Raw genomic sequence first — 60,533 nt, 5'->3', positions numbered from 1 at the left:
CTTACCCTCTACAAACGAAACGCCCGCGCCACGCCCTGTGCGCACACGCACCAGCGCGCACTATATTACAAGCCTAAGCAAGACTTCTGCAGGCAACACAAATAATTAATTGAATTGATATTCAGAGGTTTGTTAAACAGGCAACTCCACTTACCTGATTATTTTCCTTTTTAACACTGAAAACCCTTCCCGATATAAGCTGGTAACGTTTTGTCGGCCTCCCAGGTAAACACACCAATTTGACAGTTATTAAAAAAAAAACTCGATCCACCAGTTTTTCCACAGATGATGTGGACACAAAAGAAAAGAAGAATGTTTGCTATGCACCAAGACACACATCTCTGGATCTTAATACATACCGCAGCATCCATTGTATGTTAATCCCTGTGTGATGGGATCTGCTAAACGAAACCCACAATGGGGATCATTTACAAATGTTACAAAGTGGCGCATAGCCAATAATCAAAACAAATATGTTAGGAGCAATTAAAATAATGATGGGATTTTACTTTGCTTGTGAAGATAGGAGTTTGGGTGCTTTTTGATTGTGCTGCTAGGTTGTTAGAGATGTCAACCTCTAAGTACCCAAAACCAGTGAGATTTGGGGGTTCTGGGCCAAAACATGGAATTTATTGGAAAAGTGCACAATTTAATTGGTAAATCAAGAGCAAAGTCTATTGTATTGTATGTCTTTATTTATATAGCGCCAAAAGTGTACTCAGCGCTTCACAAAGAATACAGTACAAGACATTAAAATGATACATTAAGTGCAGCAAAATCAGAGAATAGGAAAGGAAATCCCTGCCCCGAAGAGCTTACAATCTAAGAGGTATGATGGGAGACTTCCAGATACAGCAGATGAGGGAAGAAGTGCTGTATATGGCAGTGCTTGGCCACAATGGGTGGTAGGATTGGCTGAGTGTGGGACAGTAGCCATGAGTGCAGGCTATTGGGATGCTTGATTTGTGGGGCGAGTTTTTAAGGTTAGTCTGTATTAAAGAAGATGGTTAACACCATTTACAGGGGACGAGATGTCAGGGAGGCGTGGGTGAAATCAGGTGTGTATGTCTGGCTTAGGGGAGATCCCCAGCAGCACTATAAGGGGTTAGTCTCATGGCTGCGAAAACCAGGACAAAAATACTGCACCAATTTCATCAGCGACATAAGTCCCATTGGTTTCAATTGGAAAACTGTTCCTTGGTGAGTTTAGTGCAATTTTTTTGCTCTAGTTTTGCAGCTAAGAAAGTTTGATAAATGACCCTCAATGAGACTGCAAGTTCTAAAAATCAATGAAACAGTCTCCAAATCAGTGGGGTCTGTCTCCCAGCAGATTGCCGGGGGAGAGTGTGGAGACCCTGCAAAGGTCTCTTATCTCCTCCTGCAGTGTCGCCCTCCTCCTGCATTAGTCAAATAACGCCCGCGACAGGTTACCATGACAACGAGACGTCACACGGTGTCCCCTTTGTCATGGAAACGCGTCCCCCACATGACATCGGGACGCAGTGTCTATGCCTAGCTCCCTTGTCTATTTCAGCGCTGGTTCCTGTCCCTGCCCCTGTTTGGATTCCCTTGGTTTGAACTTGTGTACTGCTTTGGATTTGACTACTCTACCTTCTCCTGCCCTTGAACCTTGGCTTACGGACATCACTACGCTGCTTTCTCCAACCCTTGAACCCTGGCTTACGGACATCACTACGCTGCTCTCTCCAACCCTTGAACTCTGGCACACGGACATTACTCTCCGATCTCTGGCACCCCGGACTCAGCAAGTATACGTTAACCCTTTCTGACCTGGCCCGGCAACGCATTACCACACTCCGGGCACGCCCTCACTGGTGTGGGTGCGTGTTATACGCTTACCCACCTCAGTACTGGGGACTGGCCAGGTCTGAGGGTATACAGGCGTTACAGTAATTAATTGGGAACCAGGAGGTTCCGGTTGTTTGAAAGGACTACTTGTGTCAGAGCCAAAATACGATGTCACTATTTTTGACCCAACAGCGGGCCTTTCCGATAATATACTCTTAAAATGACTCAACACTCCATGTTTAGTTGTGTGGGGGAAATCCCGAGATAAAACTGTATCCCTTCAATGTTATCAAAGCTTGTAAAGCAGAAAGGCTACCTGTATTGTATGTAACACACCAGGGGTGCGCAAACTTTTCCCTGTGCGCAGCCCTGCTTGCTCTCCTCGGCGCCTCACGGTCCCCCCCCCCCGCTCGACCCCAGCTTCAAATGACACGCAGGGTCATGTGACGTCGCTATGGTAACGTGACCCCACGGCATCATTTGACGCCAGGTTACCAGGATGACGCGTTGCGGGATATAACATATAACGGGATATATATAACGTCATTGTGTTATAGAGGCCTCGCTCGGACCCCTGGCATTTCATTTAAATGCCTGGGGCGAGAGCGCGGGACCTCTATAACTGTTGCGCCCCGCCCAGAAAATCTAGCGCCCCCCAGTTTGGGCACCCCTGCCTTAGGATGTAGCATATGTATTTTGTGAATGGGACTGTTACATTAGTTTTAATGCAGCTGTCCCCTTTTGGCCGCCGTCCCCCCCTCCCCCAGAAAATGGCGCGCCCCCCAGTTTGCGCACCGCTGTAATATGCAGCAATGAGGAGCAGTACACAAACCCGAAATAAATGGACGGGAGATTATGGCCAAATAAATAATGTGGGTGATTATTTCAGTGTAAACATTGCTGTAATTTGAGGTCACTTTCCCAGTAGTACTCCAGATGGCATAATTAACTATATAAATATATAATACTGTGGGGCTGAGTTGTGAGCTCGCTAAGCTTGTGTATGTCTAATTGATTATATCAATGTCTCATTGTCTGCAGAGGGCAGCACAATTAATTACAGAAAGCACAATACAACTGTTTTATGTGGCTACTTCTAGTACTTTCATTGCACAATTTTGCAGCAGGTAGACCTGCTAAATACCGGTTTCCCTCTGATTGATGGGGTGTAAACAAATGGGGAATTATTATTAATGTTGGCATATGTTCAGAGCAACATGCTTTCATTTATACAACAGGGTAATAGGTGAAGCAACCTCTTTGTAAAGCACTTTCTGTTGTCCTTATATTTTAATTTTATTAAACACGCTTTATAACAAACACTTCAACTTCGCAAGCGAAAGCATTTTGAGAAAAGACGTGGGATCCTCAGCGGGGTGAGGGGGATTCATTTAGGAGCCGGTAGTGACGCGAGACATCGGGATCCGACTTCCCGCAGTCAAGTCTCCAACAAAAACAATAACAAACTGCGACAAGCCAAATCGGGACGCGAGAAAAAGACGGCGACGCGCATATTCAGGCCGCGATTATACCAGAAATCGTGCACGATAGCGCGCAGCTTAAAAACAATAAAATTCAATGAAAGTGCACATACCAATCGCAACGGTAGCGCTGCGACGTGCTGCCAAGCTTCTGTCTCTTGAAGAGATTTGAGATTTGTTTTTCACATGCAATGGCCAATCACAGTGCATCTTAAACAAACCAATCACACACACATGTATATACTGTATATATACCGCAGCAAGGGATTCTGGGAAATTACATGCAAATGGACACACCATGTGTCACCTTTTGCCTGCAATCCATTTTTACATGAACCCTTATAAGCAAATGCTCTGTTCACACAGCTTTTAAGCACAGCATGGGATTAGATGCAAAGCCAGTTAAACCACTCATAGACAGCTATTTCAACCTTTATGGGTCTCAGTATGCGTTTGCTGCAGTGGAAGCACTGGATGCTGGGTGATAATGGTGAAAGGCTGGGGTGCAGACCTGTCTAAGACATGTGAATGTGCTCACAAGTGATATTCTTTATTGGCTATCTGCTAACGGTGGAGGTTTTTTGTCGCCTTTATCACCCACCATAACTTAAAATGTGTATGGTGTACACACACAGACACACACCCTCACTATCTGGCCATGTCTCCCTGCAGTAGCGCTACAAAATCGCTTCTGCGTGTGCACATGTAGCGCGCTACGATGACATCACCGAATCGCTCTGCAGCTTCTGGTATAATTGAGGCCTAAGCAGGAGGAGGCGGGAAGAAGCGGCCATTGGGAGTTGGGCAGTAGGCGTGCTACGGAAGAGGAGCGTCCTCCTGTCCTGCGTCAGCGCCATTAGTTTGTCAGCGTCCTGTCAGTACGGTCTGTGATGGTTGAGTCCATATAGAAGTAACTCACCTAGGATTCAATCAGCAACGACGCTACAATCACACGAGGCAGCCGCTTGTTTTGTAGTGATATTTAGTCAGCTGCTCTGGGGATATATCGAGGAGAAGACATACTTCAGCGTAATAAAAGATCATTGACCAAAGCTAAAATGGCTTTGGACAGATTTCCCTCAAATCTCAGCAATAGCACAAGACTGAAAATAATAAAGTGTTTCTTATTTTGTGTGTCAATGTGGATAGAAGTTCTCTCGCACCCTTCCTGCCTTTGTATTTCCACTCTTGGAAAGTCTTCCCAATTCAATGTGGATGTGTTTATGGAATAAAACAGCTGCTTTCAGTCTCCCTGTTTCCTTGTGTGTTAAAAATTGTGTCTAAAACAAAATGTCTGTCATTCTGATTTTCTGGGGTTACCCGCTGCCCTCTGCCTTAGTTTGAATAATGAATCCATATGTAACTAATGAGATGAACTACTGTGGACCACCTAGCCTTTTGTATCTTGATATTCCCCAGAAGCAATACATTTTAAAGAATGCACCTGGTTATAGATTGTTATACAGTGTTACAAAGCAAAAGTTAAACAAAAGTACATCTGGGAAATAACTTTATTTTTAGACTAACAGCAACAGCTCAAGATCAATATGAATTAAAAGCATCTAAAAAATGTAGAAGAGATGATGTGTTTGCTAAAGGGGTTCATACCATTGTGGATAGCAAAGTAGTAAACAGCGGTGACACTGAATAAAACAATATTTCATTTTTTTTGTGTGCAATATAAGAGAGAAAATTCATATACACAAACAATACAGAAGAAGTACGGTGCCCGAAAAGAAAACATGATAAAAATGTAAGAGGCACCATTTCTTTGCACCGTTTTACAATTGGACAATTTAGAAGTAGACGCAGTAAGCACTGATACAAATGTGCTTCTACCAGTTCAATCAGGTCAATGCCCCATTACTGATTTAGTTTAATGGCCTCTGTCAGAGGGGATCAGTCTGCTTTTATAGGATACGATTGCTAACATTCCTGGGCCCCAAGTAAAACGTAGCAGGTCCTTTGGTGAAGGGATGTGCTGTGTTTGTGGTGAAGCATGATATACTTTGGGAACTACAAACCCTTATCAGAAATCAGAAATGGCCAATGCTGGGCCAGTAAAAGTTCAGAATTTGCAACAAACTAATGTGCACTTCTTGCCCCTTTATACCCCATTGTACAGTACAGTATTGCCCCTGTATACCCCATTGTACAGTATGTCCATCTTTTCCGTGTTTACTTGTATTTTTATTCTTGACGAATGCATCCTTTTCCGCATACTTCAGCATTAGCCCAGACCTTCTCTGAGTGATTGTCGTAGACTAAGCACTAATCCCGTCTTGGTGAATTGAAAAAAATGTCTCTACTTGTCTCTGAATCTAATTAAACTTGACATCAACTTTAACTTGTTATTTTAGCTTGTTCCTCACTAACATCTTGAGATCATAAATGAGCTGCTGTTCCACTCGGGCACACAATTTTTGTTTTAATATAAATGTTCTAAATTCAGAAACAAAATTTTAAAATGATAGGGGGTGTATCATGGATATATATATATATATATATATATATATATATATATATATATATATATATATATATATATATATGTGTGTGTGCAGCATGCATTGGCTTAAGGGTTGCTTGTGTAATATGAGCTTGAGACAAAAGGTGTGTGCTCATTTGCATGTCATTTCCCAGAATCCCTTGCTGCAGTGGAAGTCCTGTATGCTGGGGGATAATGGTGAAAGACAGGGGTGCAGACCTGTCTAAGACATGCAAATGAACATACAGTAATATTTACAGCTGCTATATATATATATATATATATTATTATTATTATTTTTTTAAATGAACACACTGTTTTTTTGTTGTTGTATTCCTCCAGATTATGGGTATTGGAGCACCCAGGCACCAACCTCTGCATAATGGGGAGTACCCTCATTGCATTCTATGTCATACTGTACTTATAGCAACACTTTTCTTCTTTCGTGTATGGAAAACCACGTTACTGCTATTTTTATGAAAAAGCCCTATTTTATGTTTGTGTCTAGCCTTTGGGCGGACGCCCTGTGAAGAAATGCTCACTTCCTTCCTTATACAACCGCGCTGAAATGTTGGTTTCGTACAAATGGGACTTCCTCACAGTGACAGCACAACACAGTTTAAAAATAGGATGAAGCAATATACAAAAAAAAGTTTGCCAGATCTTTCTTTTCATAGATGAGTCACTGAACAGTCGAGAGACAGGGACAAGGGAGATATTTATATACTTTAATCACAAGAGGGATGTTTGTGATGCATAGTTACGTAGCAAGTTTGAATGAAACTATGCAGAACTATGTATCAGGTACAGTGTCGCAACAATATGTAGCGAAGAATTTCCTAATCATTTGTTTTTATTACTGGATTTCTGGAAAGGTGATAGATTTTAGCCAAGTGCTTTGATTCATGTTCACAGCAACAACGCCAACATATGTTGAATCAAATAGTTCTCCAAAACTTAGTCCCACTATTGGTTCATGTTCTTTATTTACTTTTGGAGGGGATAAAAATATGGGTCTAGCCTCATTCTGGGGAGCCAATAAAATGCTGCAACATCATAAGTACCATAATAGCAGGGTCCCTGGAGCTCAAAATATAGTTCAGGAACCCCCTGCACCTTTCCCCCCACCCTCATTTCTGAATATGGGGGGGGAGGGGTTTTGTTGTTTTATTATGTAATACATTTTTTATAGAGTTCATCATCTAATACCAGCTTAGATATATAAATAACTCTGTGTGTGTTTTCTTTTTTTTAATTATTAATTGTTGTAGATTTTTCTTGTTGCAACCAAGGAGCGGCCACAACACAATGCAAGTCAATGCAATGGCCGTACTATAGTTTATATTACTAGAAAATGTATATTTTGGACAAAAAGGTTGGATCAAGGGGGTTACCGGCTGAGAGAGCCTAAGACTACATATTGGCTACCTATGCGTGTAATCCCGGGCAGCCGCACCTTCTGAAAATGATCATATATGTTGTTCAGGAAAGTAGTACGTTTTTCCATCGCACATATAACCCAACCTTGTTTTTAATAAGCGGGATTGATGGTATTTTATCCTGTTTCCATAAACGTGCTAAGGCGCACCGTGCTGCAGTAATGATAGAGTTATTAGCTTATTTTCCACTCGTGTAGTCTAGGAGTGGTTTGTTCAATAGAAACAACCACGGGTCTAGGGGACTATCCGAGCCTAGAATCTGTTGGATCCAGGATCTCACCCGCCTCTAGAGAACCTGCACCCGAGGACAAGACCACCACATATGTAGGAAAGAAGTCACCCCACCGCAACCTTTGGGACAAATGGGGGAGTAGACTGGAACAAACGTAGCAATATTTTCAGGAGTGTTGTACCAACGAGCCATAACTTTATAAGCATTCTCTCGAATAGTTGAGCAGATTGAGCTTCTGGCTACGGCCTCAAAAATATCCTCCCAATCATCGTCCTCCAGTTCCTCACCCAGATCATTTCCCCATTCATTTAAAATTAGTCTGGGGATCTTCAGCTGGCAGGGAAAATTGGCCGTACAATTTTGAAATCAACCTCTGGTGGGAGTCTGCCCCATAGGCATAGTCTCTCGAACAATGAAATAGGGCTGGTGGGCATAACTTTAGCATAGAAGGGCCTTAACTGGAGATAATGAAAAATCTCTCCCGACGGACCTCGGGAGTCACCTTAAGGTCGTGGCTAATGTCAAAAAGCCTGCTTATGTTTACTTGCCGCCAGATCGCGAAAGTCTGTTTGGTACAATGTTATTTTTAAGTGAAAGTTTTAAAGACCCCTCCGGGCATTGCATAGGGGCTGCAGTGCTATATACTCCTTACGGGGATCCACAAAGCTCTGCTGAAAGGTTTGGTTTTGTCATTAACAGAACAAATCCGTTCTGTCGCAGTTAGGCCTCCCAATCCTCTTACAGCCAGGCAGATGGCAGCCACGAGGACAGAGGATCAGAGAGAACAAGCTTTGGGGCTTCACTTATCCCCGGATCTGCTGAGAATGACGGACATAGAGCGCAGATCCAATCAGTGCTGTGTACAGGTTATAGATTAATCAGGGTGTGCTCCTGTACACAGCACCAGGTAGACAAACTGCGTCCCAGGTTATATGCTTGCTGTTCTTTAATGTAATGGGCTTGTAGTGCTTCTTTTGGGTTCCAATACAGAAGATATTAGAAGTTTGGAATTTGGACATGGTGTCCCCTCCAGCTGGCAAGGCACAGGCGGATTATTGAGGCCTGTTTCTTGCCATTGTTTCCGGTCATGAGTTGAGTGCGCCTACTGGTCAAGCATGAACAATCGTAGGACAGCGGATGAGTAGTTTACTGAACCTGAACCTTTATTCTTCTGCAATGTACGTTCTCTGCTCGCTGCTGGTTCTGTCCTTCCAGCACCTGCTGAGGGAGCAGAGAAAGGAGAGGTTGGAGGGACCAGTTGACGATAAGAGGATGAAGAGAAGGAAGAAAAACGCATCTTCTGTCACCACAAGCCCGGCAGGGCTGAGGCACCATGGTGTGATGGTGCCCCCTGTGCCGCAGGTGAGACAATATCTTTCTATCATTCCGACAGGAACAAAGGTACTAATCAAAATAAAATGGTAATGCGATATTTCAGCAATGGGTTTTTAAAGTTTAAAAGATTTTGAAAATGCCAATTTTCGGTAGTATTTAATTGTGACAAAAAAATATGCCCGTCGATTGCTTTCATATTAGCCTCTGTAAACCCCGCGCCCCCTGCAGTCAGTCTCGCGCCCCCCAGTTTGCGCACCGCTGCAGTATACAGTACGTGTTCTTATATATAATTAAAATTTGCTTCCTAAATCCCCATACATTTCTATTGGGCTCATTGAAGCATTGCATGCATTTCTAGGTAGTTGATCATTTACTTCCATACCATTTAGCAGGCGTATCTACTCGCCCACCTTCCTAACACTGGCAGAGAACATGGCATTGCTACTTTAAAGCAGCAAAACATGAAATATATGTATTTAAAATATATATCAGCTCTGTAGTATTAGATAATAGTGACTGTTTTTTCAAAGCACCCTTTAATTTCTATAGCAGGTTTAGCACCACCTCCCCAGCAGTGCAAGATCTTTGCAACACTTTCCTGTTTGTGATCATTTCTTGCCAATATTCCCAGCAGTTTGAACTGTAACAATAGATAATGTTACCTTAGTACAATCAGGATACATTGTAGCTGCTGAGTTACACTGGAAGCTGGATTGAAACTGAAAGATGGCTATTATGTTAGGCACACAATCAGGATTTTTACAGATTTATAACCAAACGATTGCCAGTTTAGGTAAGAATGTAGAATGATACATTGTCACATACTTTACATATTAAAGAAAACAAACGTGAGAACGTAGTATTGCTGCTTTAGCGTCTGGGTGGAAAAAACCCAAAGCACTGCCCTGACAGAACCTGGCATCACTCTCCAAAACATTTCTCAGCTTAATCATAGCTTTTTTTGCCCCAGGTTCCTTTGCTGCCCGCACACACCCTCCCACCCACACAGACTCCTGATTCTGTATTTTGTGTCTTCAAAGCATGGGATGTTTAGCATACTAATCTCACATTACTGTGCTAATAGCTTATTAGCAGACTTGTATAAATCACTGTCATTATGTAAAACCCAAACCGATTCTATTAGTGTCAGGAGAGCTGCCAATGTTACGTTTCCCTGCGGGGAGATGTAAGAAGTGTCAGGGGAGCAGGAACGAAGGGCTGTGGAGGCAGAGGGGATATATGGCCACACTTGCAAATGAAAAGAAACTGTAGTTTCAGAAACATTTTACCCAAAAACCCAACAATTTAATTAAATCCCAGAGATGCCAGCAACACGGAATAATTAAACCCCCAAATTATTATGGAATGGTCTTTACCAGGGCACCAGTTTGTGTCTTTATACCACTAGTGCACCTGGTATACACCTGCCCAACTCTTGCGTTCTGCTCACGGCTGTCTTCTGTCTACCCCCCCCCCCCCCCCCCATTTTTTTAAAATCTAAAGCCCCCTCCCAGTCACTGGCCCACACCTCTGAAATGCTTTCCCCCTCAATATTACACTAGCACCCTTGCTCTCTCCTCCATAAGGTCCATCTTAATAGTTAATACACACCTCTTTAATTAAGCATATGGGTGGCTCCTTTGGCTGACACTATACATCTCATATACATTTACCATGACCCCTTGCAGACACGCTATGCACCATCCAGACTCTTGTGTTCTGCTCAAGGATGTATTCTTTCTACCCCCTTTGTATATAAAGCCCTCTCCCGCCTTAAACCTTTTTCACTAACTGCTCCACACCTCTGGAATGCCCTTCCCCTCAGTACCCGACTAGCACCCTCTCTATCCACCTTTAAGACCCAACTTAAGACACACTTGCTTAAAGAAGCATACGAATAGCACTGTGGATATTCTGAACACATGATACATAAAGCTTGGCCCCCTGCAGACGCACTTACCAGAACTCCCTCCTACTGTCTCTGTACGTTCTCCCTACCTACCAATTAGACTGTAAGCTCCTCGGGGCAGGGACTCCTCTTCCTTAATGTTACTTTTATGTCTGAAGCACTTATTCCCATGATCTGTTATTTATATTATCTGTTATTTATTTGATTACCACATGTATTACTACTGTGAAGCGCTATGTACATTAAGGGCGCTATATAAATAAAGACATACAATACAATACACTTACCAGAACACCCTCCTGTCCAAGTTCTCCTACTTACCACTTAGATTGTAAGCTCCTCGGGGCAGGGACTCCTTTTCCTAGTGTTACTTTTATACCTGAAGCGCTTATCCCCATTATGTGTTATATTATTATGTCACGTGTATTACTGCGCTGAAGCGCTGGGTACCTGGATGGCGCTACACAAATAAAGATATACATACAGGACGAGGGATTCCCGTTTTTGTTTTACTTGGTGTTTTGGAGGTTTCTGAATTTATAAAAGAAAATCAGTGTTTAGAAGCGTTTTTAAAAAGAGAAAAAAAGGGACACCTTTGAAATCAGCGCAGTGCTTTTTCCGCCTGTTTCCATACTTCCCAAGTACGGCCTTTGTTTCCTATATGTGTCTGTGCTGCTACTGTACAAGAGGAGGAACGCAATAGGCGAGTATGCTTCCCTTACGTTTTTTATTGGTTACACCCGGAAGTGCTCGGTCGGTAATGTTTTTCTGTTAAAACCTAAATCTCGATTTATAAACATAGAAACGGACGCAGATAAGGATCACTTGGGCAACCCTCTCTGCTGTGCGTCTGCAAGCGTAACGCACAGAAAGTTAGGCTGCGGTCCTAGTAACTGTCTGTGCGCACGGCGCAGCGTGCGCTGTGCGTATAAGCACCGCCCCTCAATGGGGAAGGCCCAGTAGTCACCTTCCCGCTGAAGGTGCAGCCTCAATGAAATTGAGTTGAAACCTTGTGACGGAGGCGTGGCCACGCCCCCACCGGCAGTTCACCCAATGAGGGCGAACCAGCCGCGTGACGTGATGGCCACGCCCCTGAAAATCCCCGACCACGCCCCCTCCCGTCGCAAGCTCCCTCTCTCCCCTCAGACCGCAGATCGCGGTTAGCGCTGTGCACGTGACACCCCCCCACCCCCGCCGGGCGCGCGTGTCACACTCATGACTGGGACCACAGCCTTATGCTTGACGTACTGCGATTATATTTTGCAGTTGCTGCTGCTGCAGCTTCACCAAATGTAAAAAAATAAATAAAGTTTGCTAATAATTCAGGCTGAACGGTAAAATAAAAACCCCAGGCAGGTGCAGACTTTAATAACACACGTACATGCTCACTTAACTCTCTGACACTCCCTAAATCACAAGATCACAGAAGGCACAATGGGTGTAAGGTGTTTTGATACATTGATGCGGCACTGATTAAAAGCCCCGCCAACTGCTAATTTACCCAGAACATTGACTTGATATTAGCATCATCTGAATGTCTGGGACTTTGTTAAATTACCTCAAAAAGCATCGTGGCCTTATGTACCAACATATATTTTTTACATTTATGTTGCGTCAAAAAAGTTAGCTTTAAAAAGTAATACAACCCTTCCTACAATATGTGCCGCATGTATGAAGCTTGTATGGGACTTCATACGACGCATTTGTCGTTTGAAATGTTTTTTTTTTTAAATATATCCCTCATGTTGATACAATTTAAATAACAGAATGAGATGTATTTAAATATAATGAGTGTAATATTTATAATGGCCATACTGTGAAAATACATTGTATTAACCTACATGATAAACCATCTCAGCTGTGTCAAATACATGTTTTTGTTGATAACACCGAAATGAGTTTGCTGTGTAACACTATTAACGGGGTTTCCAGCATCTATACCAGTGGTCCCCAACGCCAGTCCTAAAACACCCCCCACGGGTCAGATTTTAAGGATGTCACTGCCCCAGCACAGGTGGTGCAGTTAAATAACCTCACCTGTTGGGGGTTACTCAGGACTGGGGTTGGGAGCCAATGATCTATGTCAAGTTAAACCTGGCAGATGATTTTGACACAGTTTAGAGAACTTTACGTTAGATGACACTAACTGGAGTTGAAAGTAAGAAGAGAGTTTATTTTCCACCCCAATAAGGAATAAAGAAAGTATATGTATTATACAGTCTATATACAAGGGTGATCAGACCTGCCTGAGCATGCAGTAGTGCCCAAAGCAGACTGTTGATACATCAGGTGGGGGGTTACCTTCAGGGCGGGATACCTACAGCTGGCAGGATGTGTCCTTAGCCAGACTTGTGTGCTTTCTGCAAACACAGAGCGTGTGTCTGCCTCTGTAACAGGATCCCCTCTTAGGCCCAGGGTTATAAAGGCTGCAGCCTAATTACCTGAGCTGTCAGGTAGCTGTGCTCTGACTTCTCAGCAGCTCAGGTGTGGGGAAAAAGCAGGACTGGTTCACCGCTACAGGTATGTTGTGAAGTTCTGACTGGCGCTCAGAAATATCTTTTTTTTTTTAGTACATACCATTCACATCTGTCAAGTGCAGTCCACCTGTGTGCCAAAACAAATGGGAAAATAATCCTTTTTGGTGCAGTTGGAGAAAGGAGTTTAGTACACAATTGCAATTGAAATTGAGTTTGACGTTCCACTTGTAAGCTAAAAAAACCTGTTTGCATTGCTTAGTACATAAGCCCCATCTACTGTAGCACTGACTGTACATTATAAGCCTCTTTTTGCATCAAGTTAATTATAAAACAACTGAATACATCATCTTATTATCATTGGGTATTTATTATTTGACATGATGCTGTATGTTCAGAATAAACAAGATTCTATAGCACTTAAAGCTCCGGCTCCCTAATATAACCTTATGGCTTCTGAAAGACCCCATACCTCTTACCCATCTCTTCCCTGCTTCCTCCTGTCTGCTGCAAGACTAGGTTATTAGGAGTACACATTAATATACTTATTCTAATTCCCTCAGTAAATGTGTTCTCGTGCACTCCTGACACTCCTTTATTTTGCCTGAAGTGAATTTGTTCAAAAGTGGCACCTTCGCCTGAAGCACAAGGTTCCTGCTACCGAGTCCCACGGTGCTTGTTTTGAACCCTCTCAGGTTCACAGTCCATTATCTTCATTAGAATGCCAATCCATGGGTTGGGCCACGCGGCTATAACCGAGACGCAGAGTAATCGGCAGATAGCCCTGTGTCACGAACTAAGAGGTCTTTATGACTTGGTGGTCCAAACCTTTGCATTGGGCTAGCGTGAGATGGCTTTGTGAAGATACACACGTCCGGTATCTTTTCTATAGTTTTTTTTCTTTCTAGTTCAAGATGGCATAATGGGCCATGTTTACTAAGCCGTCTTCTGCCATTAAAGACGATCCAGCACTGGAATACACCGTGCAGGCCATTGACTTGAATAAGCTGTAATGTGTCTTCCGTGATGGAAGGGGTCTTATAGCATAAGAAACAAAAAATCTGTTTATGAGCTCTAAAGGACACAATAACAGCAAACAGCAAACAATGCCTAATCCATGATAATGTGAATTATAAACGGAGCATATACAGAGTTATACCATGCCTAGTAAGGAGGTAAGTGTAGGGGTGGAATCGGGTGCAGACCCGAACTGTCTGACAGTCAAACCAGTGGAGAGACAACCATCCACAGCAAATCTGCTGCAGCTGCAATGGATGCCCTGTTCCTAAAGCTATCCGGTATGGAGTATGCCATATACTCACCATTAGTACCGTACCCCTTGCCGCCTGGCTTCGCGGTGCACCTGACTTGGTGTTCAGGGTCCCTCCGTGGCGTCTCTCCGATCGGTGAAGCACAACAAAAATAGAATGATCAGAAGACCGTCCGCCCCTGACACAAACTAAAACTCACCAGCAAAATGTGATAACAAAAACCTTTATTGGACTACATAAACCGAATACTGATCCACAGACAAAAAAAAAAAGAAACCTCTTCCCACGCGTTTCAGAAAGAGCAGCTGTTGCTTGAAACGCGTGGGAGGAGGTTTCTTTTTCGTCTGTGGATCAGTATCAGTTTTATGTAGTCCAATAAAGATTTTTTTAATCACTTTTTGCTGGTGAGTTTTAGTTTGTGTCAGGGGCGGACAGTCTTCTGATCATTCTATTTTTGTTGTGCTTCACCGATCGGAGAGACGCCATGGAGGGACGCTGAACACCAAGTCAGGTGCACCGCTGGTCTTCTGATCATTCTATTTTTGTTGTGCTTCACCGATCGGAGAGACGCCATGGAGGGACGCTGAACACCAAGTCAGGTGCACCGCTGGTCTTCTGATCGTTCTATTTTTTTTTGTCTTATGGCAGAAGACTGCTCAATAAATAGACCCCAATGTTTATTGATGAGGTAATGGTCTTTCCATCTTTTGGTGGGAGATAGCTGTGCATTTAGTAGCGCAGTCCAGCGCCGTCTACCTTGCAAGAAGAACTGTGCATTTGATGGTTTGAGATATGGAGCGGATATGTGTTGTGACGCAGCTAAAATAATACTCCAAATGCAAATGGCTTTGTCTTTACTCTGATTTACTTTGCGTCAACGGATGTTAATAATGAAACTATGGTAGTGCCGATCAGGGCATTAGTGCACAGAAACTCCCATTAAAGCCCATGTGAGTTTATTCTCAGCATTATCACAGTTTGAATGAGAACCTCCCTATCAAGGAGTGTTGCTGCAAGGTAAGGAGGGGGACGCGAGCAGGCAGGGGGGCGCAGGCTGAAACTTTGCGCACCCCTGGACTATAACTGACAGTAGTGCTAATGCTTTGCAAAGAGATGTTCTCTCTATCAACTCCTATTCACAGTTCACCGTTAAAGTGAACATGGATTTAACAAGACGTTACTTAGGCCATACCTAAAGATGGCGTTCGCTCCATCCAGGCCCTGACATATGGGGGGTTAGGAGAGCTGTGGATTGGCTTTAACCTCAGGGAAGATAACATCTGCTACTGATTTTGATAACATGATGTTATGAGCCCTGAGTTAAGGGACCTGGGTCTTAGTTTTGTAGCTAGAGGTACTTTAACTCAGTCGCCAAATTAACTAAGCTTCGTTCGGGGTATGGAGCGTGATCTAGCGTTAACTGCCATTGACATGTATTGCAGTTAACAGACCGAGCTCTGACACCCCCTATCAGAACTTAGTGAATCCCCCCTCCCCCCAGTGAGAGTTAGCTGAGTTTCACCACACAGAAGATACATAGTAACTGGTGGGATAGCACAGCATGGAGGAGCTGGTGATTATTACACCTGATCCCATTATTAGGGTGTAGTCCCACTGCCTTCAATTGCAGCCCTGGGAAGTTTCCCATATTTCCCATGTGAGCCTGTCTGTCCTCTAATTAAGGCTGTGACTGCAGTTGCGTTTTGCTGGGTCTGGCTCCTTCCCTGGCTGTGTGACTCAGTGCCCATGTAATGTGTGTGTGAGTGTGTAGCCCCGCCTGGGACACCTTGCAGCTGTAGCATCCAGGAACTCTTTAATTCAGGTATGTGCTATCCAACGTAAAGAGTATCAGCCTGGGCTGCCCTGAGCTGTGAGTCACAAGGAGAAGACACACTGAGAGAAGGCAGCACAGCACAGCCTGGCACACTGCTCTGTGATACGGGGTAGGTGCCCTTTAAATATACACATGGGGGCACAGGCTTTCTTAGGGGGAGGTATGTGTTCCTGTATATGTCTTGGTTTCTCACAGGGAAGCCTGGTGTTTAACTTTTAAGGGGGAAGGTATGTGTCCCTGTTCCTTTCTTTTAGAGTGATCTGTGTCACTCATTTCTTGGGGGATGAAACCCTGGTTTAATCAGGGAGAGATATATCCCATTAATTGGGATAAGACATGTCTCTGGTGTGTCTTGGGGGGTCGTTCGTGCCTGTATGATTCAAGTGAAGGTACAGCATGTGTCCCTCATTTCTCATGTCTTCCTAGTTTGTTTTTGTTTTTTTAAACTGGGCTGTTTCTTTACAGCAGGCATTTGTTGCTGTTTTCCAGGGGAAGTTTCTCTGGTTTTGGCTGTGGGAGATATGGGTGCCCTTTTATTTGGAGGTGTGTGTGCCAGTGGGTTTTAAACCATTTCAGATCTGCTGAACCCTTTATGAATGTATTGCCACTCCGTTGAACCCCTTAAACATTGATCATGCCTTCACCGAACCCCAGGCCACGTATCTGTATGTAAAATAGCTATTGCTGTGGTAGGGGGTAGATGTATTTATTTTAAATAAAAGACATGTGTATATGTGTGTGTGTATATATATATATATATATATATATCTTTTTATTAAACAATTGGGTTAAAAAAAATAGTTTTTGTTGAGTAAAATGATGCTATTACCAAATGTTGTCAGGGAGCCTCCGCAGGGTTGGATGGAGACCGCTGCTCCTGGAGGAAAGTAATGTATTTGTCTCTAGTTGCTGAGGGAACAGAGAACTTACTGTATGTTTGAGGTTTCGCAGTGGTTGGTATATCTGGTATATGTGTTTCTCAGGGGGAAGTATGTGTAGCTCCTTTTTTAGGAGATGGGTGTTAATGGAATGAAGTAGCAAAGGAGGTGGGAGTAGGTTGTATAATACATTTTACTGGACCAACAGATAGTTGATACTGTATGTTACAAGCTTCCGAACCACACACACACTCACACTCACTATATAGTAGAGATGGTATCTCCTTACAATGGATAGAAGATGATGTGATCTATTGTGACATGGGGGAATGTTGGCAGTCTAGTGTGAAAATCCACTAAACAGCCATAAGAGACTATTCTATTATTGTGTAATGGAGATGAGACACAGGAATGCAACCAAACCGTGTATGTGTATTTACTGTACACACGCACATGGTGTGTGTGTGTGTGTGTGTGTGTGTCTGTGTGTGTCTGTGTATATGTGTGACATAGTAATGCAAACACAAGTGAATATATAAAAAAATGTATTAATATAACAAATCAAACTGTTACAATACAGTATATACAGCAATAAGATAAATTACATTACAATGTTATAATTTACTTTAGTTATTGTATTGTATGTCTTTATTTATATAGCGCCATTAATGTACATAGCGCTTCACAGTAGTAATTAAGTAGCATTAAGTTATAAAAGTATGTTGCATATTACAAATTGCATACAGATATCTCTATCTCTATCAACCCTCATCCTGCTGCTTAAATCTTGTGTTGCTGAGATGTCTTCTTCACATGATTCAGGCTCTCCCTTTTTGAGCCTTGTTACTGGAACCTGTTGGAGAAAGCGAACCTAACTTGTGTCCCAGCTCTCTGGGATTTCAATTCCAGTTTGGGGGTCTTGCTCTCTGAACCATTGATTTAAGATCTTAATCAGTTTCTTGGAAACAGTTTCTTCCATGCAGTACTGTAACTGAGGGAGAGGTCTCATTGAATTGTTAATCAAATCTTTGAAACATTGTTTGTTTCTTGCATAGTTAACAAAGGGAGAGGTCTCATTGAGGTGTTAATTGAATCTTTGTCTGAGTTTCACCTGGTATCCTAACATCTGTTCAGACAAAGGCATGTAAGATACAGACATATATATAAATATATATTCAATCAGATACTGTAAATACATAGAAACTGTCAGACTGTTGCAATATATAATCACCGTTTATGGCAAACATCTCCCCTAAGCCTGAACCCAGCCATACACACCTGATCTTACCCACGCCTCCCTGCCATCTCTTCCCCTGTAAATGGTGTTAACCATTTCATTTAACACTGACTAACCTTAAAACGTGCCCCACAAATCAAGCATCCCAAAAGCCTGCATTCATGGCTACTGTCCCACAGTCACTTATACCACCCATTGTGACCAAGCACTGCCATCTACAGCACTTATTCCCTCACCTGCTCTCTCTGTAAATTTCCACACAAACCTCTTAGATTGTAAACTCTTCGGGGCAGGGATTTCCTTTTGTCTGATTTTTGCTGCACTTATTGTATTATAATTCCCTGTACTGTATTCTTTGTGAAGCGCTGAGTACACTTTTGGCGCTATATAAATAAAGACTGCGCAGAAGGATGCATGCATTGCGCAGAAGAACGCATGCATTGCGCAGAAGGACGCATGCGCATCGATTCACTACCAAACACAAACAGGAAGACAAACCAAAAAGACAGAATCAGAAAGCGCGCTGAGAATCACTTTACAAATATGAGTTTATATAGTGGTCAGAGGACCTTTTTTTTTAACGGACAAAAAAAAGGTAATGGAGGAGTGGACCGTGAGATCCAAGTGCACAGCCGACGGGTGTGGGACCATGAACTCCATCAGCTGGAAGAAATCTTTATTCCTCCTGAGAAGAATAAAGGTTTGGTACAGCTGGTGGCGTTCGTGGTCCGAATCCACTGACATCTCTGCCCGTCGGCTGTGCACTCCCGATCTGCTCCTAAATGACCTTTTACACACACTGTAAGTTTCGGCAATTGTTCTAATTGTATTTTTATATTTTGTTGTCCTTTTTAGAGGACCTTTTTAACCACTATAAACCTATCTCTATATCTGATCACTCTGCCCCTGAAGGAACATCTGATGAATCCTTGTTAGAGAGGGTCTCTTGGGTGTAGTCAACCATCACTATTTAGGAAGAACTAGGAGCGCCTAACCGCTGGCTGCTGTGCCCCCAACCCCAGGATGCTGTGCCCCCAACCCCAGGATGCTGTGCCCCCACAAGCGATAGTCCTGGCTGCTGAGCCATAGATTTAACCCTGCGTGCAAGGCCAGTGTCTGCCTGACCTAAAGGGACAGGTCCCCGCCGATGTGGCTGCAGCACGGTACCCTAGTTCAACCGCACCAAAGGTCAGTCCTGCTATCCCTGGGGAGCCCATCCCAACATAAGTGTGCCCTTGTCAGTGGGAGAATCTGGGAGCCGGTTGTCAGGTGAAGTTATTACTGATATCACTTTATTACAACAAAAAGCCCCTGGCACGTGTATTAATCAGGCTTCCTCACACCAGTACAGGCCACACTGAATCCAAGGAAGTAGCTTGGGGTTTCAACAGCCACAACACCCACATTTAGGTGTGTATGTATGCATGTGTATACACACACACACACACACACACACACACACACACTATAGTACAGTATATCTGGATATGGAGAGGATGTGAGATAATGACAGGGGGAATACTGGCAGCCTAGTGTGAAAATTAACAACAGAGGACATTCTATTATTATGTAATAAAGTGTGTGTGTGTGTGTGTGTGTGTGTGTGTGTGTGTGTGTGTGTGTGTGTGTGTGTGTGTGTAATAAATATAATATCTATCTAGAATTCTGCCATGCATGAAGAGCCCAGTGTTGTAACTTGTCAACTATCTGTCTCATAAAAGGTATCATACTATCTACTCCCTCCTTTACTGCATGGAAGAAAGGCCCCATTCGGCTGCTCGCCCTTCTTGTAGACGTATAGTAGTTGGTGTTACAGGGGTACAGATCTAGCCAACGTTATCCTGTGGGTGCCAGTTTCAATGCATTTTCGTACGATTTGCAATTCAATACCATGGAGCTGCTGTGAGTTGGAAAAATTGCCTTACCGCGTGATCATGGGGATTCATGGGTGCAATAACATGGTCCACATTTATATGTCATATATCATGTGTCACTGGTTTATCAGAGCAGGGGGGGGTATATGTCCGTGGATTCGATGTTCCCCGATCACATGACTTTGAATGAAATATTAAAAAGCTGATGCTCGGGTTTCAGGTTTGCTGCAGACATTAGGAATGAGGCAGCAGAAGATGCTGTCTCCTGTGTGACAGCACAGCTGGGGAATGAGAGACAGAGACAGGTACAGCTTCTGTGTGTGGACCGTCATTTTATCTGCATGTAACATAACATTATGGGCTTTCTGTTCATAATCCCAGACAGATGAGCCCTGAGTTTGTGTATAGGAACCTAATGCATTTGCTGGTGGGATCTGGGCAAGGTAAATAAGGACAATTCTAAAGTTAGTCATTTAATTGCTGTTGGAACAATTGCCCCTTCATATTAATCCAACTAAGTATCACAGGGGAAATCGATTTTTAAGGCAGTTTTGGAGAAAAAGAGAGAATGTAACTTTTTTTTTTGGTTGCCTGTTTGCGTCAATGGAAATCTCCAACGTACGCACTAATATCTGCACCAGTTTGCTATTTGATATAGGAGAAGGTAACCGGTGCAGGTATTACAGCGGGATGTATCAAATCCGGGACCTATCCTGCTCCATTTTCTTCCTGTTTTATCTGCAGCAACTGAAATACGGCTGGTTTGAACCGGGAACTTCTGTAGGAAGTTTGCCAGAAAAGATCCTTCCAAAAATCGCAGCATTTGCACCAAAGCACACTTTTCTTTTGAGTTTATATATCTCTGCCTATATCTTAATCTTTTCCTCCCAAGGAAAGCCTGCAGGGCATCGATGTAATCGTACCTGCTGGGGATATCTGCAGAGCATCACTCCAGGTTGCATTTCTTGCTTTTTTTTGTTATAGAATTGGTGCTAGGGTTGCCAGGTGTCCAGTATTGAACCGGAATGTCCTGTATTTGGACACTCTGTCCAGTAAAAAATGAGAGGTAATACTGGACATGTATGTGTCCGGTATTTATTCTCTGAACATACTGAGTTGACCGGCTTGGGGGGGGGGGGGGGGGGGACGCGAGATTTCCCCAAGCATGGAGAGCAGGGCTGCTGCGAGGTGGCTCGGCAGCTTCCTCCATCCTGATTGGCTACATTACCCAGCAGGAGCCAATTAGGAGTAGGTGCCAGGGGGTGAGGCCAAAGTGAGAAGGAAACAGCATGGAGCAGTGAGAGGTGTGTGTGTCTCAAGCACGTCCCACCTTTCACCATTGTGTCCAGTATTTTTGGAGATGTCACCTGGCAACCCTAATTGAAGCAGAGGGTCTCCAGAGTGATTTCAGCTCCGGGGACCCCCTGCTACCCAAGATGGTTGCCTGTATCTTCTTCATGTAGCAAACGCCGAAGGGTCTATGTTGTTAACATAATGGTGACTTTAATAGTCCTGCATCTTGCTGGGCCAATAGGAAGCTGTGACGTCACCCCTCGCGGCTTCCTATTGGCCCGTGTGACGATAGACATGTATACATGAAGGAAATACCGGCGCCCCCTATGGAGGTAGGTATCTCGGGAAGCAGGGTGTCCCGGGGCTGCAATGAATGCTGTCCAGCTCTGGAGACCCCCTGCTTCAATCTTACAACTAAAAAATAAAAGCAAGAACTGCAACATGTGCGGAGTATCACTGAGCACAGTGCCTGCTGTACAGACCTGCTCACCGCTGTCCTACTGGACAGACCTTCGTGCACCACTTATTATTTTCATTATGGAAGAATTGCAGAGCATGTCTTGATGTGTCTGGAAAAGGAGTGGCCTTGTAGTTTAAAAGCACTGGCCTCTGAAGTGGTGACATCCGTCTACCAGCTGTGTGTAAATCCATTTTATGTCCCTAAATGCTAGCGTGTCAACGTTTCAAGTATCTGGTTTATTGTGTCTTTGATCTACTTTGGACAGCATGAAGTAGATTACTAGTACTATATAAAAATGAATTCATAAAACCTTGAGTCGTCATCAAAACGTAACATTTTAAAGAAATGCAAAGTGTCCTCAACCCATAGTCCTTGCTTTTTTGTCATTACTTAAACAAATAATATCGTCTGATTTTTACATCGGAGCATAAATGGTCGAAATATGCATTACCCTAACTTTTACCATGTATAAGGTAAACAGATCATGGTCCAAATAGCTCATAAGAAATGGACAATGTTTTAAAATGATTTATTTAATGGCGATTTATTTCTCTCTCTCTTTCTCTCTCTCTTTCTCTCTCTCTCTCTCTCTCTTCTCTCTCTTTCTTCTCTCTCTTTCTCTCTCTTTCTCTCTCTTTCTCTCTCTCTTTCTCTCTCTTTCTCTCTCTTTCTCTCTCTTTCTCTCTCTTTCTCTCTCTTTCTCTCTCTTTCTCTCTCTTTCTCTCTCTTTCTCTCTCTTTCTCTCTCTTTCTCTCTCTTCTCTCTCTTCTCTTCTCTCTCTTCTCTCTCTTTCTCTCTCTTTCTCTCTCTCTTTCTCTCTCTTCTCTCTCTTTCTCTCTATCTATTCTTAGTAATTCCGGTGTTATTCTTTGCCCCTGTTTTGGTGCTTGGAGGCTTTGATTAAATAATACCCTTTCATGCGTTAAAATATCAATACAATAAGTAAGCAAAATTGCAGATCAGATGTGTTAGAGAAAATGTAAAAAAAAAAAAAACACGTGTTATATGAAATAAGAAATGTCATCAGAACCTGCCCCACAATTCTGGACTTTTGTATATATTGGTCTTGGGATTTTTTTTGGAGACAAATTGCCCAATATTTTTTCATTTGCATTCATAAAATCTATAAAAAACAATTAACCTGACAGGAGGTAACAGCTGTCTGAGTGCGGCCATTTATTCTGCATCTTCCTTTTTAAAATAGAGCAGGCAAAAGATGGGCAGCTAAAAGTGACGCCCACCGGGTGCTCATTTGCATGTCAAGCCCCAGAATCCTTGTCTGTAGCTTAACCGCTGAGATAATGGGGTAAAAAGATTTGTGTACCTGACTTAGGCCTCTGCCAGGCTCCCTGCTGGCCTTGCGGTTGCTTACCGCACGCGCTGTCAGGGGGCGGGCCGGGGGCAGGCACGTCACTGGCCGGGGGTGGGCCAGTGACGTCACGGAGCTGGTTCGCCCTCATTGGGCGAACCGCTCACGTGACCGGCCTGTCGCGCCGGCAAGCGGGGGAATTTTAAATTCCCCTAAGGCCTCGGCCATGTTTAGCGCTTGCTGGCGGAAGCGTGCTGACGCGCGCTCCCGCTCAGCACTGAGCCCCTACAGTCGCAATTAGAGCGGCTTTAGTAGGGGCTCACCTGCGCTTCCGCGCGCTTGCGGAAGCGCAGGTCTTAGGGGAATTTAAAATTCCCCCGCTTGCCGGCACGACAGGCCGGTCACGTGAGCGGTTCGCCCAATGAGGGAGAACCAGCTCCGTGATGTCACTGGCCCGCCCCCGGCCAGTGACGCGCCTGCCCCCGGCCCGCCCCCTGACGGCGCGTGCGGTAAGCAACCGCAAGGCCAGGGAAAGCACCTCAGCGCGCCTCAGCGAGCAAGCAGGGAGCATGGACTCAGCCTTAAGGGTGTACATTTATGGCTTGAGAGCCGCATAAATATACATTGGCGCTGACCCATAACATTACTTTTATGTAATTGTTGTCAATGAATTATTGTCCGGTCCTTGATTTGAAGTCTGTTTTGTGTTCCCATAAAGACTATGGGGCCTATGCAGAGAGCAGCGCTAGAATAAATTGGAGAGTTTAAGAAAAAGTAGCTTTAATGGAGAGTTTTTTTCTCCATATGCAGAAATTGGCGAAATTCACAATTTATGGCATGAATGCGTGTGGCGAGTTTAAAAGGGAGAGATGCGCGCTGCAGAAAAGTGAGAGAAAAAAATCGCGCATTTTTTTTTTTTTTTCCCCCTATGGCCGGCGAGCTCCAGCTTCTTGCCAACTTTTTTTGGCGGAGGTAATTGTAGAAAATCGCGCCATTTTCTTGGCGCGAACAGCCGCTAGATGGCGATCGCGCCTTTCTGAATTCGGATATTTTTAACACTGGCGAGATGTAGGTTCTCGCCAGCCGCGCGGCGAGATTCAGAAATAGAAAGAAAAAATGGCGCGTTTTTCGTACCTCGCCATTTTCTGCTGTTTTCTGCGCGAATTTCTCAAAAAAATGGCGAGGTTTTACTTTAGCACTGCTCTCTGCATGAGGCCCTAAATACTTAAGAGCAGTCACCACCGACCCCCGAACATCCAGCGATCAGACATAGCACCTCCATCCTATAATCCTTGTGATCATACTCTGCCTTCATATCATTGGGACAAAAAAAGTAGAAATACTTTTAGGAAAAAAATTGTTAGAATGAAAAAAGGAATAGACACTGAGGTTTCTAAATAATAACTTAAAAAGTAGAGAATTGCTATCACCTTGTACCAACCCAGTTAGCCAGCGTACTGTGCCCCTACAAACAGAATGAGCTAGACCTTTACAGAACTTCTGTGCTCCCTATGCTGCCATGCACACACAACTGGGCCATTGTACCTACATTCAATGTTATGTGCTGTAAGCATAGTACCGTGACCACCAACTCCTCAGTATCCGGGACAGGCTTGGCTATTGCAATGTATTTTAACTAGCGAAACCGAGCCATTAAAATAATTATGGAAAACAAATGCACAAATCCTGTGCTCCTCCCAGATTGGGTTGCAATTTATTCGTGAAATCCTACTGTTTGATCCCAAGTCTACTAACAAAGTCATTTAGTTGCATCTTTTGATCAAAAAAATGATTCATGCCTGCTCACTCCGTCCCGGTAAACTCCATGTCAGCAGGTACCTGCACGAAATGCATATTATTATTTCTTCTTGTGCTGTGGACTAAACGTAGCGAAATATGTGAAAGTGCCTAAAAGCTACAGTTCAAGCTGTCGTTTTTTCCCCCATTCGATACAATCTACACACTGACAAGTGATTAGCTAAGTTGCTGATCGATACGTTCTCCTGTAATCGGTCGCTGAAGTTTCGGCTCGGGGTTCACTAAATGCATCTTGGGTCCTCTTCTGCTGCACTGACAGCCAATGTGAGGAAGATCATGTGACCGGGCAGGCACTAGATTCAATTGGTTCAAAATTTAGCTAAAAAAGGTGATGCTGTTTTCAGAAGGGAAAGAGGATGTGACTTATGTTGGGTAAAATCATTTTTCAATTGTCTGTGTCTACAAATCACCCCCTGCTGTGTCTTAGTAAATTCAACTTATAACACTTGGCAACACTTGTAACACACCCTGTTTAGAAGAACCATTTGTTTCAATGTGCCTAAAAGGTGCTAATTAAGTTGGCTGGGCTGAACTTAATTCAGTCCGGTGACTTATTAGGCCTTTATAACTGCAGACATAGCAGCAGCCCTTGTTGTCCGGCAGCCCATGTTTGAAGTAGCCCAGTTTAAAATAGTATGCAGTGTGGGGGTGTAAAAGGGAGTTCAAAAGGAGTGGACAACACAACACCTACTGGCCCTGAATCCTGGATTTGAGCTATGCTAGAAAGGAGGATATTATCTATTCCAGATTGCCACCTTTACTCTTTATATTGGCTGTGCCCTCACTTCTTCTCAAAGTACTCACTTCTTTCTACCAGCCTCATGTATCTAACTATATTCATATATCTCCATCTCTACTTTCTTCACCATTTCTCAGTTTACATTAACTCATTGCTTACCTGCGCCCTCTGACACTACACCGCTATACCCCCTGCACTAAATCACACCCCTTCAAATCATCCTCACACATTCTCTTTCTCTCCATGCTTCTCCTTGCCTCTGGGAACATCTCTCCCAATCCTGGTCCCTGTTTTATTTCTACTTGCTCTCATCCTCGCCTTCCACATGCAACTTCCAGTCCCTCTGGTGTGAATCTCTCTAACCTCATACCCATCCCCTCTCACCCTCCCTCCTCTCTCCCTTTCTCCTGTGCCCTTTGGAATGCTCGGTCCCTTTCTAACAAGTTCCTCTCTGTGCATGACTTCTTTTTCTCTCACTCTCTGTTTCTCTTTGCTATAACTGAGACTTGGCTCACTCAGTCTGACTCTGCTCTGGAAGCTGCCCTCTTTTATGGTGGCCTCTCTCTTTCTTCCACACTCCTCACCCTGATGGCAGGGGTGGAGGCGTGGGGCTCCTGCTCTCCTCTATCTGCCACTATCGAACCCTCTCTTGCTTTTCCCTCCTTTTGAGGTGCACACTGTCCAGATTTTCTCTCCTGTACACGTGGCGGTCATCTATCACCCACCTACCTCCACTCATCCCCCTTCTGTCTTTCTCTCTCACTTTGAATCCTGACTCTCCTTCTTTCTCTCCTCTGACTCCCCTGTTCTTCTCCTTGGGGACTTCAACTGTCCTATTGATTACCCCTCTCTCCCTTGGGCCTCCTGCTTTCTCTCTCTAACCTCTTCTTTTGGCCTTCAACAGTGGACTGCAGTTAGCACCCAAAAGGATGGCCACTACCTAGACCTGGTTTTCACTCGAAACGTTTCTCTCTGATTTCTCCTTTCCCCCCCTCCCCTTCCTCTCTCTGACCATCATCTCATCTCATTTTCTGTCTCGCTTCTCTCCTTCTCCACCTGCTTCTGCAGAGACCTGTGCTCTATTAACTTACAAGCTTTTGTTTCCACTTTACGCTCCTCCCTCTCCTCTCTCAGCCCTGCTCCAGAACCCTGGCAACCAGGTCAGGAACTACAACTCTGCCCTATTCTCCTCTCTTGATCTACATGCCCTGCTTTCTCTCTGCCGTTCTCACCCCAGACCATGGCTAAATTCCCACACGCGTGTGCTGCGTTCCTGCACTCGTTCCTCCTGAACTCCTCTGGAGGAACTTCAGACTTCCTTCACTACAAATTTATGCTATCCTGTTTCAACTCTGCTCTCTCTCAGGCTAAACAAACCTACTCTTCTCAACTAAACACGCACAAGTCTAACCCACGCCGACTCTTCTCTGTCTTTGCCTTCCTACGCAGACCACCCTCAGCTGCTTCTTCTTCCTCCAACTCACCTCAGGACTTTGATGACTATTTTGATATAGTTTGATATTTGAACCCAAGAGATGTGATTAGGTCACCTAGAGAGAGTGTGTACAGAGAAAAGAGGTGAGGTCCCAGGACAGAGCCCTGGGGTACCCCCACAGAGAGATCGATAGAGGAGGAGGAGGTGTTAGCAGAAGAGACACAAAGTACGATGGGAGAGGTAAGAGGAGACCCAGGATAGAGCTTTGTTACGAATACCTAGAGTATGGAGAATGTGAAGAAGAGGGTGGTCCACAGTATCAAATGCTGCAGAGAGGTCACGTAATATGAGCAGAGTGTAATGACTTTGGCAGCATGGAGGTCATTAGTTATTTTAGTGAGAGCTGTTTCAGTGGAGTGAGCAGTGCGGAAGCCAGATTGAAGAGTGTCTAGGAGAGAACAGGTGTTGAGAAAATGGAGCGAGCAAGAGAATACAAGACGTTCAAGGAGTTTAGAGGCAAAAGGCAGGAGGGAGACAGGTCGATAGTTAGAAAGACAGGTAGGGTCAAGCTTTCTGTTTTTGAGTAATGGTTTGACTGTTGCATGTTTGGAGGACTGAAAGGTACCAGAGTAGAGGAAGGAGTTAAAAATGTGTGCGCGCATAGGGAATATAGTAGGAGCAAGAGGTTTTAGGAGATGGGAGGCAATGGGGTCAAGAGGGCAAGTGGTAGGTGGAGAAGAGAACAGCAGAACCACATCCTCCTCTGTGACAGCGGAAAGAGTTAAGGAAGTCAGGAGGAGAGTTAGGAAGAGGTGAAGGATGGGATGTCCTGATGTATGGATTCCACCTTTTCCTTGAACAAGTATTTTCTCATAGTACAGAACTGATTTATTTAAACACACATGCAGGATATTGCTTGACCTGCTGCTTTAAGAGGCAAATGAAGGAAGCATAATGTGTGCAGTCTTTGACACCGTGCAATTAAAAACTGGCAAAAGCCTGAAACAAGGGTCTTTTTGGCATTTTGAAAAAACTGTGAGTGCGCAAGTTCCTTGGTGAAAAAGTAATATATTATATATACAGTACACACGCATTTTTCTTATGTCAGTCATACATTCCCTACCTCTTCAGTAGAGGGCGCACTTCAGACTGCCACTAAGCAGGGTGGGCAACTCCAGTCCTCAAGGGCCTGTCTCCTACTGCACCACTGATTGTGCCACCTGTGCTCAAGCAGGGATATCCTGAAAACCTGACCTGTTGGTGGCCCTTTAGGGCTGGAGTTGCCCACCCCTGCACTAAAGTATATTATACCTATTTGCTAATTTGAAGAATAGCAGCTAGTTATACTGTTTCTTATATAAACTAAACCTACATTCAAGTTTAAAAAAAAATTGGAACTAGTGTTGACATTATTTTAATGCAATAAGAAAATGTAAAAATCATAAAAAAATCTCAATGTATCAAAATATAAAAAAATGAAGGCGCAGGGTTCATACGCAGAACCTTTAATTTTTTTAGTAAAATTATCTTTTAATTGTGCTTCACTATGTGCGTTGTGCGCCCTGTCTTTTTTTGTTTTTTCTATAGTCCTATATTTACCTGGCAGATCACTGCCGAGCTTAACCCCTGCACCTCACCCCTGTTTCTTACACCACTGGTGTCAATTCTACTTGTGAACCATTCTCATGGAACACACTGTGTTTAGGAGGTTCCTATATCTGCCTTTGGGCCTGGCATCACCCCAAGATCCTCGATTTTTATCAACGGCTTGCTTCATCTGAGCATTTTAAGCATCGGAGTTCCAGGGTATTTAATTCTGGGCGTTCTACAACTCCATACACCTGCATTACTGAGGGTGGGCAGACGAGCTCCTGCAGAGCCATGTGGACTATGTAGTAACGAGTAACACTTCCTAATCTTTACAAAGCTACAAGCGCCAACAAGCATTCCGGAATGAATTGGTTAATAGTGGATACCCTGGAATGTGCCATTTCCCCTCCCATTTTGTCCCAGCAAGAGAAGGCAGCTTCTGTACTGGAACAAAGGACAAAGACCATTGGCATCAGAACAGTGCAGCCCATTGCTACCCTGCCAGAGTTCTCCGTTACACTCGTAATAGAGGCCTGGAGAACTTTATACATCCAGCAACGCTCTGTAGGTTCTTGTGGCACAGAAGAGTGATGATCTGCAGATCTCTTCAGCAAAGAAGAAATTGGGTAACTCCCGGCAAGTGTAAGGGGGGTGAAATGTGTCAAAATGGTGCAGTTTGCTCCAAAACGCAAATATTTGCATCTGCGTCAGTCCTGCTGTTTCCATTTGGTGTAGATCTTTTAGCAGCAGAGGCTGGAAGATTTATTTGCTGCCGAGAGAGGAAAACCTCCAGTTAGTGGCGTGACATTTGATACAACTCATTGAAATATTGCTCTAACGCCTCAATAAATACTGCCTAAAACAGGGCATGCGGGGCAATTTGGGGCAAAAAATGGAGCAAAGCACCTTTTATACACTGACAGTCAGGGACTCGGGACAGTATTCAAATGTCACAATTTTACCAGTTTTTGGTGCATTGCTCTAGTTTGCTATTGTTCTATATGTTATCCTCTTATCCCCTGATACTCTGCAGGGAGGGTGTAAGGATACACTTCTGGAGGTCTCTAGCAGGAGGGGATTCAAACCGGTCCCAGGCAAGGAAGAGATGACAAAGTGACGCTCTACAAATCTCTCCAGCAAGCAGAAGGTGTAAAATGCTCTTCATGCACAGGGCATCTGTTAAACAAATTCCTGCAGCAACACACCTTTCTGGATGTAATCCTGAGTTCTACCTGTTCCCCTCTGTCAGATAAACTTGTGGCCTCGCCGTGTGATTTTACAGAAGAGAGATGAGGACATTTTGCAGCTCTGAATCTCTGCATATCAAGCTTTATTATATGCAACTGCATACATGTGAATTTAAATCAATGTGTCTAGTATCTCATTTACAGGCATTATTGTTAGGGTAACCCCCAATAAGGATTGATAACGTTTTAAAGTAAGCCGGGAAATGGGCAACATTGGTAGACAGAAGAATTGGGAATGGCATAATACTCACAGCAGCAGAAAGCTATATGTTTCTATGTTTATCTTGTGCTTCCTTTCTCTTTTAAATGTATTTTTATTGTATGTGGTTTACAAGAAAGATGCCTGGAACAGGGGGTGCTCTCAAAGACGGCTGTTTTTGTCCTTCAGTTTCAGCTTGGTCACTGATTTTGTTAGGTATTCTGAGAAGGACACGAGTATTGTCAATACCTAATCTATCAATAAGGTTCAGTATATGAAAGCTTGTAGTCGTCCCCGTCGATATATAGTGATAATACTGTGTTTGGAATGGCTCTCCAGAGGTAGATGGACCGGTGGACATTGGGTGCCTCTCTTGGGTAACCTCTTCTAAGACACTGCCAATCTGTCCTGTGCTTCCTGTGCCTATGGAGGTCCCTTTGGCGCAGCATACCAACAACCCCTACCGTCAATTCCCCCATGCCAACACTGGCCACTAGCAGCTGGATGCTACCCCACTAGTATTTTATAGTGTGTGTGTGTGTGTGTGTGTGTGTGTGTGTGTGTGTGTTCAGTATATTTCATTTTTATGAAGAATATTAAACGATACTATAAATACACGCCTTTTAGTCCTTTCATTAGCACAGATTACCCATCTCTGACTTTAAGGTGCCATTCTACGTGCTCTGTCCCAAAAACCTTTATTATTGGTAAAAAGTGTTTCTACGTTCCCCCGTCCTCTCTGATCACACATTGCTTTGTGACATTCTCAATTTAAAAAGTTGGAGGAATATTGATGTAAAAACAGAGTTTCTAAAAATGCTTTGTTAAATAATCTTTGATCACTGCAAGTTTGTAATCCCTGTTTAACACCCCTCCCCCCCACCCCCCCAAAAACCGTTTGGTGTTCATCTTGTGTGAAAATCTCACACGTATCTTTTGTGAGGAATGTCTCCACTACATCAGCCAAGGTAGAGCATTTATTAGATTGGTTAGATAATGATGTTGAGATGTCCGTACTGATTGAAATGTCTTCTGGCACAAGAGGTGTTTGTAAAAGATGTATGCAAATGGAGACTGTTTTAGGGTGAAATTATATTTTGGCTTTATTGAGCCTGTTCCTTTATCCAGGCAAAACATACAAAAACCGACAAAATAACAAACCCCTATCCCTGTGTAAGAGCTACATTACTGCCCCAGACCCTATCTGCAGGACTGGAGGGATATTCCCATTACCAGCCTATCACCCCAAAGTCTCAGGGGGTACCTTAAGCAGGTGGCCCTCCATGTCAGTCTCTGGGAGGTTCCTGGGTCCTCTGTGTCCAGGAAATATAGGTTTCTGGATGTCGTGATCTCAGAACAGCCAGTGTCTGTCTGCTCTCCTTCTGTCAGCCCAAATGTGAGCTAAGGAATCTCTCTCCTGTTTCTCACATCAGCCTTTTCTCAGAGTCCTAATCAGCCAGGAGTCTGCTTGATTGTTTGTGTGCAATTAACCAGCACGCTGCTGGAAATTAGAGGCAGGTTCTCTCAAACAGTGATAAGTCCCTGTTACAGGTGTATGTCATCTATGATCCCTAAAATGTCAAGAAGGGTATGGGAAGTCCTATTCAACGTGTGTGTGTGTGTGTGTGTGTGTGTATACATACATGCATACTAGGTATGAAACTGGCAAAAAGAGACAGCACACTACATAATCCAAAAGTATATATATTAAAACGTATCGCGCACCGCAACAAACTGACGTTTCGATCCTCCTGAGCGGGACCTTCTTCCAGGTAATGCACTGCATTCGAACCCCAGCCCCCTTTTAACTCTCCTGGGATGTGTGTATGTGCTATCCATGTACAGTATAGGCATAACCCGCATTAACATACGCAATGGGACCGGAGCGTGTATGTAAAGCGAAAATGTACTTAAAGTGAAGCACTCCTTTTTTCCACTTATCGATGCATGTACTGTACGGCAATCGTCACATACGTGCATAACTGATGTAAATAACACATGTGTAACAGGCTCTATAGTCTCCCCGCTTGCGCACAGCTTCGGTACAGGTAGGGAGCCTGTATTGCTGTTCAGGACGTGCTGACAGGCGCATGCGTGAGCTGCCGCTTGCCTATTGGGCGATATGTCCTTACTCGCAAGTGTACTTAATGCGAGTGTCCTTAAACCGGGGTATGCCTGTACATGGCTCTTTGCAGCAGTAATACACAAGACATTAATAGGAATAAGTGCTTCAACATAAAAGTAGACATGAAAAGGAGTCCCTGCCCCTAAGAGCTTAACATCTAAGTGTTGCAGTGATCTCGGATAACAAGCCGCTTAACAAAAAAAAACAATAAGTGAAGAGGACGCCAAACTTTTTTTTTTTTTGTACAGTAATTTGAGGACATAACTGAGTTTTCCCAACGTCGTACAGTATGTGATTGGGATGTAACGGCAAAGTGAAGGTCATTTGTAGGAAACCCATTCATTTTTGGACTAGGACTTGAAGGCGCCTCTCGTGCCTGAGACGTACTGAACGTTTCTGTTTGTTTCTCCCTCCAGGCTGTAAGGTGCCGCTGTCTCTCGCCGTCACTCTCCTCCCAGTGGCGGCTTCTCGGGACGACCCCCTGCATGCGAGGCTGCCCGAGGCAGAGCGGTGAGTGTTGTGTGTCACTCACAGTCCGGCTCTCCCCTCCCTCCTGCCTACGCCTGGGGGAGGGACGTGCAGGTGAAGGGAGCAGGTCTGCCCACATTCCAGCCATTGTTCTGTGGGGTTTCAGTCCATAATCCAGCACAGAGGCGGCTGAGAGCTGAGGAAATGCACAGGAGACCAGCACAGCAGATACCCAGGTACCAGCTGTGCCCCAGGGCACAGTATTCAACATGTGTACGGCCCTGTTAGGTAGAGACGTGTGCCATGTGCACCCACGGCTGCGAACCAGGTGACGTGCCCTTTTTGTTTGCTTGGCAACGCTCGCAAGGCTACGTGCAATTCCACTTATGGTGCCAACTGGCAAAATCGCTACATTTGCCAAATGCCGAGACTATAGATGGGGCACCCACCATTTCCCGCGCAGTCTGGAATTTTTTCCTAAACGTTGGCAAAAATGGCAACAACTTGCGACTCGTTTTGCAATATTATTAGCCCTCGGAGACACGGCGTGACGTTTTGCAAGGAAGGGAGATTGGGGGTGGAAGGGTACCCGATTAAAATCTTGCCACTGCACCTTGGATAGTTTGGCTTTTTGATGGTTTACCATTACAGGGGAAGTGATAAAGGAATGCATGGGGGGCGAGGGAACTTTTATAAGGGAGAAAGTTGAAAAATTATCACTTTTTTTCACAGAGTTGCTCTGATACAAATAGGGATTATTGGCAGCTGAGTAACGTGACCCTTGTTTTCCAGACAGTCGGCCAATAATAAATTGTGGTCAGTGGCTAAAGGAGACTAAAAACCAAGTATTTTTATTGGTGCGGCAATATTTTAATGCTTAAGTAGTACAAACCTTCATAAATTGTCACATCGTTCCTTGTTTGAAATGACGTCTGACGCATTATGTGGAATACCTGCCTGATACACATCATTCCGTTGTAATTTAAATTTGTATTTTATTTTTATGTTGAATTAGTATGCTTAAATATAAATGATTCATGTAATATTATTTATATTAGCCATACTGTTACATAATGAAACATACTTGTCAAATATATTTTTGGTTAACACATAGCAACTTTAATTCTGAGCTCGCAGTAACAGACAAGTTAAAGTTGACGATTTTGACCCAACTTTATTTTTTTTTTTTTGGGACACATTAATACCATATTTTGTTTTTCTTGACTCCCTACCATTAACGTCCATGCGATAAGCGGACTCCATTTCTCTGCGCCAACATATTTGCCTTAAACAATTTTTGACGCTTGCGGTGCACATTGAGAAAAATAAATGTAATACATTTAATGCGCAAGCGCAATCAAGGCTGAGATTTCTGTGCGTCAAATGATCCGCCGAAAATGTAATTTTGGGCCCCAAAGTGTTTTCAATCACCGGGACTGTCACTACTTTTAAAGCAGGTCCCTGTGCTGTTTGCTTTGTGCTGCGACAGGCCCGGGGTTCCTGAGCTATTTGCATTTTTTCCACCAGGGCGTGGAGAACAAATCGCCATCGCTCTGGCACCCAACAGAAAACCGTAATGTCGTGAGAACGGCGCCGTTATCTGTTGGGAAACGCCGTGCCGTAATGTAGGTTTGCGTGTGTCGGAGATTAACAGCTCTGGATCCGCTCCCACTTCAGGTTGTATTGCTGCTTCAAAATAGGGTAATTCGGCCAGTGCTGTGAAAAGACTGCGCTTGATTGTAACAGGACTGGTTCACAAATGCAGTGCAAGTCCATGGCAGTTAAGGTGTAGGGTTACCAGGTGTCCGTTATTGAACTGGACTGTCCTGTATTTGGATACTCTGTCCAGTAAAAAATAAGAGGTACTGTAATACTGGACATGTATGTGTCCGGTATTTTCCTCCCTGGACATAGTGACCTGCCGCACCTTTCACCATTGAGCCCAGTATTTGTGGAGAAGCCACCTGGCAACCCTATTAAGGCGTGATCAATCAAACGCTGATACCTTTATTGGCGCTTTGTGAATCCTGGACCTTAGAGCGATCACATATTGATGCACCATTGGTGTGTCCCCCCCCCCTAGGTTGAAAGCAGGGGGTTTCCCGAGCTGAACCCCTTTGGTTTCCGCTCCGGTGACACCCCTGCTTCTCAGGATACTTGCCGGAGTAGGTGCTGCCAGTAGTTCTCTTACGTTTTAAAGCTCCAGCGTCACCCGGGCCAATAAAAATCTGCAAGGGACGTATGTCCAGGCTTCCTATTTGCCTGCGGGAAGTTTAAACAACCATATTGTGAACACGGCCAAGGCTGCTATTGGCAACCCCAACAGATGGGTGTATCTTGGGGAGCAGGGGGTCCCTAGGACTGAAATCAAAGTGGTTCAGCTCCATAGACCCCCGTTTAAAATGTGTTTTTTTTTTTGTGGCGTTCCTTTTTATTCTATTTTTTTCTTTCTTTTAAATAAGGAAAGATTCCACAGGGGAGATAAACGGAGCACAGCAGTGAATGACGGGGGCTAGACACCAGTAAGCAGAGGGTTAAAAATCCTTTAATCCATGGTAGACATCATGGTATGGGATAGGTAAAATCTCCAACGCGTTTCGGGCCATCGCCCTTTGTCAAACCCTCTGCTTAGCGGGGCCTAGCCCCCTGTCATTCACTGCTGTGCTCCGTTTTTCTCCCCTGTGGAATCTCTCCTGTCTTATACTACACGTGACGCACGCCGACGGATCCACCATCTCTCAACTGTGAGCACCCCACTCCTAACATTACGGATTGGGTCTTCGTTATTAATCGTGTCTTTCTCCAGGGGGACGTTCATTACTGTGACATTAGGGGGTCAGGCATTTATAGCTGACCCACACCTCTTTACACAGGTCCCCCACATCTTGGGAGCGAATCATTGACACATTGGATTAGCATTACTCGAGAGTGGATTTCAAAAGGTTCATCTCTATATTGTCTGATTTATTCAAGACATTATTACATCCATATTGACTCCCCACAGTTGAGCATTGATTTTGGGAACGCTTTGTGTCCCATTACCTGCTTTGTTTTAAAAAAAGGCTTCAGCTCTGATTCTTCTTACGTACAGTGGGATTTGCAAAGGCTTGTGTCATGGCCAGATACAGTAGTTAAAGTGGCATTTAAAAAAACATAACCTTTTTTTACTGTATCTGGTCATCACACAAGTCTCTGCAAATCTCACCTTATCAGAATCCGAGCTGAAGCCTGGTTAAAAAATAAAAATAGCCGTTTCCACCTCGCCTCATTTTTAAGTCTTCCACAGCTATGCAAATCCCCCCGAGCGCACACTTCCTGCTCTTATCTCGGTGACCTCCCCTACGATTCAGCAAATACTTTATTATTTCCGATGCTTGGAGTATTCGGGGTCCTAAAATGAATATCCGTAAACTGCTGAAAAAGTGGAACAGTAGTGTGACGTTACGGAGGGGCTTCCTGAAGGGGAGGCAGAGGCGGCGCATGTTCCCGGAGATTGTCTGCGCCAAATACAGATGTGACGGGCTTCATTCCTCCCGCTGATAACACAACATATTGCGCTTGTAACGCAGATCGGGGTTTTCTCGGGTAACTGGCAGCGATAACAAAGGATATTGGAGGATATCCCACATAACGTGCTCGAACAGCCGGAATATTCTGTGCCACATCTGTACCTGCAGTAATAAGTGCGCGCTTGCTGCTATAACTTGCTGCCCGTGGTCCCAGGCAGGTCTGCTTGCTAGTAAAAGCTGGTCTATTAGGATATACAGGTGTAGCCAGATTGCATGTTTCCAGGGAGACTCGCGGAATCCTGACCCAGGAGCGGGAACTCTCTCCCGTGGGGGGGGGGGGGTGGGGTTTTTCGGAAGAATACACCCCAAGCTGCAGGCAGCCGTGGCTTTTACTGTCCTGGAGCCGCAGCAATTTGCTTTACATACCGTGGCTCCGTGGTTTCCTTTTTGAATGTGTAGCATTGTATTGTGTCCACTAGCGCAGGAGTGCGCAAAGTGAAGGGGGGTGCAAGATTTATCCTGGGGGGGGGGGCGTGGACGTCTCCTACCTTATCTTTGGTAATGCGTCACCATGGCAACGCGGCATCAAATGACGCTGCGGGGTCATGTGATCTGTGCATCGCCATAGCAACGCACGCCAAATGACGCTGTGGCGTCACGTGACATCATCTGACCCGTGCATCATTTGGCGCTGGATATTGGGTAAGGGGCGGCTCGAGCATGGGCTGGCAGGCAGGGGGGGGCGCACGCAGAAAGTTTGTGCACCCCTGCACTAGAATAATCTATTCGGCAGCTTTTGAGGTGCTGCTGGCAAACTGTGAATTGTAAGCGCACAGACGCAGCCTCACTGAATCTCTAGGATGGGATGTCGCTAGATGCTTTTCTCCCACAAATTTTTGCAGTGAACTCTCGCAATAAACTGCGCCAGCAGCGTCACAAAGGATACCAGGCGGCTTCTCTAAAAATACGGCACACAATAGTGAAAGGTGACACGCGTGACACAAACACACACACCCCTCCCTCTCACACTTCTCTGTTCCATGTTGTTTCTTCCTCTTAGGCCCCACCTCCAGGCTCCTGATACCTTCTGATTGGCTCCATTACCCAGCAGCAGCCAATCAGGATGGAGGAAGCTCCCCATCCCCCTAGCAACAGCCTTGCTCTCTCCCTGCTCGTGGAAATCCCGCACCTCCTCCCAAGCCGGTCAGGTCGCTGTGTCCACATAGATAATACTGGACACATACATGTCTTGTATTACCTCTAAAAAAATAATTACTGGACAGTGTCCAAATACTGGACAGTCCAGTTCAATACTGGGGACTCCTGGCAACCCCCAAGTCCGTCACAAATGATTGTTGTTTCTTTGCGCACGGTCATGGACTGCGCTGGGCGTACAGATGTCAAAAAATTATGTTTCTGTGAGAAAGTGGGTCTTAACTCTGTTAAGTTCAACATGGCGTAAACCCTCTAGAGCTGTAGTTCTTAACCTGTGTTCCCGGGTCCAGGGTGTCCGCGGAACCGACCCCCCCCCTCCCCCCCCAATACATTTTTTAGAACTGCCTAAAACGGAACCGGGAAAATTAAACAAATTAAAATTACAACGATATTTAAGTTCTACAAACCACTATTGGCGACCGCAAATACCTATTTCTGTCGCTCGCTGTTTCCTATCCTGAATTCATATTTTTTTTCGCTAATTTTTAACCCATTTTTATGAAATTATATTATTTCATTGTGGGAGGATCTGTAGGAAAAGACAAAAAGGTTTTAAGAACCCCTGCAATAGAGAATTAATTAAACTAGGTATCGATACCAAAAATGTATTTCATTCAGCACAGGTGTCATTATATTGGTTAACAAAATGTATTCTTTTCACAGTCTGGCTAGTATAAATAATATTACACCAATAATGTATGGCTAGTATAAATAATATTACACCAATAATGTATGGCTAGTATAAATAATATTACACCAATAATGTATGGCTAGTATAAATAATATTACACCAATAATGTATGGCTAGTATAAATAATATTACACCAATAATGTATGGCTAGTATAAATAATATTACACCAATAATGTATGGCTAGTATAAATAATATTACACCAATAATGTATGGCTAGTATAAATAATATTACACCAATAATTTATGGCTAGTATAAATAATATTACACCAATAATTTATGGCTAGTATAAATAATATTACACCAATAATTTATGGCTTGCATAAATAATATTACACCAATAATTTATGGCTAGTATAAATAATATTACACCAATAATTTATGGCTAGTATAAATTATTGGTGTAATATTATTTATAAGTACTAATACCAGTTATAAAAAAATAAATGCACAATTCTCTCTTCGGTTAAAGTGTATTATATCAGGTATTCGATAGGAAATTAATGTCAAATTATAAATCGTACATACGACGATGCACAAGGTTTGTATATTATTGTTTTTACCACTAGTCAAACAGCTGTTTGAGCAGGGTTACTGGCTATGTACTACTTTAACTACATAGTCATACACGAAGCAGGCATAGGCTTATAGGGGTCCATGTTAAAATGGATTTGAAGAAAAAGGTGACACTGTCCTCATTTGCATGTATTTTCCCAGAATCCCTTGCTGCAGTGGAAGCACTGTATGCTAGGAGATAACAGTGAAAAGCAGGGTTCCCGGCCTGTCTGAGACGTGTGAATGTGCTCACAAGTGGTATTTGTTGAGCACTGAAATTTTGACGGGCAAAAATGAAACCCAAATCTTTATACATAGGCCCCCAGTGCCTTCATTGTAGGCAATTCTCGCTCCCGTTATAGGGATACATTGGGCTGCCACTAGCTGTGGTAGTGTCTCCCTGCACTGCAAACCTTTTCCTCTCCCACTTTGTTAATCTCACTCCCATTTCCTTTCTCCTCTCCTTTACTCCCTCCCCTTGCTCACGCTCTGCCTCCCCTTGCTCACGCCCTGCCTCCCCTTTCTCCCCCCCCCCTCGCTTTATCTTGCTCTCGCTTGTGCTTGTCCTTCACCCTGTGAAGTTTGGAATGGAGTCCAGTCCTGTGTGCGCCTGTTCAGAGGAGGTATGGACACAGTCTGTGTTAACCCCGTCAGACACTTTTACACCAGACTGACGGGATACATTGGGCCACTTTGTTGCGAGCTGCAGAACACAGGGATGTTTTGGACACTTTTGGCAACAAAAAAATATGAAGGGAGTGTCCGTAGCACAGGAAACGGGCGTCGGATAACAAGACACGGACTGTCCAAAAATAGCTCTGTATTATGCCGAACACAAAAATAACTGGGCTGTCTTGGCATCCACACACTACATTACTATGCAGGCACTGAAGGAGTTACATGATACATTCAGGCCCATGCTTACACGCCGGGAGGTGCAGAAGACTTCTTACTAAATAGAGCCCTTGGTGGCATTGGGAGCTTTAGCACTGAAAGGGTTAACTCCATTCCCCACATTACCGCTGCATACAGTCTCTCTGACAGCTGCTTCTGTCCCCTATGCTCCCCCACACCGTGACTGTCCATGTTTGTGCCCCATCTAGCCCTGTCTTGCAACAGGCAGGAGATCATGTAGGACATTGGTGGGCGCCTGGGCCCTCAGCGGCTTCACCTGCGCCCCCGACTTCTGGCCAACCCAGCTGCCCACTCTCCCTTTGTCTGCAATACAGAGGTGTCGCAGATGTTGCAGGCGTGGACCGTAGCTTCTCCCTCAGCTGCTTAATAGCCGTGCCCTGGTACATACTGTACTGCCCGCTGCTCTCCTGTGCCAATCACTGGTTCCCTTTGTAAGGAGAGGAGCGGGACAACACTTGAAGCACATCATGTTGCCTACCACTGATCTAGGTTAGAAGTCTTCTGGGGTCCGGCAGAAGTATTAGGCTGAAGTTACTCTCCGGATAGAATATGCTTGAACCTTTTTGCTTCCAGAGGAGCTTGGCATTGCTGGCTCTCTGGCCATGGTGGGGTTAACCCTCCGATGCCATTTTCCCTGGGACCCTGCAGGTATCACTGGCATTAAAGGGTGCAGTAGCCATTGGTCTCACATAAGACCTGTCCAGTTCACTGGTTTCCAATGTGCCCGACTTGTGTAATGTCTCCCACACTCCTTTTAGCATCACTTCTCCAAGACAATCTCTCTCATTGAACCATTGATCACCGCAACGTATCATTAAACTCAATAAGAACTCGTTAAATTTCTTTTTCTCCTTGAACTCCCCAAATCTCATCAATGTGAGTCTTTTGGTTCAAACTTAAAATATGACATTTGTGCTTTAAAGTTGATGACATTTGTCAAGACAGACCATCAGATGGCTAGAACAGGGGTGGTCAACTCCACTCCTCAAGGGCCACCAACAGGTCAGGTTTTCAGGATACCCCTGCTTCAGAATGAATGAGCCACTGATTTAGCCACTTGTGCTGAAGCAGGGATATCCTTAACCTGACCTGTTGGTGGACCTTCAGGACTGGAGTTGGCCATCTCTGGGCTAGATTGTGTCTTTTCACGTGCCAAGTGCTTCTGTTACGTAGGGTGTTTCTGTGAGCTGCACTACCCTGTATAATGCTCCACTCTTTAATTTGTCAGGTTATTGGTGGTTTGCCGTGGGAAAGCATTGTAGTGCCACTGTCCCACAGACAATGGTGGGGACCATGAGCCAGCTGCAGCAACACCTGCAGGAGGCCCAAGACGGAGAGGAAGTGCAAGAGGAGATGCCAGATCTGCAGGAGATGCCAGATCTGCAGGAGATCAGAAAGCCACTGGGGACTAGACAGTTGCAGGAGATTAATGCGCCCCAAGAAAAGAGTCTCGGGCTGCACAAGAGACAGCCACAAGCCAAGCATGAGCAGCAGGAGACGAGAGAGCTGCACCTGGTACCAGAGTTGCAGGTAAATCTGCAACGGATTAGACCGCCAAAGGAGAATGGGGAACCGCAGGAGAAGCGACTGGAGTATCTGCACGAAGCAAGAGAGCTCCAGGAGAAGAGGCAGCTGCAGGAGAAATGTAAAGAGACGAGAGTTCTGCAGGAGAAGAGGGAGTTGCAGATAAAGCTGCAGGAGCTCCAGGAGAAGCTGGATCAGAAGGAGCGAGAGTACAGGGAGGTGTGCAGGAAGCTGCAGCAGCAGGTGAGGCGGAGGAGGGAGAGGAGAAGAGGTGAGATGGGTGTAAGTATGTCCTGCGGTCTGTAATGTGATGGTGTGTTTTGGCAGGCGCAGCATCAGGCTGAGGAGATGAGCAGACTCCAGTCACAGCTGGTGAGTCCCAAGTCAACAGCGCCAAATCTTACCTGCTCGGTGTAAGGGTTGTGGTGTTGGTCCTAAACGGATGATATTGGCCCGATTCCCATGTTAACCACTTACATTCTGTTCATATTGGATTACGGTCCTGATTTTCCAATTTGTTCCCTACCTGCCCACCGGTTTCCCGCAGCCCAGATTTTAAAGGTTGCGGTAGAAGCTCAGACTGACTAAATCGTGGGCAGTGTCCAAATACAGGACAGTTCGGTTCAATACTGGACACCTGGCAGCCCTCGGATAGGCGCAGGGAGGACGTTTTGCTCCACAATGGTTTTGATCAGGACTGCGGGAACCAGGTTTTTTGGGTGGGGGCGCTGTACCCACGAAATCAGTAACTTGGTTACATTGCCATAACGTATCAGCGCTGCTGTAAATGTTTCAACACCGCCCACCTCACTCCTAGCTCCAGCCCTTATGGCCTCGATGCGTTTTACTAGCGGTGTTGGTTTTGAATGTACAAGAATGCGGCAATCTCAGCCACAACACTCTGGCCTAAATTTGGTAAGTCGTCTTAAGTCTCCTGCCAGCGCTGGCAGAGACCCTGCAGCCTATTGACCTGTATGTGCTGTAAGCTGGCACTCGGAACTGTAAGGTGCCTTAAGGCAGGGGGGCTCAACTCCAGTCCTCAAGCCCCCTCACCAACAGGTCAGGTTTTCAGCATATCCCAGTTTCAGCACAGGTGTCTCAATCAGAGGCTGTTGAAGCTGTGCTGAAGCAGCCCCTGTGCTGAAGCAGCCCCTGTGCTGAAGCAGCCCCTGTGCTGAAGCAGCCCCTGTGCTGAAGCAGCCCCTGTGCTGAAGCAGCCCCTGTGCTGAAGCAGGGAGATCCTGAAAACCTGCCTTGTTTGGGGGTGGGTGGGGGGAGGTGCTTGAGGACTGGAGTTGAGCACCCCTGCTTTTAAGGGAAAAGATTGCTTAGTAAATATGGCTGTTCATGCATCAAGTTAAAATATCGACTTTGAGGCCATTTTTAAGCATCCCGGCAAAAATGTAATATGCACTATTATATTGCTAAAAAAAAAGGAAATTACTGGAGTATTTCACAATAATACTTTGTGGGAAGGGTGAATGGTGGAAAAGTCAATTTGTACAAAAGAACGGTTTTGGGAGCAGTGTTTGTGGGGTTAATGCACAGTGTCCGTCTGACTCTCACTTTTAGGGAGGGACAGATTTGGAGAAGCACAGGGACCTGCTGGTGTCCGAGAATGGCCGCCTAAAGCAGGAAATGCAGATTCTGAGGAGCCGCGCGGAGTGCGAGAACAGCCAGGTACAGAGACCCCCACAGTGTCCGAGACCCCCCCAAGAACCGTGTCATGCCTCATAGCCTCCCACCTGTGAGCGTCGGTGCCGATCAGCACACAGTCCCTCTAGCGAGACTCTTACAGGGCAGTGGTTCCCAGCTGCAGTCCGCAAGATCTCCCAACAGGACAGGTTTTAAGCAGATCATTGCCCCAGCACGGGTGGTTCGGTCAACATGAGTGAGACACTGACTGAGCCACCTGTGCTGTAGCCGGAATATCCTTAACCTGTCCTGTTGGGGGTTCTTGAGGACTGGCGTTTGGAACCACTGCTTCAGCGCATCGGTACTAAGGACTCGCGCACACAGCCCCACTACTGCTAGAGATCTGTAGAGTATCAATGAAAGGGGCAATCCTTCCGAGGACTAAAGAGAACGAATGACAGAGATATTTGTAACGGGTAAATATGGGGTGATTTGCTTTTTTTAATGATAAATCTGTCTCCTGTATATTTCTAAATCATTACTTTCTATAGTTGCTTTGATTTCCTCTGGCTGCTCCCTTTTGTCTTATGATACAGTACTACGTGGTCAACAAGAGTTTGCACAAACAGAGCCCTCCTTCCCCCCCTCCCCTCCCCTCTCTCTCCCCCCTTCCACTCCCCTCTCTCTACCCCACCCCCTCCTCCTTTTCTTTATTGGCTCTGATCAGGACAGGGTGGGCCAAGCCTAAAGGAAACACTTGACTGACAAACGTTCCTAGTCTGAGGCGCCTAAGAAATTCAATTTGTAATTAATTTCCTACAATGTAAAGTTAACAAACCTTTGTTATTAGCAGGATCTCTGTCTGATTAGAGAAGCCAATGAGACTATTCGTTTATTTACAGAAGGTTGTTTTCTGACCGGTCAAGTCAAATTGTACCTTGGACCTCTGTCCTAGCAATGACCCACAGAACATCATGTAAACTGTACTGCGGGGGAGCATCGCATGACCTTTCTACTGCTAACGATCTGCAGCAGGAGAGGCCAACTGCAGTCCTCAAGGGCCACCAACTGGTCAGGTTTTCAGGATATCCCTGCTTCAGCACAGGTGACTGTCGATGAATGAGCCACCTGTGCTGAAGCGGGGATGTCCTGAAACCCTGACCTGTTGGTGGCCCTTTTGAGGACTGGAGTTGCCCGCCCCTGATCTACACTGTCCCACGCACTTTGTGCTGCAAGGGGCCTGCGTCCCATAGCTCCTCTCTTCCTGCGCTTAACCCCTCTCCGGTGCTAGGAGCATGCCGGTGTTGTAACCCCTTCACTGCCAGGCAGAGACCTGCAAAGCATTGCTGTTAGAATGATCCCTTTCCATTTAACCCCTTTCCTGCCAGGTTTCTGCAGCGCGGCTCTTGCCTCCTTCTCGGCTTGGGTCCTTATCAAATGACTCCTGCAGTCTCGCAGTTTATATATAGCACAAGGGCCTTCGAGCGGGTCACTTAACCCTTTCCCTGCTGGATATCTGCAGACCATTTTCTCAACTCTTTCCTTGCTACAAAATACCTGCAGATCATCACTTAATAGTTTCCCTGCCAAAGACGCGCGCAGAGCATCCGCGGCTGAATAACTAGCGTTGCCCAACTCCCACCCTGCTTGGGACCAGTGGCTGGACTATCAGAGCTGATTAACCCCGTTGTGTTACAGGAGCTTGCGGCTGTGAAGGAGCGCCTGTCCCACATGGAGCGGGAGGAGGGCGAGAGGAAGGTGCTGATATCCGCCCTGCAGAGGGAGCTGCAGCAGAAAGCCGAGCGCCTGGCAGAGGCCGAGCAGCGCGTCCGGGACTCTGCGCAGGAGAGGGTGGAGGAAGAGGAGAGGCTGAACCGTAGGCTACGGGAGTACCAGCTCTCCCAGCAACCCCAGATAAAGGTTAGAGGTTAAGCCACCCTGGGCAATAGAGAACAGGCGTACAATCTCTATACCGACAAATTGGCCCTATATATGTTTATATTTATTTCTGTAGCTCTACCAATGTGCGCTCTGCCTACGGGCGTTATAACACTCCGTTATATACAGTGTGTTGACAGTGTATATATTCATGGCAATGGCTTCGCTAGGGCTACCGTAGATGGTGCTATGCTGTTGCCCCTGTGTAAATACCATTTACTTTTGGTTACAGTGTATATAACAAAAGTCAAAGGTGCTTTTGGTTGTTACAGTTTGAACGGCTGAGCACAGCTGGTTACAGTTTGAACGGCTGAGCACAGCTGGTTACAGTTCTTGGGTCCGGGTTGTTTCTGGTGAATATAACATTGGCGCTGATCACACCGATCATCTGATTGCAGTACATGATTAAGACGGTGGAGGTTGAGTCCGGGAAGATGAAGGCGGCTCTCAGTCAGGCGCAGAGTCGCAGCATGCACCTGCAGGACCAGGTAGAGATGCAACGCCAGGTGCTGCAGGAGATGCAGAAACAGCTGCAACTGGAGCAGCAGGAAGCAGCGCAGCTCCGAACACAGGTAAGAAAGCCAGGGGGGGGGGGGAACTTGACCCTTTCACTGCCATAGATGCCAACGACACACTGCAAAGCAAGCTAAAGAGGCTTAGGGGGCTCCCTCATTAAGCTGCAATAGTGCTCATCAGGGCACTATCCTGCAAAGGTTGCGTTGACTTGAACCATTGTCGCGTTAACTTACTGACTTGCGCACTCACGCAGTTTAATGAATAACTCTCTTAGGGGGTCATTCTATATCCACTAAACCGCCTGTTTGGGCCTTTATCAACAAAAAATTCCGGTGAATTTCCTGATTAAAATATCCCGAACTGACGTTTTGGTGGATATAGATTTACCCCTTAGAGGGGTAGCTTTGGATTTAAAAATGTACATTTGTTATCTACCTAATACTTAGCTCTTCAATTTGTTTTTCAAATTGGCCGGATCAGGAAAAAAAAAACTAGTGTAAAAGGGCTGCAAGATTATGGTCGTGTCATTTTATGATACATTTTTAAAAGTTTTATCTGTACTATATATTAATATAAAAACATTGAGTTTCACTAAAGCGCTCTTTTGTGCCTCTCAAAGTAACACACACAATTCAGCAAATATAAATATATATTCAATAAATATATGATGCTCGGGTATGTTTCCGTGCAAAGGTTCACCTCTTGCAGGGTTGCTAAGCAACAATATATAAAAGGTTCCGGATGTCTGCAACTCCTTACGATGTCATAAGTATGATGTCACGTGCCAGATTATATAGCCTACCAGGTACAACACCCAGTGGCTGACTTAACACACAAACATTCTGAAATAGCTATATATAAAAGGCTAAGGATGTCTGCAACAGGAATGCCTCCTTAAGGAGGAGCGAGCTGGCAAGCAGGAGAGGAGACAGATGGATGAGGAGGAGGAGGAGGAGGAGAGCAGTGTGCACATTGGGCAGGAGGGAGTGCAAAGAGAGGGGAGGAGAGACAGCAAGGTTATTAGGAGGAGGAAACGGACAGCAAGTAGAGGAGGAGACAGATGAGGGGAGGGTCATGTGCACAGAGAAGAGAAGGCAGGGGGTGCAAAGAGAGGAGAAGCGGGGCATGATGGAGACGAGAGTACGGTGGGGAAGAGGGGACAAGAGACAGCAAGGCATTACATGTTTAATTAACCTTTAAGATCTGCTAGATTGGCGTATGTTACACAGCGTACAGCTGGTATAAAATACATTATTGGAATTTATATTTTTGACTTGCTTTGGAGGGTTCAGAACAGCTCCACCGTAATATCTGGGCGCGTGTATCCCTGCGACTTAAACAAACTTGTTTATATTTCTTTTATCTGCACCATTACAAAACATTTTACATTTAAAGCTTAAAAGCGAATTAAAGTGTGAGAAGTTGCACTTAGCTGTGCGAGCAACTGCAATTAAAGTATCAAGAACAGACGGTCCGAATTCAAAGACCTTCTGGCCCACGGTCCCCAAATTGAAGAGACCCCACAACTGGATGAACATGCGACTGGGCAGAATATTTAATTAATTATACCTTTATTACCTTTCACCACAGCGTCAGACATAAAGGTGACCACAGTGTTTCCGGGGGCCACAATACAATTCAATGTTCTGCCCTGTAGCGTGGTCATCCCGTTGCAGTGTCCATATTCTGTCTCTACAAGCATTTTCTAGATGTACGTGGACAGGGCACCTAGACAGACCGGCACAGGTTACCCTATATGGCCGCCACATCAACAACCCTATATAATTATCCAGCAAGTATATCGTGATCCAAGTTGAAGAAACTATGTATGTATGTGTGTGTGTGTGTATATGTGTGTATATATGTGTATGTGTTCCAGCAATGCGTTGCTGGCCACACTGAAGGGGGTGGGAGATCTTCTATGATGGACAATGACTGTGTATAACGTGCACTCGTCTCTAGGTGGAGATGTATGCTTTGGAGCTGGAGCAGTCTCAGGTTCAGATGGTTCAGGAGTTTCAGTCTCTGCAGGAGGAGAAGGAGCAAGCGGTCTCCGAGGCCTTCGTGAGAGCGCAGGAAGAGATGAGAGCGGTGCACCAGAGCCTGGATGGTGAGACATTGGACACTCTTGTCTAGATTCACTAGGACCGTTCCAGTGCTTACAATTGCGGTTGAGGGAATTGGCAATAGCTATAGTACAAAAGCCCTTGTGAGATTTACGTCCACAAATACAAAGCGGGGCTATGCCATAAAGCACGTCCCCATGTCTCTCTCTTTCCCTGACATTCTCTCCAATGTTTCTCTCTCCCTGCTGCTCTCTCCGGCTGTCTCAGGTGTGCGTAAGAACCTCCTCACTCTCCACCCTGCACTCCGCACTCTGACCCATGATTACAATGCCCTGAAGCGTCAGGTGCGAGATTTCCCCATCCTGCTGCAGGAGGCTATGATAGAGGCACGCAGGGAGGTAAGTGACAATGTGAGGGGGCAATGAGAGAGAAGGGGGCATGGGAGCAGCCAGCTACAGCAGCAGTTTCACTTTTCAACATAGTAGGAAGGGTCATCTCTCTCCTCTCTCTCTCCCCTCTTTCCCTTCTCTCTCCTCTCTCCCCTCTCTTTCTCTCCCTCCTCCTTTTTATACCCCAATGCCTCTGTCACTCTACCTGTACCAGTCTCCCCCTGTGTTTCTCTTTCTAGCTCCCCTGTCTTTGTCTATATACAGATTCTGTCTGTGTGCCTCCACCCTCCATGTGCCTCCACCTATGTATCAATATAGATGTCTCATTCTCTCTCTATCTTTATCTCTCTTAATAACTCCTCCTTTCTGTATCGCTCTTTCTCTGTGAATGCCTCATTCTATCTCTTTCTGTCGCTCTGTCTTTCTCTCTGTAACCGTCTCCCCTTTTATGTCTGCACCCTCCACCTGCCTCCCTCTATCTATCCATCGCTATATGCCACAGTCGCTCTTTCTCTCTCGACTCCATCTTACTGTATCCCTCTTAATAACTAATTATAGCTGTCTCTTACATCCCATTCTTATTGTATCCCTTTTAAACCCATTCTTGCTATATCTCTCTCTTAAAACCCTCCGCTCTCTCGCGCTCTCGCTCTCTCGCTCTCTCGCGCTCTCGCTCTCTCGCGCTCTCTCTCGTAAGAACCCATTCTTGCGCTCTCTCTCTTTCTCTCTCTCGTAAGAACCCATTCTTGCTCTCTCTCTTTCTCTCTCTCTCTCTCTCGTAAGAACCCATTCTTGCTCTCTCTCTCTCTCTCTCTCTCTCTCTCTCTCTCTCTCTCTCTCTCTCTCTCTCTCTCGTAAGAACCCATTCTTGCTCTCTCTCTCTTTCTCTCGTAAGAACCCATTCTTGCTCTCTCTTTCTCTCTCTCTCTCTCTCTCTCTCTCTCTCTCTCGTAAGAACCCATTCTTGCTCTCTCTCTCTGTCTCTGTGTCTCTCTCGCTGTGTCTCTGTGTCTCTGTGTCTCTCTGTCTCTGGCTCTGTTTCTGTCTCTCGTAAGAACCTATTCTTGCTGTGTGTGTGTCTCTCTCTCAAGAACCCATTCTCTCTCTCTCTCTCTCTCTCTCTCTCTCTCTCAAGAACCCATTCTTGCTGTCTCTGTCTCTGTCTCTCTCTCTCTCTCGTAAGAACCCATTCTTGCTCTCTCTGTGTGTGTCTCTGTGTGCGCGTGTGTCTCTTATCTGTTTCTGCCTCTTAGTTCTCGCATGCAGTTCAAGATGTACAAGAGACCAATGCGGAAATTCTGTACAAATATCGCAGAGAACTACAGCAACGCAAAGACTGTCACAATCAGCTGGTGCGGCTCCGAGGTGGGTGACACGATGTGCTCCTTCTGTGGATGACACGCTTTCGTGTGTATATTAATATAAAATGTATTCTATCCATCTCCACCACGGCTACTGAATCCTATGGAAGCTGTGATTGGTCGGTGTTCTTTTGGTGCGCCATGTTATGCGTTACGTCTGCGGGTGTATAAGTACATTAGGGGGCTCTGGATACAATCTTATGGAAGAGACCAGCGCACACTTGTACTGCAAATATACACACATTATACATAAAAATATATACAATAAATGCCTCTCCATATACAATTGTAAGCCTCTCTTCTCAACGTGTGTGTACACGTAACGCGTGACATTGCTCCCTTGGATACCACAACATATCCTATCGTAACACAGAATATCGGTTTCCGTAGGTCTCAGAATATCACAACATAGCCAAGCATAATGCACAAGAGTGGACCATGAAGCCTTCTATATCTGTGTGTGTGTATATATGCGTTATTATATACACACACACACACACGGAACTCCACTGTGCATGTGCTATTACTTGTGTGCATTTTCTGAGTACATGGATTCTAGTGTAGGCGACACATCCCTCCCACGTGTCTTGTACATCCCATTGTTCTTGTAGGCAATATCCGTGTCCTTACTCGGGTTCGGCCAATCACACCGGAGGATGGAGAGGGCCCGGAGGCACAGAGCGTGGTGACCTTTGACCAAGATGATGATGGAGTTTTGCACGTCACTCATAAGGGGAAGGATTTGGACTTCGAACTCGACAAAGTCTTCACCCCACGTGCAACGCAGGAGGAGGTGAGCGAGGGGGGCAGAAACCCGGAGAACAAGGGTGTGAATAGAGACAGGAGAGAGAAACGCAGAGGGGAGGAGGGCAGAAACACGGAGAACAAGGATGGAAATAGAGACAGGAGAGAGAAACGCAGAGGGGAGGAGGGCTTCATAGGTGGGAAATAGACCAGAAGAAGATGGAAGAAACCAAAGGCGGGAGACCTAGGAGAAAGCTGGACACGGGAGGGATAAAGTTGGACACAAACATATCAACAGAGAAAATGACTATTAAGCAGTGTTATTCCATAACATATTGTACCTTACGGCCCATTCGGGAAAATGTATTATAAGGTATCTCATGGAATAGCACCGCTTAGTAAAAATGGGCCCTTCATTTCTCTGACTGCTGTCTCTACAATCCCATCTCAGTCCCATCACCTGGTACCCCAGGGAAGGAAGGTGCAGATGAGAGAGAGAGAGACCATGGCCCCTATTCGATAATAATATACTATGAAGCCATCATTTGAATAGAGCTCAGGGGCATAGCTGACCTGGACAAGCTGCTTCACAGCACATTGAGTAAGGGCCCATGAACCTTATTCTATATCCACCGCTGCGACTTCAGTGGCTGGAGCATTACCCCGCGAAGAGGGAAATGGAGACAGTAGAAAGAGGTTCATAGTGACAGGAGTAGCATATAACAAGACTGAATGAAACCGAGGGACAAAGACGGGTCCGGAGGGATTGGCTTGAGTCTTTCCCATCTCACACACCTGCTGTTTATCTAGGTGTTTCGTGAGGTGTCTCCTCTCATCACCTCCTGTCTGGACGGTTACAGTGTCTGTATTTTGGCATATGGGCAGACGGGCTCTGGGAAAACCTACAGCATGGAGGTAAATGTTAGTGTGTTATTCAGTGTGCATTGTGCTGTACTTGTGTGTTATTCTGTATGTATCTCTTTTTTTCATCTGAATTTGTGTAATTCTGTGTATTTGTACTAGTATCAGCCTATGTGCACGTGTGTTATTCTGTGCCTCTACTGTGTATCATTCTCTGTAGACGTGTTTATTTGTACAAGTATCCTCAGACACAACTCCACTGTTTACAAAGCTGAATAAAACTTCTCAATAAGTGATACAGTTCAGTGTCGAACGCTGTGGGTTACAAGATATGTCAGTGTGACATTGACATGTGCCTGTTGCGTATACTGTATAGTGGCGATGGTTTTTCCTTTTGACATTTCTGTATAAGCTGAATCCTTCTCTCGACTCAAACTTAACACGTCACAGACTGAGCTCCTCATACTCCTTCCTAATCGGCCCCTCCTTACATCTCAGCCCTAATTTCTCGCTAGACACCTACCCGACTCTTACGTTCTGCTCAAGGATGTCTTCTGTCTCCCCCTTTTTGTATCTGAAGCCCTCTCTCGCCTAAAACCTTTCTCACTCGCTGCCCCACACCTCTGGAATGCCTTTCCCCCTCGGTATCCGACTGGCACCCTCTCTCTCCACCTTTAGGACCTTTCTTAAAACCATATGGGCTGATACTATACATCTCCTATGCACTGACCTTGACTCCATCCAGCCGCACTTACCAGAAAACCCTCCTGTGTCTGTAAGTTCTCCCTACTTACCACTTGGATTGTAAGCTCTTCGGGGCAGGGACTCCCTTTCCTATTGTTTTTATGTCTGGCGCGCTTCTTCCTGTGGTGTTGTAATATTATGTCGTGTGTATTGCATGATGCTATATAAATAAAGATATACATACCAATGTGAGTTCTCTTTCCTGCCACTAGGGGACGCCGTCCGACCCCGGCATTAACCAGCGCGCCCTGCACCTGCTACTTGCCGAGGTAAAGGAAAGATCTCACGCCTGGGAGCACCAGCTGAGCGTGAGCATGGCTGAGATCTACAATGAGTCACTGCGGTAAGGACAGCTGATTGGTGCAGAAGTAGTGACAGGAGGGGTGTGGTGCGGGGCTGTATTTGCAGCTGCATAGGGCAGTGTTGTATGGAGCGATGTAGGACCGAAACGTTTATCTGATTTAAAATCAAATAGTGATCAATATTTATTGAAGTCCGTGCGATTGCCGACTCCCCAAGTGTACGTCTTCACATTGCTGTGCACACGTGGCATTGACCAGTTATCGTACGTGCTCTATCGCCACAGGTTGGCATGGGATGGGTATAATCGTACATGCTCTCACCACAGGTTGGCATGGGATGGGTATAATCGTACGTGCATGCTCTCACCACAGGTTGGCATGGGATGGGTATACTCGTACGTGCTCTCACCACAGGTTGGGATGGGTATACTCGTACGTGCTCTCACCACAGGTTGGCATGTGATGGGTATAATCGTACGTGCTCTCACCACAGGTTGGCATGGGATGGGTATAATCGTACGTGCTCTCACCACAGGTTGGCATGGGATGGGTATACTCGTACGTGCTCTCACCACAGGTTGGGATGGGTATACTCGTACGTGCTCTCACCACAGGTTGGCATGGGATGGGTATAATCGTACGTGCTCTCACCACAGGTTGGCATGGGATGGGTATAATCGTACGTGCTCTCACCACAGGTTGGCATGGGATGGGTATAATCGTACGTGCTCTCACCACAGGTTGGCATGTGATGGGTATAATCGTACGTGCTCTCACCACAGGTTGGCATGTGATGGGTATAATCGTACGTGCTCTCACCACAGGTTGGCATGTGATGGGTATAATCGTACGTGCTCTCACCACAGGTTGGCATGGGATGGGTATAATCGTACGTGCTCTCACCACAGGTTGGCATGGGATGGGTATACTCGTACGTGCTCTCACCACAGGTTGGCATGGGATGGGTATAATCGTACGTGCTCTCACCACAGGTTGGCATGGGATGGGTATAATCGTACATGCTCTCACCACAGGTTGGCATGTGATGGGTATAATCGTACGTGCTCTCACCACAGGTTGGCATGTGATGGGTATAATCGTACGTGCTCTCACCACAGGTTGGCATGGGATGGGTATACTCGTATGTGCTCTCACCACAGGTTGGCATGGGATGGGTATAATCGTACGTGCTCTCACCACAGGTTGGCATGTGATGGGTATAATCGTACGTGCTCTCACCACAGGTTGGCATGTGATGGGTATACTCGTACGTGCTCTCACCACAGGTTGGCATGGGATGGGTATAATCGTACAATCATTTAAACGCATGTTGTAAAAAAACAAAACAAACGTTAATAAAACGAAATGATGACCTCTTCTCGGCAGGGATCTCCTGGGATCCGACCCTCACACCTCGCTGGATATAAAGATCTCTCCAGGGGGGGCTGGGGAGCTCCACGTTCCTGGTCTGACGCAGAGCAGTGTGCAGAGCATGCAGGACATCAATAAGGTGACTTATAATAAGTGACAATAAGGTGGCGTTAAGTGTAACATGGGGAGTACTTGCTGTGGATAATTCCTGGCATGGAAGTGATGCTGGGGGGTGAGGGGTGGAGGTGCGGGTAGGGGTCACTAGTTTACAATTTTGGAATATAATTACTGGTTTTCAACCGCATCCTTCCCACAAAAGGGGGCTGAAGCATCGAAGTGACGTTTTTTTCACAGTGAAACTCGCTTGAAATTTAAAGTTAATGTATGTGGTACAGATTATTATTTTTTATCATGCTTCTGTTCTAAATCTTTTGTGATCCGGCTCCTTTTGTAAAACTAGTTGAAGAGCCTTAGTATATAAAAGCATGTGTGGGTCTGTATCATTAAACCGGCCTAAGTGTGCGTGTAACCACATATCATCGTATGTATCTGTGTTTTTTTGTTTTTACAATATGGGGGTTTATTCAATACTCTGGGTACTATCACGCAGAAAACCCCATTGACGTCATGCGATAAGTGCCCCGACCGGCACTATTGCCGTTGAATAAATAACCAATGTGTGAATATCAGTGTGTTACTGTGTGTATCAGTTTATTGGGCAGGATGTATCTGGGATCCCGAGTGCATTGCAAACACTTTCATTGTGCATTATAACATGCTGTGTTACCTGTGCATTATAACATGCTGTGTTACCTGTGCATTATAACATGCTGTGTTACCTGTGCATTATAACATGCTGTGTTACCTGTGCATTATAACATGCTGTGTTACCTGTGCATTATAACATGCTGTGTTACCTGTGCATTATAACATGCTGTGTTACTTGTGCATTATAACATGATGTGTTACCTGTGCATTATAACATGATGTGTTACCTGTGCATTATAACATGATGTGTTACCTGTGCATTATAACATGCTGTGTTACCTGTGCATTATAACATGATGTGTTACCTGTGCATTATAACATGATGTGTTACCTGTGCATTATAACATGCTGTGTTACCTGTGCATTATAACATGATGTGTTACCTGTGCATTATAACATGATGTGTTACCTGTGCATTATAACATGATGTGTTACCTGTGCATTATAACATGCTGTGTTACCTGTGCATTATAACATGCTGTGTTACCTGTGCATTATAACATGCTGTGTTACCTGTGCATTATAACATGCTGTGTTACCTGTGCATTATAACATGCTGTGTTACCTGTGCATTGTAACATGCTGTGTTACCTGTGCATTGTAACATGCTGTGTTACCTGTGCATTATAACATGATGTGTTACCTGTGCATTATAACATGATGTGTTACCTGTGCATTATAACATGATGTGTTACCTGTGCATTATAACATGCTGTGTTACCTGTGCATTATAACATGATGTGTTACCTGTGCATTATAACATGATGTGTTACCTGTGCATTATAACATGATGTGTTACCTGTGCATTATAACATGATGTGTTACCTGTGCATTATAACATGATGTGTTACCTGTGCATTATAACATGATGTGTTACCTGTGCATTATAACATGATGTGTTACCTGTGCATTATAACATGCTGTGTTACCTGTGCATTATAACATGCTGTGTTACCTGTGCATTATAACATGCTGTGTTACCTGTGCATTATAACATGATGTGTTACCTGTGCATTATAACATGATGTGTTACCTGTGCATTATAACATGATGTGTTACCTGTGCATTATAACATGCTGTGTTACCTGTGCATTATAACATGATGTGTTACCTGTGCATTATAACATGATGTGTTACCTGTGCATTATAACATGATGTGTTACCTGTGCATTATAACATGCTGTGTTACCTGTGCATTATAACATGCTGTGTTACCTGTGCATTATAACATGATGTGTTACCTGTGCATTATAACATGATGTGTTACCTGTGCATTATAACATGATGTGTTACCTGTGCATTATAACATGCTGTGTTACCTGTGCATTATAACATGATGTGTTACTGGCCTTTCTGGAAGCGAAGGGGTTGACCTTTTTATTAATGAAGCATATTTGCCCTGCCTTATCCCCCTGCCTCTCTCTAAAAGCTTTTTATCTAAAGGATAAATGAGCTGTATACAGAAAGTAATTCTTCAGTATACACATGTAATGAGACTTGGCATCTCCGTGGCTGAAACGGCAACAATCCGTGGCTCCGGAGACGGGTTTGGCGTGGGGGTCCGTGCTTCTGGATTGGACCCCACGCAGCGTTAGTCTTCCGGCGTCGAGGCATCAGATTTGCTACATCTGTATGTGCGCTAAGTAGGTTATTGGTCCACCAGCTGATTTGTCCAGTTGAAAATTTGGCATCTGCGCTTTAACCAATGTGTACAGGACACCGACAGTGGGGGCCTGTGACCCGGGCTCTGGCCTGTGACCCGCCCTCTGGCCTGTGACCCGCCCTCTGGCCTGTGACCCGCGCTCTGGCCTGTGACCCGCGCTCTGGCCTGTGACCCGCGCTCTGGCCTGTGACCCGCGCTCTGGCCTGTGACCCGCCCTCTGGCCTGTGACCCGCCCTCTGGCCTGTGACCCGCCCTCTGGCCTGTGACCCGCCCTCTGGCCTGTGACCCGCCCTCTGGCCTGTGACTCGCCCTCTGGCCTGTGACCCGCCCTCTGGCCTGTGACCCACCCTCTGGCCTGTGACCCGCCCTCTGGCCTGTGACCCGCCCTCTGGCCTGCGAACCGCGCTCTGGCCTGCGAACCGCGCTGCTGAGTAAAGTAGATTTTCTGTGGTCTCAATTCACTTTTCCACTCTGGCCTTAGATCTTGGAACTGGGCCACAAACAGCGCGCCACGGAGTCTACAAACCTCAATGCTCACAGCTCCCGATCCCACGCTCTGCTCATCCTAACCGCCAGAGGGAGAGAGACCAGCACTGGCATCTGTACCACAGGTGTGTGCTTATAGATCCCAAAATAGCAGCACGGAGAACCTTGCATGCAGCTACATGCATGCGGCTAATTCTTCATTGTGTGTGTGTGTGTGTGTGTGTGTGTGTGTGTGTGTGTGTGTGTGTGTGTGTGTGGTGTGTGTACATACAGATGTATCCAATGTTATTGTGCATCATGGTAAGTATCTCTCTCTATCTCTCGTGTGTGTGTTGTATGTATGTGTCTATCTATATCTATAACGGAAATAGCCCTGTTAGTCCAGTTGCGATAGTGCAGAATAAATGAGTTTTTCAGTATTGGGTGATACCTTTTTTTTATTTGGACTAACAATTTGTCATAGGACAAGCTTTCGAGATGTCTCCTCTTTCTCGGTAATACTCAAGGACCTGAGGAAGAGAGGAGAAGTCTCTAAAGCTTGTACTCATTTATTCTGATCTATATATCTATAGCTAGAGATATATAGATGGATAGATATATTTTGTGTGTACATTCAGCCTCCTCTAGCACCTAAAGAATGAAGGCTGTAGTGCGACTGTCTTTTGCACCCCTCCCAGGCAAGCTGTACTTGGTGGATCTGGCAGGATCGGAACGAGTGTCGCGATCCGGCGCCGCTGGCGGGCGCCTGCGGGAGGCTCAGTGTATTAACCGGTCGCTGTCTGCTCTGGGGGACGTGTTCTCAGCTCTGCGCTCACATCAGGCGCATGTTCCCTACCGCAACTCTAAGCTCACCTACCTGCTGCAAGAGCCACTCAGCCGAGACGGGAAGGCCCTGCTGCTCCTGCAGGTGAGGTCCACATCGTACACGCAGCAGTAACCGTGCTGCCAGCCGTGTTTTAACATTGGAACGTGTCTCTGGCACATGATCTCAGGATGGCACAGAGCTAAGCTGGCTATACTGGAGTAATCCCATCCCTGCCGGATAGTCCTGCAATATATTGGAGCACTTTTCAAATAATAAGTGGGTTTATTTATCAGTGAGCAATATTGGAAAGTACAATTGTATATTCCATCAGAATGGCCAGTACAGGCATCATTCCGGCTAGCTTGATATGAGATGGCTTATAAAAGTATGGTGCAGGGTTACTTTGAGACGGCGGAAAGCTAAAGAGCTGCTCCAGGATGCTTGGCCAGACATCTGAGGCCCACCACTTACTCTCTGCAGGGGGGTGGTACAGCCATTGAGTTTGTGGGCCCAAGAGGATAGTGATGCTGGTGGCAGCATCATTACGACTGATAAACGATGGGTATCAAAGGGGGCCGGGTATGAAGGAGGGACAGGGAACATTAAAAAAAGAAGAAAGAGCTAATGGTATGTGGGAGGAAGGGCAGAGGATGTTGGAGAGAAAAGGGACATTGAGGAACTGAGAGCAACTGTTGGAGGTACAGTATGAGCAAAGGACAAGGTGCATTAGGACGGGATATGTAGGGCTTGGTTTGTGAAGGATAGACATGGGACATTAACTCTTGTTTGCTGCAGAGGGGCTGCAATGCAATGGCTGCAATGCCCTACAGGACACTCCGGCAGCAAAAAGGTCAAGAGTAATAGAGGACTATGGTGACGAAGAGGGAGAGCTGAGCTTTAAGGATTGGAGTGACAGGGCGGTGGTGTGTGGGGAGGCACCAAGTAGGTTTCATAAAAATTGCCACAACTGACCCAGCGGCATCTTCTCAGTTGGCCTCTGTAGATCACTGGGTGGATAATGGGCTTGTTCTCCACTTTTCCTTTAGTCCTTCCCTACAGAAGCCTCTGGTTGGAAGTGACTGAATAACGATGTGTTTCCTCTCCCAGGTCTCCCCCGCTGAGAGGAATGTGAGTGAGTCACTCTGCTCGCTCCGATTCGCGGACAGGGTGCGTGCGGTGGAGTTGGGAGCGCCAACAAGGAAAATTGAGCAACCTCCCCCACCGAGCGTAGAACGAGCAGAGGTATGGCACCAAGTTTGTGTGGGGAAGCTGTGGACTGTATAGTTTCATAATAAAGGATCGTTAAGATATGAACTCCTATAGGGTGCATAGCCCAATGCAGGAGAGGTAGGAGGTAGGCAGTATAATACTACCATTATATACAGTGTCTTATATGGTAGAACATACAGTATGAATTACCCACTTTGGAAGAAGTAGGGCATATATAAAATGCATTGCACATTGGGGTTTAAATGGACACATTATTCTCTGCAGAAGAGTATGGAAGATGAAGGATTCATTACATGCTACTGGGGGCATGTGACTATACTATATGGGGTGTAGATTTATTGATAGCATTGCAGTATTTTGGGATCTATAGGGTATTTGAAAACTGTAGGATGACCTACACTCTACAGGGGACATGTACAGTGGCGAGAAATAGTTTGTGAACCACAATAATTACAGAAATTCCATGGTTTCTCCATGATAACCTTCTTGAATCAAAACCTTTTCTTAAATATACAATAGGGTTTATATTAACCAATTTCATGTTTTTTGAAATAAAATGATGTATGAATTAGACAAATGAGTAATTAAGAGTCAGGGTATGTGCAAAAGTAAGTGAAACCATGGTTTTATCAGCTAAATTAAAGGGGATAATTAGAATCAGGTGTTTAAATAACTAGGTAGGTCTTCAGGTGTGTGTTTGGGAGGCCCCACACTATATAAAGATCAGAAACTTTGTGAGTTTGTTTCCACACACCTGTATAGTGAAGACCAGTCATGCCACAATCAAAAAAAAAAATCTGAGGACTCCAGAAAGCAGTTATTGATGCTCATCAGTCTAGAAAGTTACAAAACCAATATTCATGGATATTGAATGTTTAATCATTTGTGGATAAATGTTGAAAAAGTATCATGCGTTTGTATAATTTGTTTGATCGGGTTACCTTAATCCAACTCCTAATAACAGTTCAAACCTAATGTTTTAGATCTTTTATCTATGTGGAAATCCTAGGGGTTCATAAACTTTTTGTCACAACTCGCTAGGTCTATAAATAAAAAGAACATTACACACAAATACAGTGATGGGGTATGAGATGCAGTGGAGCTGACCAAAATGAACAAAAGGGTTGAATCATATGCAGAATTATTCACTTAAGTCAAACAATTATGGGCCCCATATAATCCATTACACATATTGGTGGAGCCATGTAAAAAACTTTATACGCAGAGTTTATAGAATGTTACCCAACGTGTTTTTCACCTCCCGTAAGCTGTAGGTGTTTAGCCAAACACTTGTATCGTACCATCCCACCTACACCTAATTTCTATTTTTCTTCACAGCCTGACACACCAACGCGCAGCTCCAGAAACACCTCCCTGCGGAGGAAACTGCAAAGCTCAGGTATACTCCCTGTCTTCGTGTGTTTTTTGCAATCTACTCGCGTGTTTGCCTGGGTGCTAATCTGCCATCATCCTGATGTTCTCAATTTCACTGTGTTTTAACGGTGTTGATGTCTTTGGATTTAAGCCAGGCTAGAATATTTCTGCATGTAGACTTCAAAAGCGGAAACCATTGTAGTAAGCTTTTTAGAAGTAATCAATCTGGCCTTTCTTCTCTCCCCAGTCCGTCTTCGCATAGGACCCCCAGTATAGGACATGTTTGGACTCTCGGCTCAGATGAAGAGGTGGTCCTCGACATTCTACCCTTCCAGAAAATAGGACCTCTTCCCCAAAGGAAAAGCAGCTATTCCACATGAGAAGAGTCCAGAGAAGCTGACAATGTGATCACTAGAGTCCTGTTGGAGAAAGAGGACCACATGTATAGCACCTTACATTTAATAAATGGAACCAGCATCGACTTTTTTTAATTCTGAAAAGTACAGGTGTTCTAAACACTGCTGTACTTATTGCTGCCTATATATATAATGTCTTATTTGTATATTAATATATTTATAGATTCTATGCATCATTTAATACAACATTTTTGTAATTAACATGAGTTGTGTTTTTCTTTCTTCTTCTGAAGCACAAACTAAGGTCATTTTTAAATGATTCAAAGATAGATGGATGGATGGATGTCTTTATATAGTGCCAAAAGTGTACTGAGCACTTCACAAAGAATACAGTACAGGGAATTATAACACAATAAGCACAGCAAAAGCAGACAATAGGAAAGGAAATCCCTGCCCTGAAGAGCTTATAATCTAAGTGGTATGTTGGGAGATTTACAGAGACCGCAGGTGAGGGAATAAGTGCTGTAGATGGCTGTGCTTGGCCACAATGGGAGGTATGAGTGACTCTGGG

The 60,533-nt window shown here is 45.1% G+C and overlaps 1 protein-coding gene across 6 annotated transcripts; it reads left to right on the top strand.

Moving 5' to 3' along the window:
* The first annotated feature begins 8,268 nt into the window (after positions 1 to 8,268).
* On the top strand, positions 8,269 to 60,223 carry KIFC3 (kinesin family member C3). Of its 6 annotated transcripts, none has more exons than XM_075576527.1 (19): positions 8,269 to 8,811; positions 32,893 to 32,986; positions 41,058 to 41,596; positions 41,681 to 41,725; positions 42,926 to 43,033; positions 44,687 to 44,908; positions 45,325 to 45,498; positions 47,405 to 47,552; positions 47,776 to 47,906; positions 49,151 to 49,262; positions 49,870 to 50,051; positions 50,813 to 50,917; positions 51,820 to 51,950; positions 53,296 to 53,419; positions 56,193 to 56,322; positions 56,875 to 57,104; positions 58,110 to 58,244; positions 59,571 to 59,631; positions 59,854 to 60,223. In XM_075576527.1, exons 1-19 carry the CDS (start codon positions 8,587 to 8,589, stop codon positions 59,880 to 59,882), a joined length of 2,925 nt encoding a protein of 974 aa, XP_075432642.1. In that variant the 5' UTR covers positions 8,269 to 8,586; the 3' UTR covers positions 59,883 to 60,223. The 6 variants fall into 6 exon arrangements, with proteins under 6 accessions (XP_075432642.1, XP_075432643.1, XP_075432647.1 ...); XM_075576528.1 differs by lacking the exon at positions 8,269 to 8,811 and adding an exon at positions 16,252 to 16,381; XM_075576532.1 differs by lacking the exons at positions 8,269 to 8,811; positions 32,893 to 32,986 and adding an exon at positions 16,274 to 16,381.
* The last annotated feature ends 310 nt before the right edge of the window (positions 60,224 to 60,533 follow it).

The sequence above is a fragment of the Ascaphus truei genome, chromosome 19, assembly GCF_040206685.1.
Source record: "Ascaphus truei isolate aAscTru1 chromosome 19, aAscTru1.hap1, whole genome shotgun sequence".
In the NCBI taxonomy this organism is placed as follows: domain Eukaryota; kingdom Metazoa; phylum Chordata; class Amphibia; order Anura; family Ascaphidae; genus Ascaphus; species Ascaphus truei.
This window is presented reverse-complemented; position numbering and strand designations above follow the sequence as displayed.

Coding starts and splice junctions, on each gene's coding strand:
- KIFC3 (XM_075576527.1), top strand. CDS start 8,587: ATGAGTAGTTTACTGAACCTGAACCTTTATTCTTCTGCAATGTACGTT. Junction 8,812..32,892: donor TGGTGCCCCCTGTGCCGCAG/GTGAGACAATAT, acceptor TTCTCCCTCCAG/GCTGTAAGGTGCCGCTGTCT. Junction 45,499..47,404: donor CAGCGCAGCTCCGAACACAG/GTAAGAAAGCCA, acceptor ACTCGTCTCTAG/GTGGAGATGTATGCTTTGGA.